The 72,089-nt window shown below is 41.5% G+C and overlaps 3 protein-coding genes and 1 pseudogene across 3 annotated transcripts; all 4 read right to left on the minus strand.

The window, feature by feature from the left end:
• Nucleotides 1-10,684: 10,684 nt before the first annotated feature.
• On the minus strand, nt 10,685-11,988 carry LOC146985630 (uncharacterized; annotated as a pseudogene).
• A 2,596-nt stretch (nt 11,989-14,584) lies between these two features.
• LOC146985631 (uncharacterized) lies at nt 14,585-18,118 on the minus strand. The gene is made up of 2 exons (XM_085780337.1): nt 17,762-18,118; nt 14,585-15,838 (listed from the first exon to the last, which is right to left on the minus strand). The coding sequence occupies exons 1-2, from the start codon at nt 18,116-18,118 to the stop codon at nt 14,594-14,596; spliced, it is 1,602 nt and encodes a 533-aa protein (XP_085636463.1). The 3' UTR covers nt 14,585-14,593.
• A 1,203-nt stretch (nt 18,119-19,321) lies between these two features.
• LOC146985632 (uncharacterized) lies at nt 19,322-21,819 on the minus strand. The gene is made up of 2 exons (XM_085780576.1): nt 20,330-21,819; nt 19,322-19,407 (listed from the first exon to the last, which is right to left on the minus strand). The coding sequence occupies exon 1, from the start codon at nt 21,791-21,793 to the stop codon at nt 20,525-20,527; it is 1,269 nt and encodes a 422-aa protein (XP_085636702.1). The 5' UTR covers nt 21,794-21,819; the 3' UTR covers nt 19,322-19,407; nt 20,330-20,524.
• A 2,523-nt stretch (nt 21,820-24,342) lies between these two features.
• Nucleotides 24,343-25,990, minus strand: LOC146985633 (uncharacterized). Its single transcript, XM_085780577.1, has one exon. It carries the CDS (start codon nt 25,988-25,990, stop codon nt 24,710-24,712), a length of 1,281 nt encoding a protein of 426 aa, XP_085636703.1. The 3' UTR covers nt 24,343-24,709.
• Nucleotides 25,991-72,089: the final 46,099 nt, after the last annotated feature.

Raw genomic sequence — 72,089 nt, forward strand, 5'->3', positions numbered from 1 at the left:
TCGTGACGTAGGACCCCATACATTGTCCGTCACGACGAGAAATTTTCTGGCATGTCAGAAATTAATCGGGAGGTCGGCGACTCGTCTTTAGGACGTCGGGACGTGACGCAGAGCCTCACTAACCATACGTCCCGACTATGCTCACGACCCCGCGATCCCTCTAAGATTATGCAAATTAGGCTGCGACTCGTCTGAGACGAGAAAATCGTGGCAAAATCGTACAGTGTAAGCCCGCCTTTAGAGCACGTCAGCCAAAACTGAGGGGTTTAGTTACTCTTTAATGGCCATCCCACTTCAAAAAAGCTGAACTATCCTTTTAATAGTTTACAATAAAGGATGAATCTGTATATTTTGTTCCAACTCCATGGCAGCAAATAGATTAGAATTTGTTTTCTGATCAACTTTTAGATACAGGCGCTGAATTTTATTTTTGAAGAAATAATTGGGTGGTGTAAAGAATCTGTTTTTTGGGGGGGGATTTTTGCCTTTGAAGGTAGGGTTGGAGATCCTGGAAAACTGGTTTGAGCAGACCACATTCTGAAAATACACAATTCAAAAGTCCAAGCCCTTTCCTCAGTGTCAGGGTTTTCAGGGATGCAGGACCCAAAAACAGACTCGATGAACAAAAAGGCTTTAATTACCAGGTTCAACACAGGACACACACCATGGAAGGACGTGGACAAACGACAAATGAACCGCCCCGAGAAAAAGGGAAACACAAAGGTTATATACATGAGGGAACGAGACACAGGTGGTGCAATTAACACAGGTGAGACACATTAGGTAATCAAGGGCAGGGCACACACAGGAAGACAGGACAAGGACTTCAAAATAAAACAGGAACATAACAGGAAACAAAAGACACTGGCTGTTTTCGAAACCGCATACTACCGTACTGCCTACTACATACTGCGTTATATGTACTGTATACTGCATACTGAATGTGGGATTCAGTATGCTACTTGAGCAGACCGACGCCGTTATCATCGCAGTATGCAGTATACGAGTTTCCCAGAATGCATTTCACGGCAACCGGTAGCAGTAGCTGTAAAACAGGCTAAATGCTGTTTTATTTCTCGCTCTAGCGCTGTAATTATGTAACTTTATTAAGTTTTAATATTTTTTCATGCGAGAAAGTAACTGTTAAGACCCCAAATATACGGCCAGTTTATCCAAATGACGGCTGTTTAAAAGTTTGCTCCGATGTTTTTCGGAGAAGTGAAGCTCTGCAGCGACCGGGACATCACAGAGGCAGCAGCCCGGCTCCTGACGTGCTCGGCCGGCCAGCACTACGACGTCATTCCGGAGGAGAAAACAGTCGCTAATTAACTTACCCACAGGTTTTTAAAGGTTTACCACCGGCTGGTTAAATTATTTTAAGGAGATAAATGTTGGTCTCATTGATGAAATCTCAATTGTGGCAGTAGCATTAGTTTGTTTGAATGTAAAGTGAAGCTTCTTGTGTGTGAGCAGCGCTGCCTCGGGGCTCTGGAGCCTAACGTTACGTACAGAAATCACCACATTTACAAAAAATAAATAAATATTTTACAATGAACCGATCAGTCTGCATTAAGTTTTATTTTATTAAACTATAGTTACGGTACACGGCTACACTACCGTCTTTGGTTACGCTCTGGTTACGGTTAGGACCATAGGTTAGGACGTCAGGGGAGCATTGCATTGTGGGATACAGTACGCGATGTAGACTGGTCAGATGCATACTGGAGATATTTTCCGAATCAGTACGACATCCGGGAACTTTTCGCATACTGCAGATTTTGCTTTTTTTCGCATACTGCATACTACATACTACATTTTGGCCAAATCAGTACGTACTAGCAGTATAGTATGCGGTTTCGAATACAGCCATAGACCATGACACATAGGACAACACAGAACTTCAAAATAAAACAGGAACTAAACTTAACTAAACAGGGACCCACAAAAGGACATAACACTAAGACAAGACAAGAACACAACAGGATCATGACACTCAGAATTCTTTCCAAAGCCACGCCTCCAGAACGCAGGAACACCCAACACCAAAGTGAAGCCCCACTACTGTATATGGGACAATATCACAGAACGCCGCGTCGCTACAATTGAGATTATGGGCCGCGCCGCGAAAGCTTTTGCGCTAAGCATGCTGGGATACCTTACGGCACGACCCAATGTAATTCCGATGTGAGCGACGCAGTATTCTGCGATGTGGCCACGTATTGTGGAGCTTCAGATGAGCACACAACACAATAAGTGCACAAAGAGGGAGATGGCAGTTTGTTTGACACATCATGATGTGTCATGTGTTGTTCAAAATAATTGGATGGTGTTTTTACAGGCTTGGCCCATTCCACAAAAGCCTTACATTACCTATTTGCAATCGCAATTTAGTAAAAAAAAAAATGCTCCAGAATAAGATCTCCAACACCTGGGGATTCCAGCTGGGGCTGGCTGCAACGAGGACTATAGCTTCTGTATATGGGGCCCCTGCTCAACCAGTGAGCTAAACAGCGCCCCGTAAAGGATCAGGTTTGACTGCAGCCACTGCGCTCTGTGGAGGAGGAAACCACAGCATTTCACAAGCCACTTACCTCGTCCACATGTAGTGAATATTTGATACTAAAAAGAAAATCAACAAACCAAGTAATTTGCCTCGTGTCAATCATTTCATTGGTTCAACAAGTCATTTCCCATCTGCTGTTTTTTCTCTCATCTTTCCATACTAAACCTTGTGGCAGAGGAATGTTTTAATTAACTATGTTGAAATTCAAACCATGTCATAGTATAACAGTAGCTAGTGGGGATGTTTTCGAGAGCTAAATTAAAAAAGAAAAAAAAAAATACTATGTAATTTTCATCACCCAGGGCTCATTGCACATGAGCCATTTGTGCTGCTGTGATTTGAATACAGAAAAAGCTGAGGGAATGATTCGCCTTGGCAAATCTGTTAACATGGATGGACAACATATTATGCAGTATATGATAAGGAGGAAAAGCTTTATTAGATGTGACCTGAGTGGAGGTAACAGAGCTAAATCAGCATGAAAGCCATTGTTGGCAGTTAGTGAGACTGTCCATGTTATAGCTGCTGCTTCCGTCAGTAATTATCCCACCACACCACAATTTCACCACAGTTGATGATTACATGACAGTGAGACTACTTATTCATTTATTCTTATTTACCTGCAGCATGTACACTTTATCCATCCTAATTCAGTTTTAATTGAACTACAGCGGTGGGAGCACATTTCCGCATCACATCAGCCACATTGAGAATTTAATGTGTACAGTGTGACCCAGGCATCACCCTGCTGACGTGCAATACTGGACTGGATGATAATCTCAGCAGTGTCTTTTTCTTTTTTTTTCTTACTGCTTGTTAGGATTTGTTGCTACATGGCCCTCAGGCAACAGTGTCATGTCTCTGTTTCATATCCTGAATCCCGTTACTGACCGTCGTAAAGGACTGCAAATATTGATCCTTCTTCTGTGCTACATGGCAGCGCTCGCATCTCAGACGAGTCTTTGTTTCTGATAAGGCAGCATCAGTGGGAAAGGTCAACAACATTCTGGTCAAAAGAGCAACAGATAAGGAAACCTTACAGCTCGGTTTGTTTTAAGCCTCTGAGCAGGTTTATGTTGAGAAATTACATAACTATTCAGATTTATGGTGCCTGTGCCACTGTTTAATGAATAGCACACACTCAACCACTCTGGGAATGATGTATTATCACGTCAAACTTGTAAATTTCGAAAAATCAGAACACAGCCATCTTCTGTATAGTGCAAATAAATGCTTATGCAAAAAAGGAATAACTGATATATATTGTGTTGTATAATAATTATTCTAGTATTTTCTCTTTTCTGAGTTTCCCTCTTGTTATCATCATCCCACCCCTGTCATCTCCTCCCGTCAAAGATTCCATTAATTCCTCTTCCTCACCCATTAAGTAAACAGTATAAAGAGACAAACTGGGTGCCTGTGTTTAACAATTTAAATTGCATAAAAAATATGTTGTGACCTGTTAAAATATTATTATCATGATAAACTTTGAAATTCAAATTTACCTTTTCCACTGTCCGCATTGTGTGTCTATGGAGAAAGCACATTTAGAGGACAGCAGTTTAAAGTTTGAGGGGATGGTTTCTTTTCAGAGTCTGTCCATTTGTAGCAAGAGGTTTTTAAAGAAATCCACATGATGTCACGGTGTGGTGTATGAATAGCACATTTGTCATGTCTATGACTTCAAGCTTTTTGTGTGTAATTTAAACACCATTTTATTCTAGGTTCAGAAAGACCAATGAAAAGGAAAAACATGTGAATTACCTTAGAGGCTGAACTTTTATTGATATGCCATTTGATGATTAGATTTACTCTAATTGTGCTTTAACCAACTTATGCACATACAGTATATCCACAGCAGAGCGTGAGAATTAGTGAAAAAGCATAAATGTATTCAAACCAGAGTTGACAGTAGCTACTGTTACTGCTTTTGTTGAGGCCTTTATCTTCAGACACAGTTGGTGAGTCAGATTCTTCTACACTTTATAAGACCCTTGTAGAACCCGATAATGTAATAAATCCCCGATAATGTAATAACCCCAATAATGCAATAAAAAATTTCACTTGAGTGGATTGAAAATGTAATAAAACCTGATAATGTAATAACATCCCAATAATGTAATAAAGTGCATTTTCCAATAATGTAATACACTCTTAACCAATAATGTAATAAAGTATTACATTAACGGGTTATTACATTATCAGGTTAGCCTTCCATTTCAAGGGACCTGATAATGTAATAATACTTCAATAATGTAATAATTTAACAGGAGATCACCCATTACTTGGTTTCAAGTGGTGTGTTCAAGGTTATATTTCTGTGTAAGCAACATAAGCTCCAGAACACCACCAACAGGTCAAAGTTGGACATGCATGAATGGTTAACTGTGACCCGCTCATCCGTTTTTCACAAACGATGTATCCAGGGTTCTTACGGATCCTTAAAAAGTCTTAAAAGGCATTGAATTCATTAATCTAAAAACAAGGCCATAATTGGCATTAAAATGTCTTAAATCAATAATTCAAAGGTCTTAAAAATGTTAACGTCTATTTGGGGTTTTATGATTATAATTAGGCTCAAATCTTAAAATAATTGATAACATTCCGACATAGAGAAGTTAGTGGCGGCCGTCACTGCTAAATTTCTCACCGCCACCAGCTTCCAAGTCAGTGGGGTTTTTTTTCTCCGGACTTTTTATGCATTTATTTTTAAAGGACAGCTGGAAAGAGACACAATCCAACCCAGGGTCGCTGTAGCGGGCGTGCTCTACCAAGTGAGATACACAGCGCTCATGGCTCAGCGTATTTTATCGGAGCTTCTTCGATCAATGCGTCATTAATGCCGCCGCTGCTTCGGAGTCGGGGCAGACACACATGTTATGATGGAAACGCCATAATTCAAACTAAAATCCCCTGATTCAAACTAAAATATGCTCGCTAGAGCCAGGTTTTGGTAGATTTGAAAGGGATGGAAACAGTTATGTTAAAATTAAGTGTGATGTAGCGCACTTTCACCCCAACAGCTCCCGTGTTTGCAGTTCACTCACAAAGCAACAACATCAGGGTTTCCACTACATGTAATTGATTGTGATGCACAGCAAAATAAAAGCCCCCACACCTTCAGAATAATGTTTTCTTTTATTTTATATGTTAAAACAATGTAAAGCAGGGTTTCCATTACCAGTTACCTGCACCCCTTTCCACTACACAGTTACAGCTCGACTCGGTTCAGGTGCTTTTCCATCACAGCTGAGTTCACTACATAGTTCCTCCTCAGCAGGGCTGTAGACAGGTTTTTTAATTGGTGAGGAGGTCCGGGGGGTGGGGGTATGTGAACATGGAAAATGTTCACATTATTGACAAAAAACTATGCAGCACTTTGGACCCCTTATGACCCACAATTATATAAAGTAGACTGAGACTTTTTATTCTCATAATTATAGACCCATTAGATATGAAAGGAGAAATGTCCTGTGGTTTTCAGCCTTTTGATTATATTTAGCCTACCAATTACAGCTGAGAACATCAGGTATTGTTCGCTCTCCATATAAAGTGCTCTGAAAAAGTATTTGCTCCCTTCCAGATTTCTTACTTTCTTGCAGATTTGTCACACTTAAATGTTCATTTTATTGTATAAAAAAAAATGACCCACAATTATATAAAGTAGACTTGGACTTTTTATTCTTATAATTAAGACCAATTAGGTATGAAAGAAAGCTACCACATGCTTGACCTTTAGGACAAATGGTCTGTGGTTTTCAGCCTTCTATGTGTGACAGTGGTGGTCCTGTCACTATGCCTCCAATTGATCATGTGCCCTGGCTACTTGGCCAAGGGGATGTCCCTTTGGGTGACTGGCAAGCGCGCATGACTCTTACCCGGGAGGTGTGGGTTCAATCCCCGCCCGGGCCCTCTTCACCTTGCCACATTCTGGCGTTGTTGGCAGGATCCATGTAGCACTAGGGGTGGGTCCATGGATTCCTAATGTGTGGCAGCCTGCGCGGAAGCACGAGGACGTGCTTGTGAAAAGAGGGGGAGAGATGTGACAGTTGAGGTTCCTGTCACTATGCCTCCAATTGATCATGTGCCCTGGCTACTTGGCCAAGGGGATGTCCCTTTGGGTGACTGGCAAGCGCGCATGACTATTACCCGGGAGGTGTGGGTTCAATCCCCGCTCGGGCCCTCTTCACCTTGCCACATTCGGTTATATTTTGCTACCGTTTACAGCTGAGAACATCAGGTATTGTTCCCTCTCCATTAAATAAAGTGCAGTGAAAAAGTAGTAGTATGAAAAAGTATTAATCATCATTTAAAAACGGTGGTCACGACTCTCTCTCGCACACTGCTGGCGCACACACACGCACTTACACACACATGGGCACATGGACAGGGTTCAAAGTGCTATCCACCCCACATCAGACCACCAATAAACAACGTGGACGAGGTTATTATAGGAGGGGGGACATGCCAACCTGCGCGAGTTTGTAGTTTTCACCAAAGTTTAACCAGGATTCAAATTTCTTTTAATGCGCATTTCCCAGTAATTCGAATCACTTCGGATGGAAACAGAGCAAACGTGTCCTTTGTTTATCATCTCCTCTCCACAACTACACAGCTACACCCCATTCATTCATGTAGCAGTCACTTTACCTTGGACCACATAGGAAAGTGTGTACAACTGTCCCTAACCCTAAGTAGCCTAATAGATGTGGTGACATTTGTTTGTTTTTTTTTTCTTTGGGGGGGGGGGGGGGGGGGTTGCATTTCTGTTTATTGTGAAGCTGGTCTTAAATTTAATTTCAAGTGGCATTAAAAACATCTTAAAAAGTCTTAAATTTAACTTGGCTTAAGCTGTAGGAACCCTGGTATCACTGGAGCCCTCAGGCCAAGCCGAGGTAAACACATCCTCAATGTCTTTTCCCGCCATATTGGATTTCCACCATCTTTGATTTGATCAAAAACCTTTAAAAGGCCTCTCTTGTCACAAATTTTGTCTAATCTTCTTGAAACTTCGCCCAGATGATATTCAGACCATGACACACAAATGCATTCAGCATCTTCTTCAAATTCAAAGGCACTTAGCCGTGACAGCCAATCAAACTTGACATGGTCGCCAAACAGGAAGTAGTAAGCCCATTTCTCAGCAACCCTTTAACATATCTCAACAAAACTTGGTATATAGACTCATGACATTATCCCGGGGACACCCAAAACATCTGGTGACCTTTGACCTCTAGGGGGACACATATTCTGTCCAATCTTAATGAAACTTAGCATGTGATCTTCAGACCAAGCTGAACAAATGTGTCAAACAAATTCTTCTCAAACATGGTCCATAGATTCATGACATCATCCTGGGGATACCACAAAAAAGTGTGACCTTTGACCTTGGGGGGCGCTGTGTTTAAACTGTCTTCTCTTCACATGTGTGGATTTTAAACGTATTTACTTTTTATACTTATTATACTTTAAATGGCTGCTTATACTGTCAGACCTCCACATACAGTTTATAAACGAAAACAGCAGAATTTTGCTGCCATTTTGAAAGTTGTTAAGATCACATTATCCATTTTCACATGTGAAACTTGTTTAAAGTGCTGACGTAATTCTATCTTGTTGCCATGGCTACTCTGGCCTATTGTTGCTTGACCCCTTAATTGCTGCTTGCAGCTATATTACTATTATTGTCATAATAATGTAATAAAAATTTTCACTTGAGTGGATTGAAAATGTAATAAAACCTGATAATGTAATAACTTCCCAATAATGTAATAAAGTGCATTTCCCAATAATGTATGCATGTCCAACTTTGACCTGTTGGTGGCGCTCTGGAGCTTGTGTTGCTTACACAGAAATATAACCTTGAACACACCACTTGAAACCAAGTAATGGGTGATCTCCTGTTAAATTATTACATTATTGGAGTATTATTACATTATCAGGTCCCTTGAAATGGAAGGCTAACCTGATAATGTAATAACCTCCTGTTAATGTAATACTTTATGACATTATTGGTTAAGAGTGTATTACATTATTGGGAAGTTATTACATTATCAGGTTTTATTACATTTTCAATCCACTCAAGTTAAATTTTTTATTACATTATTGGGGTTATTACATTATCGGGGATTTATTACATTATCGGGTTCTACAACTCAACTTATCTGTTTCCTAGCTCTGGTTGTTTTAAATCTAAATTAAAAGTTGAGGTAGCAATGCAGGAATAGCTATTTGCTTGTGAATGGTCTGGAGGAAATTAATTGATGGATGGAGCGGAGCCTATGGCTGACTTTGAACTCCTTAGGAACATTAATGTGTGAGGCACAGTGGCAGATGTGAACTCATTTGTACTTGCAGGAAGGACAACCTGAGCTCTGGCTTGTATCTTAAGATGACCTTCATCATCGACCTCTGACCACCAAAAACTAATGAGCTCATCCTACGCCTGCAGCTGGTACAGAATGCCGCTGCTCGCCTTTTGACTGGTACCAAAAAAAGTAAACACATCACCCCTGTTCTGGCTTCCCTCCACTGGCTTCCCATCCGTTTTAGAATTGACTTTAAAGTGTTATTAATTGTTTTTAAAATTTTAACTGGTCTGGCCCCACTATATCTTAAAGAACTCATACAAGTCCGATATCCAGCTAGAGCTCTGCGTTCATCTGGAGAACCGTTGCTGGATATACCTCGAACAAAATTAAAAACCAAAGGTGACCGAGCCTTCTCAGTAGCTGCCCCCAAGCTCTGGAACAACCTGCCACTACATATTAGACTTGCAGGATCAGTGGAGAGGTTCAAGTCCGCCTTAAAGACTTATCTTTTTTCCCTGGCTTTCGGATCATGATTGAATTGTTGTGTTCTCGCCATGGTTATGTGTACATATTTATACATGTACATAGCATTTGTATATTTCTGTATGTATATTGATATGCGTGTGTGAATTGTTATGTATTTTTTGTCTTTTTACTTCTGCGCTGTAAAGCACTTTGGCTGACCGTGACAGGTCTTTTAAACGTGCTATACAAATAAAGGTGAACTTGAACTTACAGTCCAAGTAAATGTTTGTGTCAGATTTGGGCACCCAAGCTCACCTGATTACCTGATAGGCCACATAAATGGCAAGAATGAGCTGTACAGCAGTCTGTGGCCATGTAAGTCATAACCTCTAACTCTCCCCCAACTTGAAAGCTTAACTTTTGTCGTGTTACTGTAGCTTTCTGCCACCATCGTTTATGTTACCAGTGTTTTAAATCAGCTGTAAAATACACTAAAAACATTTTTTTCATCCATTTTTTCTTCTTCTCTTGGTTTCATTGTTAGACTTCCTTATCCATGAAAATATTGGTTTTAAAATGTTTGCTGTGGCTTCAATTTAACCTTCCTCTTGTCAGCTTTCTGCTACCATCTATGGTGTTAGGGTCAGTTTTGACCCAAGTCTTAAAGGGATAGTTCAACATTTTGGCAAAAACTGTCCCTAAACGCAACACGCATCAACAGTTTTGCATGAATTTACCTCTAAATCAGCTTTAACTCTCATTATTGTTCTTATCGTTATAACCGGGTCAAAACCAACGCTAACACTACAAATGTCATAATTTTAACCAGAGAATTTTAGAATTTTGTGAAAACATTTCTTTTTTCTTTTATTTTTTGTTTAAATAGAGGTTCCAGACAACGTCAAAAAGCATTGATGCAATAAACTAATTTATTTGGTACCTTTTTGTATTTAAAACCTGAAAACGGGTCACTGGTGACCCGAACACAAGAGGAAGGTTAACATGAAGCAAAAAGAAAAAACAGGACAGAAAAAGAGATATGCATTAGGGGTGTTTAATATCCATCACAAAATACAAATGAAGTTGTTCCTTTTATCCACAAGTATTCAACAAGGCTGATCACATCAGTATTACTATAACAACCACTTATTTTAACCCAAATTCCTTGCTCATGTATTCCAAAACCTAACCAAGTGTTTGTGCCAAGAACTAATCGCTACTGTTGGGCCCATCACATATCTGGGAGACTAAGAGAAACTTATTGTTAAAGGATTCGTACTGTATGTTTGTCAAGACAATAAACGTTGGTCTGCCAAATAAAATGAATAAAATAAAAGTTATATGCTCTTCTTAGACTGATTATTCACCTGACATACACATATTGGATAAACATTTTAGTTCCCTATTCCCATTCTCCCCTGCTCAGCTGCTGGGAGACATACTGACAGAAACACACCCCTCCCTCCACGTGACCAGTGGAGCTGTGCAGAGAAAAAGGAAAGTGTTTTTTGGAAAGGCAGCCAACATAACCTGATGAGAAGTACAGCATTGCTCTCTGAAACATGTCCTGTGTACCATCATGCTCAGAAAACGTCTCTGCAAACTCACGTTTGCACCCATCGAGGGAAACATACACAAGATAGAGTTTGGACTTGGACATACAGCCCATTAACACTTTCTCCTCCAAAAGGATCATATTTGCCTGACCTACAGCTTTCTGCAGCTCCCTCAAAATGTACTACCGTTCATCTATCTGACATAATGAAAAGCCAATAACAAAGGCAAACGCAACACAAGCGACACAAAATGTAGTGAGCACCAATAGTTTAAAAATATCTGCATTCTTCGTAAGAGATAATGTAAATGCAAATAGCCTACCTCCAAAATAAAATGACAAGCCAAAAAAGGTGAAGAAACCAACCAATAAAGTAAGTGTTCTAAGCCAGAGGGGGCGGAGCCACACTTTATTTTGATGGACACTGTTGATGACCCTCACAGCCTCTCTGTACTTCTCCTGATCCTCAATGATCAGACGCAGTTGGTCTGGAACCTCCATGTCACTGAAATGACCACAATCCCATTTATTCAGTCCCTCATCATTGACAGCAGTCAGCGGCTGCAGGGCCTTCCCATTGTAGATAGAGGGAGGCTGGAAGGGCATCACAGTGGAGCCTTGAAGCTGCTGGTTGGGGGTGCAGAGCACCTTGAGTAGCTTCTTCAGAAAGTCGGGGTCACTGGCCTCCAGGTAGGTGAGGTGGCAGAGGTGGAGAGGAACTGAGACTCCTGGCTGCAGCAGCACTGGGACGATGGGTTTCCTCTGCAGGCAGTCTCTGAACAGAGACATGTTGGCCTCCAGGAGACACCAGCGGCTCCTCACAAACTCTGGGCTGAGAACCAGCAGCACCTTCTGGCTCTCCTGGATGCAGTCAGACATGTTCTCCAACACGGTGCGCCCAGGAGTGAAGTCCCGATCATGGTAGCAGACTGGTTGATGATGCAGTGAGTCCACTGGTGGTCAGTGCTGCTGTAGCTGATGAAGACATGGTAACACTCACCATCTCTCAGTGTGGGAGGAGAAGGAAGAGGAGAGACTGGGACAATGGATTGTGACAGACTGTCCACAACCTCAAGTGAGTTCTCTGGCTCCATTTTCTAAAGAGAGAACAAAGGTCAGAACATCAGCATAAATACCTATAAGGATACACAATATGATTATAGTAAATCTGTAGCGTGCATTTAAAATGACCCATTTACCATCAACAGTTTGCAAGAAAGAGGTTAGAGAGGGCCTAGTCTCTTAGCAGTTGATGTGTTTGGGAGATTCATCTCATCACTATGTGAGAGTATGGAAGGGGTATGTTACGTAAGTAAAATTATAATCTGGGCCTTTAACATGACAACATCATGTAAACATTTATAAATTTTAATCCAAGCATGTGTCAGAGTGATGTTAGAGTTTAACACATTGCTAAATTTCACTTTGTCGTTGTAAAGAACTTTTTTAAAAATACATAAACATGTTTCATATTATTTGCCAGGAAGGTTCACACCATAATTTAATGTAGATTGGAAATAGAGCAACTACCTCCCAATTTCATGTTCCCACAAATGTGCATTAAAGAGGAACAATGCAGGATTTTAACCTTAGCTAGGCTACATTTTCACCTTATTTAAACAGCTTCGGAGTAATTGTGATGGTTAAATAAATGACTTGTTCCAGGGAGAATGGAGGCTCTCTGCCTTCCACATAAGCGCCTTTGGCTGAAAACCAACCTTGTATGATCAGAGCCTCTTACCCGGTGTCCCAGCTCTCATTTCGGTGTCCCAGATCCTGTCTCTGCGGCACCGCGACATAAACGCACATCGTAACCCATAATCTTATGACAATGAGACTACACAAATATACACGTTGTAACAGGGTATATGATATATGAAATTATCCACTGCTCGATGGATGGCTTTCTCGCCAGCTCCATTAAAAACAAATGCACATGGCCAGGAGGAAGGTTAGCTAAACAGTGGAAAAGTGACTGGACTTCCCCTTTGAACTGACTGTAAAGGATTCATGTACGCAATTTTCTGTGAATTACGGTACATGAATTTAACTGGGTCTAAAACAGTCAGACAACATTTAGATTATGATTTTTAGTTTTGTTTTAACACTGTACATCAGTGAGTGTAGATTCAACACAGTAAATTCCTCTCTGTGAAACACAAAGCAATTTAATAGGACCAGAAACTAGAGCTTCCAACATGGCTGTACGCCTTGCCAAACCTGTCTGTCTAACCAAGTAAAAAATAAATAATTAAAAAATTAAAAACCATCAAATGCATGTATGGTTTTCATTCATTATTTAGTATAGACATTTTTCATTCATCGATCAAATTATTCAAGCATAGGTAGAATAAAAAAGTAAAGTAATAAAGTAGTTTCATTCCTTTAAATCCCAAACATATGAATGAATCAACAACAGTATGAGGAAGTAGGAAATAAAAAACAAAACACGGCACAGGGAGGAGTGTTAAAGGCATACTGTATACATACAGACTTTCCCCAATGGAATTACAACACAGGTGATGCTGGTACCAAGACTGTACCTTTAAAGCAGAACTATGCAGGATTTGGGCTGTAATTATTGTGGCTCAGAGTCACTGTGATGGTTGAGTGACCTGTTATGAAGTGAATGGGGTCTAGGCCAATGCGCTCACCCCCCCCCACTGGCTGAAAACCGCACTTGCAAGATCAGTCGTCCGTCTCGGTGTTACAAATCTCGTCAATGGATAGAACTATCGCGAGAAACTGCCTTACGGCAGTACGAGATAAGAACGCATATGACGTCATGCATGTCACGAATCGTGATTGGTTTGAGTTCGGAAAGTCGGAGGAAACCATGGAAACATGAAATGTTTACTGATGAAGTTCAGCTTGTGGCTAACAGGGAGCTAATGCTAACACAGATACACACACCATGGGTCTTTTATAAGATAATGTAATACATCATGACACACACACACACACCTTCGCGTTTTGGAACCTTTATTCCTGTGTGTGTATGTCTGTGTCTTTGTGCCTGTGTGTGGCTGTATTAGCGTTAGCTCTGTGCTAGCATTAGCTCCGTGTTAGCATAGCGTTAGCTCGGTGTTAGCATTAGCTCCGTGTTAGCATTAGCGCCGTGTTAGCGTTAGCTAGGTGTTAGCAGGGCTTAGCAAACAGCAGTAAACACAAGCACGTGTAGGGGGGGTGGAGGAGGTGGAGGAGGTGGCGGCGGCGAGTTTTTTTTTTTTTTTTTACGACAGTGACATGTGCCTACCAGAACTGTGGGGGAGCTCCGGAGAGGGAAAAAAAGAGAAACCAACGAAGGAGCGAGCTATTTCTGGCCGAGCTGCATAGTTCTGCTTTAACAACAACAACAATGTTAAAAGTACGTCATCTTCACCATGCATGCCTCCAGGGGACAACTGACGCTCCTGTGACACAATCATGAGAACTGAACCCATTGGATGAACAAGAACCAACAGTTAAAATCAGGCACGAGATTTAAATTTCGTGCCGCTTTCAGCGTTGTTAAATGGACAGAAGCAGATTTGCTGTTCACACAGCTGCAGCTCTATATAAAGTAGGATTATAGACTGATTGACAACATGTACTTTGTACATGTAATATTTGTGAGTACAAAAATTACTTTTGAGAAAGACAATTTACCTGACATCTGCTGGACAATTAATAGATCTTGATTTCTTTTTTCTTTTACCCCTACTCCCATTCTCCCCTACTCAGCTGATGGGAGACATACTGACAAAAACACACCTTTCCCTCCAGGTGACCAGTGGAGCTGGGCTGAGGAAAAGGAAAGTGTTTTTTGGAAAGGCAGCAGGTGTAACCTGATGAGAAGTAGAGAATTGCTCTTTGAAACATGTCCTTTGCACTATCCTGCCTAGAAAATGATTCTGCAAACTCACGTTTGCACCCATCGAGGGAAACATACACTAGATTGAGTTTGGAGTTGGACATACAGCCCATTAACACTTTCTCCTCCGAGAGGATCACATTTGCCTGACCCACAGCTTTCTGCAGCTCCCTGGTAATGTATCTCTGTTCTTCCTTCTCAAACAAAAGTATCTGAAACGTGTAGACAAGTTGAACACAGCAGAGACTGACAACAGTGAGCACCAATAGTCTAAAAAGGTTTGTGTTCTTATTCTCATCAACTATGAATTTAACGAGTGTCGTTTCAAAATATATTGACAAGCCAATAGGACACATTACAAGAAAGGCAACCATTGCTCTAAGCCAGAGACGGTGCAGCCACACTTTGTTTCGATGGACACTGTTGATGACCCTCACAGCCTCTCTGTACTTCTCCTGATCCTCAATGATCAGACGTAGTTGGTCTGGAACCTCCATGTCACTGAAATGACCACATTCCCATGTATTCAGTCCCTCATCATTGACAGCAGTCAGCGGCTGCAGGGCCTTCCCATTGTAGATAGAGGGAGGCTGGAAGGGCATCACAGTGGAGCCTTGAAGCTGCTGGTTGGGGGTGCAGAGCACCTTGAGTAGCTTCTTCAGAAAGTCGGGGTCACTGGCCTCCAGGTAGGTGAGGTGGCAGAGGTGGAGAGGAACTGAGACTCCTGGCTGCAGCAGCACTGGGACGATGGGTTTCCTCTGCAGGCAGTCTCTGAACAGAGACATGTTGGCCTCCAGGAGACACCAGCGGCTCCTCACAAACTCTGGGCTGAGAACCAGCAGCACCTTCTGGCTCTCCTGGATGCAGTCAGACATGTTCTCCAACACGGTGCGCCCAGGAGTGAAGTCCCGATCATGGTAGCAGACCTGCAGGCCGCAGGACTCCAACTGGCTGATGATGCAGTGAGTCCACTGGTGGTCAGTGCTGCTGTAGCTGATGAAGACATGGTAACACTCACCATCTCTCAGTGTGGGAGGAGAAGGAAGAGGAGGAAGAGGAGAGACTGGGACAATGGACTGTGGCTCCATTATCTAAAGAGAGAACAAAGGTCAGACCATTAAAAGCATATCATAAATACCTTACAAGGATACACAGTATGATTATGGTAAATCTCCAAACTGTCTTTAGAATGATCCATTTACCTTCAACAAAGACAAGACAAAAGAGGCCCCAGTCCCTTAGCAGTTGGTGTGATTTATTTTTTCACTGAGTATGGAAAGAGACATGTTCAATACAATTATAATCTGAGCCTTTGACACAACATTAAAACCTACTGTGTACTGTAAGTTTGTAGTAAGTTTTAAGTTGTTTGTTTAAGAGACAGTTTTACACAATTTCTTTTAGATGTATTGATGCAAAAGAACAATGATCAGATATGCTCTGCCTAGTTACTGTCACTGTCTTCCTATGCAAGTTGAGGAAAAAAGACAAAAAGCTATAATTTCAAAAAATTCAATTTAGTTTAGTTTTGCATTATGTAGGCTACAGTACATGTGTTTGAATTCAAATCATTCAAAGGTAGCCAGAATTAATAAAATAAAAGTAAGTAGTAGTATTTTCATACCTTCCATGACAAACAGTGCAAAGAGTTGCCAACACTCGATAAGGAAGTCGGAGAATGAGAAATAAAACATGGCACTGTGAGGAGTCTTTTAAAGGTATACTATAATACCATATCCAACACAGATATTGGTACTGTGACTGTACCTTTAAATGACAGTAGGGCTCAAATTACTGTAGGTTATACAGTAATCAACCTGCACACAACCAGAGAAGGACAAAGTCCACAACTTCAATACTTGAGTAAAATAATAACTCCTCCTTTTCAAACATAACAACAATTCAAGGCAAAGTTGTCCAGTCAGATTTATAGTTAAGTTTCAATACTGGAGTACCTGCTTTTAAAGATACTCGAGTGTTCAAAAGCATAATTTCATGTTAACAAATTGGAGCATCTGTTGGAGTTGTATCTTGTCTCTACATTTATTTATTTATTTATTTATTTAAAAAGGACAGTGTGCAGTGACATTAATTGAGACAATAAAAAGATGGCTGCACCAGATCTAGCGGAGCCGCTAATTTCCATCTGTAGTCATGTACATGAGATTATGGAAGATACATGTGAATTGAAATTATTATGTTAGGCTCTGACACAACAACATACTGTCTGTTTTAATTGAAGCATGTGTCAGAGTGATTTTTATTAAACAAGATGAAGTTCACTGTGGTCGTGGTGGTAGTGAACTGTTTAACTAGTTATGTTTCTTTTACTTTTGTCTCACACACAGGCACAACTAGCTTTCATTTCTAAATTCCCCAAAATGCACTAAATACATGTATTCACTTTACAGTGACACACCAGTGGCTCCTCGCAAACATTGGGCTGTGAACTTCTGGCTTTTCTGGATGCGCTCATACATGGTAACAGCATGCACTCTGGAAATCTGAGTGTCTGCCAGTGTAACGGATGTGCACTCACTCCACCCATAAAGGACGTGCTAACCAACTTGCGGTTAGCATCGTCGCCTACCGTGTGGAGACCATGGTTCGAACCCCACCTAGGGCAGGCCGTGAGAAACACAACGCAGAGGGCCAGATATGACGTTGGCTACACCAGGGTGGTGTTTATTCAATGTAGTGGTGAATTTCACTTTGTGGTTCTAGAGAATATGTCACACTTGTACACATTTTAATTTATTTTTGTGCCAAACAGGTTCAGATCATGATTTAAGATGGATTTGAAATAGAACAAGTAGTTATCATTTCTAAATTACCCCAGAAAAAGCCTGAAATTGGAGACGACTTTTATTGTTGGCGAAATGCAGGGTAAGCAGGCAATAATGCAGAGTAAGTGACTAATGTGACAAGGCAACACAATCTCTGGTTCACAGCAAGCCACAGATGTGGGAGCTGATACTCACACATATACTAATTATTGTCTGATCTCGTCTAACCTCCTGAGCTTCAGGATGTGATTTGTCCTCACCTGAACATGAGTCTTCCATGCCTTCCTCATCACCTGATGCCTTGAATGCAGTAGGAGTGGTGGTTAGTGACTGTGGCTTACAGGTCAGTAGAGCTGTGCAGAGCTGTTCTTGCTTGGGTCCAGGTCTGGTGACGGTGTTAGATGAAGGCCTGGGAAGAGGAGCAGGATACCTCCTTCTCAAGAACAGTGGGGGCTGATAGCCATAGGCACACTGGAATGGAAATAGTCTGTTTGCAGAGTTGATCAGGGTGTTGTGGGTGTATTTGATTCCTAAGAAGTTGCTTGAGGGGTGGATAGAGACCATGCAATGCAGGGCTGTCTCCATCTCTTGGTTCTTCTGCTCTGCCTCGCCATTAGACAGAGGGTGGAAACCAAATGACACACTGACAGTGGCCCCAACAGCATGCCGATCTCCCCCCAGGGTAAAGAGTTGAACTGAGGTCACCAGTCAGAGACCATGTTAGTGTGGAGGCCATGCAGACAGAAGATGTGTCAGAGTAGCAGTCCAGCTGTTTCTTTGGCAGATCAAGACTTTTGCAAGGGCACAAAGTGGGCCATCTTCCTGAAACGATCTACCACTGTCAGGATGGTACAGTGGCTGTTGGACGGTGGCAGACCAGTCAGTCCAATGAAATGTAGGACCAGGGATGATGGGGCACTGGCAAATATTGCAGGGGACAAGCAAGAGCTTGGTTGGAAGATTTGTGCAGGGTACAGATGGGGCAGGCATTTACAATCTCCCAGGTGTCCTATTCCACCCACTAGCACCTCTGCTGTACAACCTCCTTGGCCTGTTGAATCTCAGGGTTCAGGTGAATTGGGAGTTGTGGGCCCATTGGAGGATCTTGGACCCAAAAGCCTGGGGCACAAACAGATGTTTGGGAGGACAGGTCCTGGGGCTGGGCTGGCCCTCCTGGGCAGCCTTTAGCCTCTCTTACATTTAAAGCTTCAGTTGGTAACAATTATTCAGTAATATTTGCTAGAACTGTCTACAAGAACTGACTTGTATAGTCAGACATTAAATGGGTAATCTAGGACAAAATCCAACTCATCTGGCTCCAGAATGGACCCCATGGCCCGGTCAGTGTTGGGGATACAGCGGCAGAGCCACATATAGCATGATGATGGTGAACTGGCGAGACTGTTGTACATGGAATTGGATTAACCCGTGTTTGCCAGACAGGAACATGCAGACAAGTGCTATCTGGCGGTTGACTGTCCCCAAAAGGTGTCCATCAATGGCACTGGCAGGAAAAGAAGCAGGCAGGGGAACTGGTCAATCCCAAGATGCTGGGCTAAATCATCAGATTAGATCGCTGATTGGGGGAAAGGTTCAGATGTATACTCACCGGTAATTTCCATCCTACTGGTGAGTCTGGCCTTTTTCTGGGCATTCATGCTCCTCTGGACTCCAGCTGGTGCGGCCTACCTGCATTAGCTCAGACTGACTGTGTCCATGGTCACAATTGCTGAAAAGTCCTGCATTGAGGGGTGAAGGACAATCAGGCAAAGACTCAGTGAGCAGGAGAGGTTTAATTACTGTTCTTGATTGGAGATTCAGGAGCAGCTGCGTGCACAGGTGAGCTGAGTTGAGTGATGAAACTGGCTAGCAGGCTGAGTGAAACAGAGGCAAGTAAATACAGAGTGACTTGACAATATTTTCTCAATTTTCAGTTTATTACATAGATATAACTTAAACTTTATAACTAAAAACTGTGCTATGAAACATTGAAATTGATTTTCAGTTTTGTATTGTATGTCAGTGACTGTAAATTAAACACAGTTGATCCATATCTGTAAAACACAAAGCAATTTATTAGAACCACAGCTTCAAAATGGCAGTGTACATCTCTGCAAAATTCTAAAAAAAACAAAAAAACAACAACAACCATTAATTACAATTAAAAACAAACGTTATATTTGCATGTTTATATTAATTTTTTTGTTTGGATATTTCTTGGCCATTGTTCAAATCATTCAAGTATAGATATTTTCATACTTTTGAATCCAAAAAGATATAAATGAATCAACAACAATATGAGGCAGTAGGAATTAAAAAACAAAACATGGCACAGAAAAAGAGTGTTTTAAAGGCATACTGTATACAAACTTTCCCCAGTGGAATTACAATGTATATGATGCTGTTAAAGGGACAACGAGGAGTTTTGGAAAAGCGAAGCGTTTTCACACTACATTTATGAGCCTCCGCGCGCACCGTGAAATTCTTTGACCGGCGCAAGACGGACTTATGTTTTCATTCATCAATAATTAAAGTCAGAGGTTCGAAGACAATCAATACCGTAGTAGTTCCGACCATAAACGGCGATTCTGCGGCGTTATTCTCATGACTCGCCACCACTAATAATAACAAAATAACGATAGAGACAAAACGATATATTTATCGAAAATGGACCCATTAACAAGTGTGGGTAGTGTAGATTCATCCACATTAACGTGAGACTTTTTTATAACCAAATAGAAACTCCTCGTTGTCCCTTTAACATGACTGTACCTTTAACAACAAGATTATAATCACCTTCACCCTGTAGCAGAGGCATGTCGGCCTGCAGAAGCTCCTGTGACACAATCATGACTTGTACTCTTTCCTGCTTTCACCATTGTGAAGCAGATCTGTACAAGTAATTGTAAGTAATGTGCTTTTGAGAGAGACATTTTACCTTGTATCTACTGAACAATGAATACATCTTGATTTCTTTTTTTCTTTTCACCCCTACTCCCATTCTCCCCTGCTCAGCTGATGGGAGACATACTGACAGAAACACACCCCTCCCTCCAGGTGACCAGTTGAGCTGTGCGGAGAAAAAGGAAAGTGTTTTTTGGAAAGGCAGCCAACATAACCTGATGAGAAGTACAGCATTGCTTTTTTAAACATGTCCTCTGCACCATCATGCTCAGAAAACATCTCTGCAAACTCACGTTTGCACCCATCTAGGGAAACATACACAAGATATAGTTTGGACTTGGACATACAGCCCATTAACACTTTCTCCTTCAAAAGGATCATATTTGCCTGACCTGCAGCTTTCTGCAGCTCCCTCAAAATGTACTTCCGTTCATCCATCTGACATAATGAAAAGCCAATAACAAAAGCAAATGCAACACAAGCGACACAAAAAATGGTCAGCATCAATAGTGTAAAAAGATCTGGGTTCTTTCTCCGAGATATTATAATTACAATTAGCCTACCTCCAAAATAACCTAACAAGCCGGCAATGAACAATATACCAACAATGTAAATAAGTGTTCTAAGCCAGAAGGGGCGGAGCCACACTTTATTTTGATGGACACTGTTGATGACCCTCATAGCCTCTCTGTACTTCTCCTGATCCTCAATGATCAGACGCAGTTGGTCTGGAACCTCCATGTCACTGAAATGACCACAATCCCATGTATTCAGTCCCTCATCATTGACAGCAGTCAGCGGCTGCAGGGCCTTCCCATTGTAGATAGAGGGAGGCTGGAAGGGCATCACAGTGGAGCCTTGAAGCTGCTGGTTGGGGGTGCAGAGCACCTTGAGTAGCTTCTTCAGAAAGTCGGGGTCACTGGCCTCCAGGTAGGTGAGGTGGCAGAGGTGGAGAGGAACTGAGACTCCTGGCTGCAGCAGCACTGGGACGATGGGTTTCCTCTGCAGGCAGTCTCTGAACAGAGACATGTTGGCCTCCAGGAGACACCAGCGGCTCCTCACAAACTCTGGGCTGAGAACCAGCAGCACCTTCTGGCTCTCCTGGATGCAGTCAGACATGTTCTCCAACACGGTGCGCCCAGGAGTGAAGTCCCGATCATGGTAGCAGACCTGCAGGCCGCAGGACTCCAACTGGTTGATGATGCAGTGAGTCCACTGGTGGTCAGTGCTGCTGTAGCTGATGAAGACATGGTAACACTCACCATCTCTCAGTGTGGGAGGAGAAGGAAGAGGAGAGACTGGGACAATGGACTGTGACAGACTGTCCACAAGCTCAAGTGAGTTCTCTGGCTCCATTGTCTGAAGAGAGAACAAAGGTCAGAACATCAAAAGCATAACAATCTTACAAAGATACACAGATTATAGTAAATCTATAGCATGCATTTAAAACAACACATTTACCATCAACAGTATGCAAGGAAGAGGTTAGAGAGGGCCTAGTCTCTTAGCAATGGGGAAATCAGTGCTGTCAGCAGCATATGTACACATACAATATTTTTTTTAAAGGGAGCTTGCACATCAGTTGTGTGGTGGTCAAACTGAAGCAGACCTGATTGTGATGTCTGACCACACAGGTAGTACCTCTCCTTCACACAAGAGCAGCCTGTATGTAAATTAAAGGGATAGTTCACCCAAAATTCAAATTTGGAGAAGGCTGGGAGAAGTATCAGAGTCCTCCGTGCCTTCTCTGAGTTACAGGGGGGCTCGTCTCAGCACTGCATGTCCATATGACGGTTGTGAATGGGCCTCACTTTTCTTTCTTTGAATTTTGGGTGAACTGTCCTTTTGAGATTATAATTTGAGCCTCTGACACAACAACACCATGTAAACACTTGAACATTTGGTAACACTTTATTTGACGCCTATCTCTATAATGCATAACCATACTTATAATGAGTTATAATGCAGTTATAGCACTGTATAATCATACATGTAGTTATAAACACTCATAGACGATTATAATGCTATAACAATAATCATAACACATTATAAAGCATTTTATCATGACTTATAAGGTCAGGTATTATAATACATTATGATTGTTAGTAACTCGCTGACAATGCCCACAGTATTATAATACTCAACCTTATAAGCCATTATAAAATGGTAATGATAATTTATGAGTGTTTATAATGATAGTTGTACACGTTTATAAGCCAATTTACAACACATTTTACATAATGCATTATCAATGTGGGTATTGTCAACAAGTTATTTCTGTAATAATTACAACGTATTATAATACCTGACCTTATAAGTCATGATAAAATGCTTTATAGTGTGTTATGATTATTGATATAAAGCATTATGATCATCTATAATATAGAGTGTTGTTAAACAAATTGGTAAATCTCACTTAGTTGTTGTAGAACCTTTTATTTTTACTGACACATGTTTCATAATACTCTATTTTGCCAGGAATGTTCACACTACAACTCAACGCAGATTGGAAATACAGCAACTACAGCGTATAATGCTCTCAATTTTATATTCCCCCCAAAATGCATTAAAGCAGTACTAAAGAACTTTCAATATTGGTTGAGTTTGGCAGCGCCAGTGGCCTAAAGCGGTAGTGTTTTGCCCGAAGGAAGACTCCATCTCCCATGAGCACCAGCGCATAGCGGTGTAAAAATTCTGATCTCCCAGTGCATGGAAATTAACAGAAGACGTCCAAACTAAGTTTCTGTTTCCAGTGGATCATTTCACAGTAAACCCACCTGCACAATCTGATGGGAACATGCCGCATTGCCTGCTCCCTCCTTGTCCTGACTCGCAAAAGTGAAAGTGAAACTTAAGTGAGAGCCGGTTTCCCACCATGCTCCTCAAAGCTGCTTAGTGCCAGTGAAGGCGTCACAGACCCCCTCAGGCCATGACAGAGGTGTCATTCAACCTGTTGTAAGTCGATGTATCATCACAAAGGTTATGAAAATATTTTATGAAGGTTGAAAAGTTACTTAGTGTTGGTTTAAAGAACTGTGCTACATTTTTACTTTATTTATACAGCTTTGGAGTAATTGTGATGATTAAATAAATGTTACAGGGAGAATGGAGGCTCTCTGCCTTCCACCACCTGACCCGGTGTCCCAGCTCTCATTTTGGCAGTACAGCAACCCAAACTCGCCCTGTAACCCATAATCTCTTGTTTATGACAGATAAGACTACACAAATATACACATTGTAACAAGTATAAGATAAATAATGTTAGCCACTGCTCCATGGATTGCTTTCTTACTGGCTTCAATGAAAATAAATGCACATGGCTGGGAGGAGGGTTAGCAGAACAGAAGAAAAGAGACTGGACTTCCATAGTTCCCCTTTAAACTGACTGTAATGGACTCATGTACTCAATTTTAAGTGTAGTACATGAATCTAACAGTCAGACAAAGTCCTGTGAAACATTTACTGTAAATCACTTCAGATTATGATTTTAGTTTTGTTTTAAAGCTGTACCAGTGAGTTTAGATTCAACACAGTAAATTCTTCTCTGTGAAACACTAAGCAATTTAATAGGACCAGAAACGACAGTTTCCAACATGGCTGTGTAAGTCTCGCCAAACCTGTCTAACAAAGTACAAATTAAAACAAAAACCCTCTATGCACGTGTGATTTACATTCAGTATTTAGCATAGACATTTTTCATTCATCGATCAAATCATTCAAGCATAGGTAGAATAAAAAACTAAAGTAATAAAGTATTTTCATACCTTTAAATCCCAAACAAACTGTATGAATGAATCTACAGAAGGATGAAGTAGGAAATAAAAAACAAAACACGGCACAGGGAGGAGAGGAGTGTTAAAGGCATACTGTAGACTTTCCCCAGTGGGATTACAGCAGCGGTGGTGCTGTTACCGTGACTGTACCTTTAACAACAACAATGTTAAAAGTACGTCATCTTCACCCTGCATGCCTCCAGGGGACAACTGACGCTCCTGTGACACAATGATGAGAACTGAACCCATTGGATGAACAAGAACCAACAGTTAAAATCAGGCAGTAGATTTAAATCTTGTACTCTCTCCTGCTTTCAGCTTTGTTAAGGAACAGAAACAGATCTGTTGTTCACACGGCTGCAGCTGCAGAGTAGGATTATAGGCTGAGTGACATAACATGTAATATTTCTGAGTATAGAATATACTTTTGAGAGAGACATTTCACTTGACATCTGTGGGACAGTTAATAGATCTTGATTTTATCTTTGTTTTATCACCCCTACTCCCATTCTCCCCTGCTCAGCTGATGGGAGACATACTGACAGAAACACACCTTTCCCTCCAGGTGACCAGTGGAGCTGGGCTGAGGAAAAGGAAAGTGTTTTTTGGAAAGGCAGCAGGTGTAACCTGATGAGAAGTAGAGAATTGCTCTTTGAAACATGTCCTTTGCACCATCATGCTCAGAAAATGATTCTGCAAACTCACGTTTGCACCGATCCAGAGAAACATAGGCGAGATAGAGTTTGGAGTTGGACATACAGCCCATTAACACTTTCTCCTCTGAGAGGATCACATTTGCCTGACCTACAGCTTTCTGCAGCTCCTTCACAAGGTTCTTCTGTTCATCCTTATGGCACAAAGGCATCTGAACAATAAAGGCAAGTAGAACACAGCAGAAACAAAAAGTAGTGAGTACCAATAGTCCAAAAAGATTTGTGTCGTTAATTTTCATCATCTGAAAATCACATATAAAAATAATTAGCATAATTAAACAATAAAGTGAAACTCCAGCAATGAACAATATACCAACAATGTAAATAAGTGTTCTAAGCCAGAGGGGGCGCAGCCACACTTTGTTTTGATGGACACTGTTGATGACCCTCACAGCCTCTCTGTACTTCTCCTGATCCTCAATGATCAGACGTAGTTGGTCTGGAACCTCCATGTCACTGAAATGACCACATTCCCATTTATTCAGTCCCTCATCATTGACAGCAGTCAGCGGCTGCAGGGCCTTCCCATTGTAGATAGAGGGAGGCTGGAAGGGCATCACAGTGGAGCCTTGAAGCTGCTGGTTGGGGGTGCAGAGCACCTTGAGTAGCTTCTTCAGAAAGTCGGGGTCACTGGCCTCCAGGTAGGTGAGGTGGCAGAGGTGGAGAGGAACTGAGACTCCTGGCTGCAGCAGCACTGGGACGATGGGTTTCCTCTGCAGGCAGTCTCTGAATAGAGACATGTTGGCCTCCAGGAGACACCAGCGGCTCCTCACAAACTCTGGGCTGAGAACCAGCAGCACCTTCTGGCTCTCCTGGATGCAGTCAGACATGTTCTCCAACACGGTGCGCCCAGGAGTGAAGTCCCGATCATGGTAGCAGACCTGCAGGCCGCAGGACTCCAACTGGTTGATGATGCAGTGAGTCCACTGGTGGTCAGTGCTGCTGTAGCTGATGAAGACATGGTAACACTCACCATCTCTCAGTGTGGGAGGAGAAGGAAGAGGAGAGACTGGGACAATGGGCAGTGACAGACTGTCCACAAGCTCAAGTGAGTTCTCTGGCTCCATTTTCTAAAGAGAGAACAAAGGTCAGACCATTAAAAGCATGGATTGGGCAGAGTTTTGTCAGTCCTGCAGCTGTCACAGAGGTCTGATTATTTTCGTTCCTTTTTCTGAATAAATAATGTATTGACTACTCTCAGGATAGAAGGACCATTTCACCCAGTATAACAAAACGTGTTTCTGAACAGGATTACCAACCATAACTTTAAAATAATCTCATACCTTACAAGGCTACACAGTATAACTATGGTAAATTATTAAATTGTGGAGATGTAGCCTAAATAATAATGATGAGACAGGAGACGGAGGTGAGTCAAGTCAGTTTACTCTCCACAACCACTAACACTAAGCAACAACACTGGTAACCCACAAACCCTTGCTCTTAAAGGTACAGACCCTCTGCTTCACTGTGGGTCACAAAATATTATTAATCAATTAATTAATTAATTGATATTTAAAATGATCTATCATGGTAAAGAAATACGGTTTATTAAAAATGACCTACTTAAAGGTTTATTCATATCTCTAAATCACAAACACATTAATAAATCAACAACAGTAAGGAATCACTGTGATCATTGAGAGCAGATTAAACAGAGTAAATCTATCTCTGTAAAAAACAAAGTAGTGTAATGGGACCAGAAACTACAGCTTCTGTCGGTAATGGCTGAATGCACCTACAGTATCCAGACCAGTGTGTCTAAGTTTCTAATGTGAATACACTTACTTGTGATATGCTTCATCATAGCATTCAATTAGAATAAAATTAGTAAAGTAATGAATTATTTCCATACCTTTTGGTCACAAAAATATAAAGCAGTGCAGCAACGAGTCACCAGCAGTGTTGTGCAAGTTACTGAAAAATAGTAACTAGTTACAGTTACTAGTTACTTCATTTAAAAAGTAACTCAGTTAGTAACTGAGTTACTTAAACCAAAAAGTAATGCGTTACTGAGAAAGTAACTTTTTCGTTACTTTAAAACGGTTTTTCCAGTGCTCCCTCTAAGGTTGACTGGCTTTCTGCACAGCTCCACTATCCTAAACCAGCCCCTTTATTTCCTGTCTTAATCCAGGTGTGTCTGTGACTCTGGCCTCAGGGTCACAATTCAGGAGCAGCGGATCTGTGGATAAAGCCTTTTCCCCTCTATCCGTCATTTCTGTACTGATGCTGATGAAAAAACGCGTGTTTTTATCTGGAAATTTTACCATCATCATGCTGCATGATGTCAGCCGCTACAGCAGCTTGACCTAACAGAACTGGAAAAATCTTGAGGATACGTCTTGACCGAGTTACATTCAAGAAGCTGTTCTCAGTGACGGAAAAAAAAATTCACTCCAGCGGACGGTAATTTTTTTATCGATCGATCAGCTGTGTTTACACAGAGCTCTGTGTAAACGTTTCAGGTGTCATAATTCGAGTCCGTCCGTCGGACTCCAACCGCTGCTGCTCGGGTGGAGTGGGTGCTTGTGTGTGCGCGCTGTGTCCCAGTTCAGGGGCTGCAGCCTGGGACACAGCTGATCGGTCTCAGATGCTGCGTTAGCTACGTTACCTTAGCTCGCCGTCATGACCTGTCCTGAGGCAGCTGATGTGTGGACAAAACCACCTTGCGTTTCATTCAACCGAACTGTAGTAACGCGCCACTTCACATTCTCAGTAACGGCAACGGCGTTGTAACGATGGGAAAAGTAATTAATTAGATTACTCGTTACTGGAAAAAATAACGCCGTTAGTAACGCCGTTATACTCTAACGCCGTTATTACCAACACTGGTCACCAGTAGGAGAAGGAAGGAAGTAGAAGGAAGTAGGAAAATGCAAAACGATACATAACATGGCACATTGAGTTTTTAAAGGCATACTGAATCTTTCCTCTGTGGAATTCACGGGTGATGTTGGTACAGTGACTGTAACTTTAATAACAAAAATGCTCATGTCTCTTTATCTTCAACTTGCATTCCTCACCTTGTGCAACTGGTATGGACACTATGCACCTGTAAGCTGCTCTGCCAATAGATATGATGGCAGGGTGTTAAAAATCATTGTATTCATACATGAAGACTCCAATGTTCTGGTTTTTAGTCTTCAATCACATTTGCAGAATGACATTTAAAATGAGAAAAGACAAATAATTTGCTCGCTGTAATTCCAGGCTGGTGTTTGCAGATGTGTCTTTATAGCCTCCTCACATCTCAGCCACTCCATCACCTCTGTCCTAGCTAAGCTGAATCCAGTTTGGTGTCTGGCTTCCTGGATATTGCTGCATTTATTACTCTGCTGGATTCAGCCTTCATCCATTTGATCACATTGAAGAAAAACAAGAGCCACAGCACAGTTTATCCAGTCTTTAACTTTCAGTCTAACATGTGTTTAGTCTCAAACCCAAGATAAGGACTTTTCTATGTATCAGATAATAACCATAACCAGGGGATATTTGAATCCATATAAAAGCACTCAATAGTGGCCAATGGCATTTGTTAAAAAGTATTTTCGCATGGCCTAACACAGTGGTTCCCAATCTTTTTTGGCTCGTGACCCCATTGAGACATCACAAATTTCTGGCGACCCCACCGTCAATCAAGAAGCGCCAGCTCAGATATTTTTATATGCTGCATTTTACAATACAATACAATAGATCTTTATTGTCCACCATGTTGGAAAATTGCCATTGCCATTTTATTTGAACTAAATTTATATTAAAGAAAGTGAAAGTAGAATACAGTTGTTTAAGATTGTGTGTGATGTTTTTAATCATAATTTTTAAAGGAATAATATTTAGTTTAAAAAATATTTTCATCAATAATGTTTTTTTGTTGTTGTTTTTTTTTTTTAGCAATTACTAGACATTTCAGGCGACCCCATTTGAATTCCAGGCGACCCCATGTGGGGTCCCGACCCCAAGGTTGAAAAACACTGGCCTAACATCTTCCACTGAAAGTAACCACATACAGATGAAGTAACCACACACAGTCCTTCTGCAACTAATGATACATGAACTCAATTGCAAGTCTGTGCTTTGGAACGAGTAAACCATAAATTCTGGTTAGACTCAGTTCTGATAGGTGCCTTTGTCTGTTTTGCGTGCAGATTAAGTGATTGTCAGACGGCTGTATATTGACCAGAAAAAAGGAGGCCAGGTTCTGGAGTTCAGCTCAAAAAACATATTACATAAGAGAAAGAAAAAAAAAACATCATGATTCACATCCTCCAATCCCTGTGGTGACTCCACCATCTCCAAGAGAAGTCGTCCAATAAAGATCAGTAAGTAAGGCTGCTCTGTGTCAGTGACCCAGGGCCATTTTAATATCTGTGCTGTACTGAAAACCAAAGGGAATTTCATTCATCAAAACCACTTTCCTATCCTAGCTGACATTAAAGAACAATTTAGAGCATGGTAAAATCAAACTATGTCGTCCCTCCTGTCTGTTCTCTCTCTCCTCTGTTCTGACTGTTGTTCAGAAATTAGGTTCTCCAAATGATTACACCGTGATAGGAACAGAGAAATATGAAGGTTCTTGCCCCCAAGGGTGGAAAACCATGTTTCCTCTCTCCTGTTCCCTGTCAGTGTTTTCTTACAGACTGGTGAGCACTTCTAATCTTTTGGTGACAGAACTGAACAAGTGCCTCGGGTTGAAGAGGAAAGAACAATGTAATGGAGCCGTAATCTAGACCAACATCTGCTGCTCTCTTGATGCACCCGGACTGGAAGAGCACTAAGCAGACAGGCTGCTGAACGCTCTAACACCCTTCACTCAGCTCATACACAGCCGAGCAATTACAGATATAAAAGTGACTGCATTCGCTGTGTACACAGGAATTTCACTTGAATGCATTATACATTTTCACAGTTAACACACCGGCATATATGGCAGGGCAACTAGATCACGAGGGCAGTGTAGGGCACTGATATAAAAAAACAAACATCAACAAATCATGCAACAACACAATGAACATCAATGTTCTTATGCAAAAATAAACATGAAATAAAATTGTGTGGTATGGACATTTTGTTACATATATAATTCTATACCTGAGAGAATGTGACATTAAGTACAGTGAGATTTCAAATGACGATTTCATCATTTTGTTGCCACTTTCCATAGAGCCGTCTTTTGCAGAGGGTTCATTAGTTGTAACTAATGGCATTAGTGGGGTCGGATGCATGTGTAATTTTTCTCAGTCATTTCAAATTGGTGTTAAAGTTTGGTTTTCACTTCTAAGTTGAAGTTTAGGGTCTATAGAACAATTTGAGTCCGAGGGCCCTATTTTCCTGGCGCAACTCAGGGGGGCGCAGCGAGGCGAGCCCTGGCGCAGCTGGCGCAGTGGCATTTTCTTCCAGTGCAACAACGTGCGCAGCGGATTCGGTAAATTGGCAGACTGTTGTGCGCCGAGATGGGAGTGGTCGCGCAGCAGGGGGAGGTGTCGACAGATTCACCTTGGCGCAGTGACAATTGCCGATAGACCACGCGGAGAGTACGCCGAAAGCTCACCAGCTCCAACCTGGTCTACTCTCAGCGCAAGGCGAAGCGCAGCCAGCGGACTGGTATTTTGACTGCCCAGCTCGCAGTGCGCCCACGTCACCAAGACCTCACAGGCAGGTTTCCACAGTTCCAGGCACATTTAAATGCAATTAATAATAATAATAATAATAATAATAATAATCACAATAACCCCTATTTATTGTAACTATCTGAATCAGCACATACACGTATATCTATATAGATTGTCCCGTCACACTGATGACAGATCAAAGGCTGTCGGCATGCGTAATGGAAACTCAGCCTGACTGAATTAACACAGATGAAACCAGGGAGGGACTGGGACAAAAAAGGATGGAGGATGTCCCAAGAGCAGGGCTGCGTTCCAAAAACAGGTTGAGTTTCCCTCGCTCACTTGCCCTCAGCCCTTGCTATTACGTCACACGGAGGCCACTTGGAGAGCGGAGGGAAAGTGGGCGGGGGAGGAGTAGAAGAGGTAAACGGAACGCACCTGCCCTCGTTCACTAACAGCTGGGACAATCACTGGTCGACCACATGTCGTAGGTGTAGCGCTGTACTGCCTCTTAAGGGGGGGTTGGCAGGTTTACGGTGAAAATTCAATAGGCTACTCTATAATATCAATATATACTACTCTTTCTCTCTGTCTGTCACTGATGATGAGCTCTGCTTCATCATCAGACCAATCCTGATTAAAATTCCTTATTAAACTACACATAAACACAGGCACAGCAACTATGTGAATATGAAACGTCAGATTAAAAAGGCTCTTTAGACACGTTTTTTTTTTGTGACAAATAAGTTTGCCTATTATATATCTCTACTAGCCTACCGCTTTGTAAATTGTTTGTTCTGACATGTCACTGCTAAACTAGTTTATTGAATTGAATATTTACTGACCCTTTCATTTATTTTCTTCTTTAGTGGTAAACACACAACTGGTGCTTGAGGTTCATTATCGCCACCGCATGGACGTATTTTTCGTGCACCACTGCAATGCATTGTGGGTGATATACAGCTCTGGAGTGACCATCGATGTTGACTTGATCACTCAGCCCTCAAGGGTCGATCTCACCAAGTTCACTTCAGCTGTTTAGAGAAATGGAACAGCCCTTATGATGGCGGCGGGGATTCCCCCGAGGGCAAGTGCTGAGGGCAAGTGAGCGAGGGCGACTCAACCCGCTTTTGGAACGCAGCCCAGGTGTTGACACTACACACTGTGCCGTTGCGATGATCCGCTATATTTATTTATTTACTTATTGATTTATTAGAGGGCAGCGGCCGCATTGTCACGCGACCATAACAAATAAACTGAAAACAAATAAACTATCATCTCTCACAGCAAACCACAATCAGCCTCGGCATCATAGTGAGCAGATATTCACATCTCCCATCTCAGGTAAATTCTAAAGAAAAAAGAAAAGGAGAGACGCTCCGTGATGCCTCCTTTACACACAGCTGTTTGTTTATGTTGTGATCTGTGCACACGGGTTTAAATATAGGTTACTAAATATGAGTGTCTTTATTAATGGAAAAGGTGTGTGTGTGTGTGTGTGTGTGTTTTGTTTTTTTGTTTTTTTTTACTGGGCAACAGCTCTCAATATGTCAGAGCAAACCTGGATAACATCATAACCTCCTCCCTCCCAGACTACTTTTACATCATCAGCCCGCGAGGTCTGTTCGCGCGACCATATATTTGGACACTGCGAGCTTGGACCGGACCAGAACATCAGTTTCCTCCCGTCTCACTTGCTGTGAGAGATGATAGTTTATTTGTTTTCAGTTTTATTTGTTATGGTCGCGTGACGATGCGGCTCAATAAATCAATAAGTAAATAAATAAATATAGCAGATCATCGCAACAGCACAGTGTGTAGTTTCAACACAGCAGTAATCCATCCTCATCTTTCATCTGTGTTAATTCAGTCAGGCTGAGTTTCCATTACGCATGCCAACAGCCTTTGATCTGTCATCAGTGTGACGGGACAATCGATATAGATAAACGTGTATGTGCTGATTCAGATAGTTACAATAAATAGGGGTTATTTTGATTATTAAGTAAGGGATAATGTATAGTTTGGAGGTTGTTATGGAGAAATAAACCCCGACAGGTTGTATGGAACCCCGACGCGAAGCGGAGGGGTTTCATTCAACATGAAGTACATTATCCCGCACATTATCCCGCACATCCCGTACATTATCCCGCTTATTACATAGTTTACGAGTGAAATAATTAATTTGAAACATAATGTTGATCAAAATACGACTTTCATCGATTTAAAATTGCATTTAGCGAATCTGCAAGACCGGTCACTTCCGCTGTTTTGCTGAGCCTCCTCCCGTTTGTGCATTTGAAGCCTTTGATAATCAATCAGTGGATCGATGGATTACCATACACGTGTTAAGATGTGTGTATTGTGTGTAGTCGTATCTGTCATAAACAAGAGATTAACTTTACTGTTTACGGGGTGCGTTTGTGTCGCGGAGCCGCGGTGCCAGCTGCACCGAGACGAGAGGAGAGCTGTGACACCGGGTCAGAGGCTCTGATGCAGGTCTGGTTTCCAGCAGCAATGTGGAAGGAGCCTCCACTCTACTTGTAACAAGTTACAAATCATTTATCTCTAACATCACTATTAGTCCGACGCTGTTTAATGACGGTAAAAATGAAACATAAAGTAAATATCCTGCATAGTTTCTCTTTTCTGTACTGCGCTGATCAGAGCGGCGTCCCTAGCAACGGTCTGTTATACTTGACGACGGTCTGTTATACAGAAATAACAGACCGCAGAACGCAGCGCTGGACCAATCAGAGAGCAGCATTCAATAGAGCCGAGTAATAATTCCATTTAAATGTGCCTGGAACTGTGGAAACCTGCCTGTGAGGTCTTGGTGACGTGTGCGCACCAAGTCAATTGCCTCCCCCTTCCACGGTGAAATCAAACGTGTGCCTCGCGCGCGCGACGGATTTAAAGGCGAGGAGAGGAGCTCATTTGATTGGTGAAGATCTGACTCAGCTGTGTCAAACCCACTCCACGCCTTCTCTCCTCCCTCTATGCCACTTGCGCCGGTGGGAGGGAAGTAGGCGGGATGCACCCCGCTGCGCTTCGAAGGAAAATTGCAAACTGCTCCTGGACACGCCTCGTTGGCGAAGCATAGGCGAAGTGCAGGGCAGACCCGCCACGCCTGCATCTAGTTTACGAAAATAGAGCCCTCGAGTGTCAAACACAAAGATAAAAAATGGCCTCTAGGGGGCACCGCAAAATATGTAAACTGCTACAACTTTTGATTAGATTAACCAAATTTAACATATGAGGTATGTATGGATTCAGAATTAAAAGGAGAAACTGGTATGCTAAGCATTTGGTGACCAGATTAAAAATAAATACACTTTTAGCCCAAAATATTAAATGGACACAGGCGAAAATATGCTTTTTTAAAGATAAAGTCTGAAAATGTCCTCACAGTTGCTAAGAAATTTTACTTATTGTTATTTCATTAAGCCAAGACTGTGTGGTGATTAAACTGAATTTGAAATGCTCACCACTTTTCTATTCTATGCCCTAGGCCTAGGGGGTGCCGCAAAATGTAGTAACAGCCATAATCTTTGTATGTATGGATTTAGGATCAGGAGTAACTTTTATCCATCCATCCATCCATCCATCCATCCATCCATCCATCCGTCCATCCATCCATCCATCCATCCATCATGTCCGGGTTCTCTGTGAGGCCAATTATGCCACCCACTCCTTTCACCCTTTTGTTGGCTTGCTTGTGTGCTTCGTCAATCGGCATAGCTGAAAATTGCCGATTGCTGTGAGTTACCGTCCAATGTCCCTTTTCAAACTCTGCCCAGATACTATCTGGGAGACATTCCATGTCCTTTATAAAGACTGTAAGCCACCGGGCATAGATATGATGGTCGAGAGCAAAGAACAGAGGAACAAGCTTCTGCAGGGTTGTGACCATGAGTTTGATCTTCCGTTCGCGATGTGCTCGTATGAACATGAAGATACTCTGTTGGTACTTGTACACAAGCAGCCAGAAGGAGAATGTTGGGTTCTCATGGGCAACTCTCTCAATCCAGTCCTCAAGGACCATCCCGGTTCCACTGTCCTCATAGGCTCGCTTTAGAAGGCTGTGGAGTACCACAACAGTAACTTGATGGGCATATCTTGTTCTCATCACATTGGATGCCTTCAGAAATGATGTGGCTGCTGCCACTGAATTCACTAGCCCAGCTTCTTTCAGGGCTTCAGGCCATCCAGATCCACACAGAAGATCTCCCATGGTACTCCATAAAGCCATTTCAATGTGGAGCCCACCTAACATCACCAACGTGTCTTCTCCGAAGATATCAGGGAAGGTCCACTGCATTTTTTTTTTTGCAAAGTCATAGAGGGGTTGGTCCACTACCATCACAGGGACTTGTGGGTTGAGGTGCTCAGTGTTTTTTTCACCAGGTTCATTCCATGGTGAATCATTTCTGGGGTTGCTGCTTTGTCATGAAAACGTGGCAGGAGGGCCAATGCTTTTTTAGATAGAGGGTGCCATTTACTGCATTCATCCATGCCTCTTCATGCTTTCTCTCTGCATCTCTGTTCTGTTCTAAACTTCAACTTGGAACAGAGTATAACAACAGTGTAACTTCATGTTCATACAAGCACAACGCGAACGGAAGATCAAACTCATGGTCACAACCCTGCAGAAGCTTGTTCCTCTGTTCTTTGCTCTCGACCATCATAACTATGCCCGGTGGCTTCGAGTCTTTATAAAGGACATGGAATGTCTCCCAGATAGTATCCGGGCAGAGTTTGAAAAGGGACATTGGACGGTAACTCACAGCAATCGGCATTTTTCAGCTATGCTGATTGACGAAGCACACGAGCAAGCCAACAAAAGGGTGAAAGGAGTGGGTGGCATAATTGGCCTCACAGAGAACCCGGACATGTTGGAACGCTGGATTGTGACCTGATTGATTGATTGATTGATTGATTGATTGATTGATTGATTGATTGATTGATTGATTGATTGATTGATTGATTGATTGATTGATTGATTGATTGATTGATTGAAAAAAGTTACTCCTGATCCTAAATCCATACATACAAAGATTATGGCTGTTACTACATTTTGCGGCACCCCCTAGGGCATAGAATAGAAGAGTGATGAGCATTTCAAATTCAGTTTAATCACCACACAGTCTTGACTTAATGAAATAACAATAAGTAAAATTCCTAAGCAACTGTGAGGATATTTTCAGACTTTATCTTTAAAAAAGCATAATTTCGCTTGTGTCCATTTAATATTTTGGGCTAAAAGTGTATTTATTTTTGATCGGTTACCAAATGCTTAGCACACCAGTTTCTCCTTTTAATTCTGAATCCATACATACCTCATATATTAAATTTGGTTAATCTAATCAAAAGTTGTAGCAGTTTACATATTTTGCAGTGCCCCCTAGAGGCCATTTTTTTATCTGTGTGTTTCAAATTGTTCTATAGACCCTAAACTTCAACTTAGAAGTGAAAACCAAACTTTAACACCAATTTGAAATGACTGAGCCTTAAACGACCCCACTACATTGTAAAATGATAAAGATTGTCAAACAACAAGTTTTTGTTCATCCACTTGAGTGTTTGACCTGCAAAATGACGTATGTGTGCACAGTTCGACACCAGGCTGAGAGCTTCTTTGTGTCGAGTCCATTTTATTTATTAAAGGTCAGAATCACAGGACAAGACTTATGCTCACATTAAAGGAGTGATATGTAAAACTGTGGCCAAAACTGTTGCTGCGGTCAAATTCAAAATACTGCAGTGTGTTTGATTTTTTTTTTGCCTTTTCTCATGAAATGATTGTGACAATGTGATTCATTCTTTACAGATAAATTGTATTGTTTAAGTATTATTTCTTCTGAAAACTTTATTGATCAGTCTCTGTCAAACATATCACTGTGAAAATTAAACCACAATTAACCTTTCAAAAAATAAAAAGAGGAATGTGTCTGAAAACAAAATTATTCCAATTTATGGGCAACTGCGTATACTGTATACATGGAGTCATTTCACTTTGTTTTGAGTCTGAATAAAAAGAAATCCTAACCCTGCGCCTTAATAGATCCCATCCACAGAGAACTGATCAAGTATAATGGTATATCCCATCTAGTTTTACATTTTGAGTAAACTGAGTATCATATTCTTTACTGAAGCAATATTTTCCATTCATATGCATGTAAATCTCAGATGCAATATCCGTTACTTACGTTATTTTCCTTTAGTTTAGCAGAGATAAAGGCATTAAACTATTTATTAGTTGTGACAGTTTTAGGACAGGTAGATGGGTAATGAGAGGTTGGAAGAGCCAGTGGAACATTTTGTGCGTGTGTGCGTCTGTGTTTGTGTCTGCGTCTCCAGGTTAGTTATAGGAATTACATATTGCAGCGTCTGAGCTGGGAGGATGAAATATGTAGTTTGATCCATCTTCTTTTGTCGCCACGTCTACCTGCTGATCATAAATTTGCAGTCCTGCAGCTGCTGTGGTATTCTTCTTTGTCTTTGTTTGCGTGCCAGCTGAGACTCAGCTAATCGTCTTCTCATGCCTTGGCAGACATCCGTGACCTGGTTGCCTGTCATAATGATTAATAGAGTAGAATTATGATGGTTTTTGTGTGTTTTGTGTCGCATGGATTGTATCTAACCATATGTATTATAGGCTACGCCTTTGTGCATGCAAGACTGTGACTGAGTGTTAAGTTGTTTCACCAATCTTTTTGTGTGTGTGTGTGTGTGTGTGTGTGTGTGTGTGCCCCTCTGTCCACTACTTCTGTCCTTCTGGCTCAAATACCTCCACAACCATTACAATGGAATTTTCTACAATCATGGAAAAACCCCACTGACTCTGGTGATTGCCAGGCATTTCTTCTTGTATCACTATAAAACTGATGTTTGTTGTTATGAATGAAATGCCTTAAGATTAAGATGTCACTCAGATTCAAAATGTCTCATGTTAACACCTTACCGAATCCGATTCACCCAGATCTGATTAAACTTCGGATTGAAAGAGGCAGTCTATGCCGATTGATAATCAGCTTCATGCCGCATGTAAACGGCTGAATAAATTAACCTTTTCCTGTTGTTAAACACACTCACAGCAGTATATAATTGACTTCAGCATGGGGCCATGTACGCAGATTGAATGTGGATCGCTTTACTTAGTGTTCATGTACAGATTGAATATGATTCATTTAATCCAATTGTTATCAATCAGATTGAGGAAAACACTGCATGTAAACGCAACTAATGTTTTTCATCTTCGTAAGAAACATTTTTTGTGTGTGTGTGTGTGTGTGTGTTAAAATGAGTCCTTTATGTCAGTCACTCACACAATATTGATGTTTAAATCCTTTAATAGTCACATGTCTTTATTAATCACACAGTTTTTTGTTTTTTTTTCATTGACAGAGGTGGATGAAGCGATATGCTGCTCAACACATTACCAGGAGGTTTTACTCAGCTGAGTTGTTGGAAATCTGCTTTATGTACACACATGATAAGATTGCATTATCATCTCAAATCCCTTGACAAACACAATCTAAAACCACAGCTAATATGATCAGTCTCTTGGCCCAGTTTATTTAATGATATCAATTCTTATGGATATTCAACACGTTCTCACTCCCAGTGCGTCAACCCCCTGACGAACGGTCACTGTCCCTCCTCGTCACATGCCTGACTCATTAGGTACCCGTTTTTCGTCATGAGGTGACGAGCGGGGATTTCAATTCATTCCAATGCAACCCCCTTCGCGGCGATATGTGACGCTCAGAGTAAAGTGATCCAGCCGACCGGACGCGGCGCTGAACGACGCACTGAGCTGAAAAACTTTTTTTCCCCTTTGAAGCTTTATTGAACCTGGTGTGTCTGACATAGCTTTCATCCAAGCCGTCATTTTGGTTATTATTTATTTACTGATCTTGGCGTTGGTGCAGAATAATAAACAAACAAACAAACAAACAAATAAATAAATTACATCCTTGTCGGAAGACCAGACGGGGTGGGGATGTGTAATAAATAAATAAATAAATAAATATTTTTGTCCCGTGCGTAATTGTCAAGATCCGCATTTCGATTAAACTCGCCTTTCTTCTTTTGTACGAGTTGTTGGACGACTGCATTTTCATTTTATTTACTTATTTCCCTGTCCTAAGTCATGTTTATGGATACACAGTTGAACATATTGTCATTTTACCCTCGGCATTTTCCCCTCACTTTGCTGAATATCTGTTGATTCATGTCATAAACACGTTTTGTTCATTAAAAATATGTGGTGTTTATTAAAAATATGTTGTTCATTCAAATCGGTTGTTGTTCATTGCAGAACAATAGAATATTAATACGGTGATTTATATACAGATATTGATCGCGCAGTGTGACCACAATCACTACGCACGGAGGCGTGAGGGACATTTGAAACAGCTGTATCAATCGTCCCTGCAGCGACTACTGACACTTCAACCTGTTTTGGCTCTAAACTTCAAAACTATGACATTGCATAGTTTAGGACCTGTTTATGTACGAATTCATCTGTTGTTAGGTCATATTATTATTGCATGAAACACACAATACAACTTTTGATCACAAAAAAACTACCGCACGTAACATTTTACTTTCCGTAGTAAAAAAAAAACAGGTTCGCGCTAATAACTTTTGAATGGCGTGACGTAATTTCACAAGCTTTCCCAGGATTGGTCGGTGTTGAGTGCTGAACTAGAGGATGTGACGTCATTGCAACGGCGCCACCATAGACTGCGACACTGCCATCTACGGCGTCTGGACGGAACTACAACACCTTAACAGTGTGTTTGTGATCATGAGGAGTGGAAATTAAGCCATGTTGATTTAATTCAACAGCATGTGAATAAACAGTGAGGAATCAGAACAGTTAGACAGCTCTTTTTCAACAAAGTCCAAATAATTCAAGTAACTCAAGTCATATAGGCCTTTTTTTTTTTAATTGCAGAAAACAACATTTCTCCCCCCTTCTCCCTCCTCCCGCCCAGGAACCTTAGTTTATAATATAGTGTAGAATGAACCCGTCCACTGTAGTAATGTTTATGCACAACTGCACCATTTTAGCCAGCTCCTTTATTTCTGGTTTTACATTGGACAAACTGATTAAGGCTCCATTTTCAGGAGACACAGCTATTCTTCAATAACTTCCACATTCGTTGGGTTACGTTCAGAGGTTTATCAGGGCAGGGCCTAGGGTCATCCAGTGTTAGCAATTACAGACCCATCTGACCTTCACAGGGGTCACAGGTCAACTTTTCATGTGAAATTTGACGATTTTTGCTATCAATTCAGGCATAAAACACCAATACTTGGAGCTGGGAAGCTGAAATCTTTAGATTCTAGTCCAGACCTTGGAGCAGATTGACGGTGCCAAATATCAGAGCTCTGCTCCACTCGGAAGTGTCCAAAATGGCCAAAAAGCAGTGTTCATTTCTAATCCCCCATTGTGTACAAGACTAAATTCAACAGATAGTCTTTAATAACTTCCACATGCTTTGAGCTGGAAGTCTGAAAGTTTCAGGGTTTTGTCAGGGCCTAGGGCCACCCATTATCTGCAATTTCAGACCAATCCCACATTCAGAAGGGGTCAAAGGTCAAGGTTTAGTGTGAAATTTGACGATTTTTGCTATCAATTCAGGCATAAAACACCAATACTTTGAGCTGGGAAGCTGAAATCTTTAGATTCTAGTCCAGACCTTGGAGCAGATTGAAGATCAGAGCTGTGCTCCACTCAGAAGTGTCCAAAATGGCCGTGGTAAGTGTCAAAGGTCACAGGGGTCAAACATCAAAGTTAATCCTAACAAAACACACACGCTTTAAGTAATCATCATGAAATTTAGATGAGTTGTATATCAGAGAGTCCTCTATCATTATATTGTATTCCCATTGCTCTGGGGGCCACGGGGGGCCCCTGGGGGCCACTTCGCTTTCCCATGCTCTCACAGATTTGGGTGTCGGGTCAGTGGATAAGGGCCTCACAATGAGTCCACAGGCCAAGTTTCAAGTGATTCGGTTGGTTTCTATGGAAACAGCGGCCTCCTGGAGACAGAGGAATGCGGCTGTTTGAAGCCCCGCCTCTCGAAAAGTAATGGCTCAATCAGGACCGAACGCACATCAACGCGTTCGTCTTGGGCCCCCGGAACCACTGATATCAAATTCAGAACTGTACGACTTTTAGAAATATATTTCATCCATTTCAGCTTTTCAGATTCAGAGCCTCTCAGACTTAATGCCTGAGAGACCTTCTGAGTCAGAAAAGCTGAAATGGATGAAATATATTTCTAAAAGTCGTACAGTTCTGAATTTGATATCAGTGGTTCCGGGGGCCCAAGACGAACGCGTTGATGTGCGTTCGGTCCTGATTGAGCCATTACTTTTCGAGAGGCGGGGCTTCAAACAGCCGCATTCCTCTGTCTCCAGGAGGCCGCTGTTTCCATAGAAACCAACCGAATCACTTGAAACTTGGCCTGTGGACTCATTGTGAGGCCCTTATCCACTGACCCGACACCCAAATCTGTGAGAGCATGGGAAAGCGAAGTGGCCCCCAGGGGCCCCCCCGTGGCCCCCAGAGCAATGGGAATACAATATAATGATAGAGGACTCTCTGATATACAACTCATCTAAATTTCATGATGATTACTTAAAGCGTGTGTGTTTTGTTAGGATTAACTTTGATGTTTGACCCCTGTGACCTTTGACACTTACCATGGCCATTTTGGACACTTCTGAGTGGAGCACAGCTCTGATCTTCAATCTGCTCCAAGGTCTGGACTAGAATCTAAAGATTTCAGCTTCCCAGCTCCAAGTATTGGTGTTTTATGCCTGAATTGATAGCAAAAATCGTCAAATTTCACATGAAAAGTTGACCTGTGACCCCTGTGAAGGTCAGATGGGTCTGTAATTGCTAACACTGGATGACCCTAGGCCCTGCCCTGATAAACCTCTGAACGTAACCCAACGAATGTGGAAGTTATTAAAGAATAGCTGTGTCTCCTGAAAATGGAGCCTTAATCAGTTTGTCCAATGTAAAACCAGAAATAAAGGAGCTGGCTAAAGTGGTGCAGTTGTGCATAAACATTACTACAGTGGACGGGTTCATTCTACACTATATTATAAACTAAGGTTCCTGGGCGGGAGGAGGGAGAAGGGGGGAGAAATGTTGTTTTCTGCAATTAAAAAAAAAAAAGGCCTATATGACTTGAGTTACTTGAATTATTTGGACTTTGTTGAAAAAGAGCTGACTAACTGTTCTGATTCCTCACTGTTTATTCACATGCTGTTGAATTAAATCAACATGGCTTAATTTCCACTCCTCATGATCACAAACACACTGTTAAGGTGTTGTAGTTCCGTCCAGACGCCGTAGATGGCAGTGTCGCAGTCTATGGTGGCGCCGTTGCAATGACGTCACATCCTCTAGTTCAGCACTCAACACCGACCAATCCTGGGAAAGCTTGTGAAATTACGTCACGCCATTCAAAAGTTATTAGCGCGAACCTGTTTTTTTTACTACGGAAAGTAAAATGTTACGTGCGGTAGTTTTTTTGTGATCAAAAGTTGTATTGTGTGTTTCATGCAATAATAATATGACCTAACAACAGATGAATTCGTACATAAACAGGTCCTAAACTATGCAATGTCATAGTTTTGAAGTTTAGAGCCAAAACAGGTTGAAGTGTCAGTAGTCGCTGCAGGGACGATTGATACAGCTGTTTCAAATGTCCCTCACGCCTCCGTGCGTAGTGATTGTGGTCACACTGCGCGATCAATATCTGTAGGCCTATATAAATCACCGTATTAATATTCTATTGTTCTGCAATGAACAACAACCGATTTGAATGAACAACATATTTTTAATAAACACCACATATTTTTAATGAACAAAACGTGTTTATGACATGAATCAACAGATATTCAGCAAAGTGAGGGGAAAATGCCGAGGGTAAAATGACAATATGTTCAACTGTGTATCCATAAACATGACTTAGGACAGGGAAATAAGTAAATAAAATGAAAATGCAGTCGTCCAACAACTCGTACAAAAGAAGAAAGGCGAGTTTAATCGAAATGCGGATCTTGACAATTACGCACGGGACAAAAATATTTATTTCTTTATTTATTTATTACACACCCCCACCCCGTCTGGTCTTCCGACAAGGATGTAATTTATTTATTTGTTTGTTTGTTTGTTTATTTATTATTCTGCATCAACGCCAAGATCAGTAAATAAATAATAACCAAAATGACGGCTTGGATGAAAGCTATGTCAGACACACCAGGTTCAATAAAGCTTCAAAGGGGAAAAAAAAGTTTTTCAGCTCAGTGCGTCGTTCAGCGCCGCGTCCGGTCGGCTGGATCACTTTACTCTGAGCGTCACATATCGCCGCGAAGGGGGTTGCATTGGAATGAATTGAAATCCCCGCTCGTCACCTCATGACGAAAAACGGGTACCTAATGAGTCAGGCATGTGACGAGGAGGGACAGTGACCGTTCGTCAGGGGGTTGACGCACTGGGAGTGAGAACGTGTTGGGATATTAGAATGGGCAGGATTTGAAAGCCCAGGTAGGTAGAGGAGCACAGTGTTTACTTTATATGATTTAATGTAAATATCGGAAAATTACATCTTTTTTATGTGTTTTTCAAATATATATAATGAAATAACAAAAACACACATATAGATTGGGATCTCCTGAATAATCTCCTGACAGGTCTTTTAAGAGTGAGGAAAGGCTTCTTTGCTAGACAGCCGGATATTTATCTTTTTACAGCATGTCTGGATCGCTCTGCACACACACAGGGAGAAATGTGTTTATCATTTTTAGCAGCCCTGAAGTTTCCAGGAGGGCTTTAGGAAAGAAAAACACAAGACCAGGGCAGAGCCTATACGGTCAATGTATGGTCACAGTGCAGATTTGGGATGTAGTTGAAAACTGTTGTGGAACTGCTGTGAAAAAGGTGCAACCAAAGGCTGTTGGAGAAGACACAAATTGTCACAATAGATGACAAAAACATGGTACTGTATACTGATGATGTGATATTCATCTTCTGCCAACTGTCAGTCAGCATCAACTCTTAATCTGTTAACAAAACAAGAATTTAAACAACAATATGGCAGCAAGTAACTATTTTCTGTGTATATCATTCATGTATTTTGCCTCGTGCCGATGGACCACTTGTTTATGTAGCGGTTTTGGTACTCATCCTTGCGTTGTGTAGTTTTAACATACGAGTCAGACCTTCACCGTTGGCAACCTCGCCGTTTATTGTGCACACATGGACTGACCTGGCAGAGAAATCCACATTTACAGTCAGTCCAGCTCTTCTTCTCTCACACACACACACATACACGGCAGGGAAATAGCATCGTCCGACTGCGGCTACCCCCCGGGGTGCACGACCCTAATCCGCAGGGGCGATGCATTTAATTACCATAGGAAAAACAAGTTTTTGTGTTGTGTGGTGAGTTTTTATGGCAAGTGGAATCAAATTATCTTTTAACTCCGTTACATTTACATAGAAGCTTGTTTATGCCATTATGTGCAGCGGCTGTCATATGTCTGACGTCTGCACAATTGTACGTGAATGCAGCATGAAAAATACGATTGAGTTGCTTACGATATACAACCACAACACTAGATGGGAGTAATTCCTACACAATGTACCTTTAATGTCATCCAGAAGTAAATGATTTACAGCCAAAAGTTCCTGTGAATATGAAAAAGATTTCCATCTTTATGATTTTGTCTATAATGCACTTTGCATACAGACAAAAACACTACACAGTGCATCTACATATTCATTACTTAATTTTATGTTCCAGTTCTCCCCCTTGGAGCATCAGCTGCAGATGCTGAACAACTTCTTCACACAAGCGGTGCAATTTATCTGTGGACTGTGCCCCCTCCCCATCACCACACATTAACACACATACACACATACACACACACTCCCATCTGCGAGCGTCTATGCACAGGAGCTTAACTCTGTGTTTTTAATTGTATTGTTGTTTATTTTATGTTTTATTTTTTATATGAGCCTGACCGGAGCCTGAGATCCTCTTACAGGTACCTAAAACTCACCTGGTCACTAGAGGAGACCGGGCTTTTGCTTCCCGGGCCCCTCGGCTGTAGAACGCCCTGAGATCTCTGTGTCCTGTTTTAAATCACTTCTTAAAACTCACTTTTATCGTCTGGCCTTCTTAAACTGATTCTTTTTATTTTATTTTATTCTGTATTTTAATGTTGTACTGTCATTGATGATTTATGTTGTTTTTATCTATATGTTGTGCAGCACTTTGGGCAACTAAGGTTGTTTTTAAATGTGCTATACATTTTGAGTTGATTTGAGTCATGAATTTTATATTGCACAAACCATTTTATTGTTAAGCACCTTGTAACTTTGTTTTGAAAGGTGCTCTATAAATAAAATTATTATTATTATTATTATTATTATTATTATTATTATTATTATTATTATTTTATTCCCTATTTTAGTTTATGTTTTTAGAAGCAACATTTCATTTCAGCCTGTGTATTTGAAATACCATGTATGAAAATGATAATAGACTACCTTTACCTTGTGTCATACAGCTTCACATCAACTTTTTTGTGTAATTCCGTAATACGTTAAATAGCTACAGTATGACTCATGACATACCTGCATAAAATCATCACTCCAGAAACAACATGGCAAACACGTCCAATGATGAATGATTGATTTTTGCCAACTAAAGAGTCTGAATTTTTTCTCAGAGGTTGGAAAAACACACAAAAACACACACACCTCCCAATAAATGTTCCATTGAATGCAAGTTGAAATACGTCTACTACCAGCACAAGCAAGAATTCACAGTAGCATAATTTATTTGGTTAAAGGTGATGAGTCGGTGAGTCTCACAAAGCTGTAATGATTGAAATAAAATGGCTATACCGATTAAAGATCCTCTATTCTCACTCTGCTTATTGTCTCCATTTAATTTCATGGTTTCATTGTGAATTAAGAACCTGCTTTTGTAATCAACCACAGACCTACATGCATTTCAGTTGGTGAAAGAATATAAACAACAAAATGATATAGATTATGATATGTTAGTAAAAGGTGTATGTTGTTGGACAAAAGGATTCAGCACTGATGTACCTGCTGCAGACATTAGTCACAGTATTGTGCTCAGCAAGATGTAATGAGCTGCATTTCAGTAATATTAGCAACACAGAGGTTCAACACCCAAGGATGACATCGTGCTTGTTACAGTAGCTCATCATATTTAATGAAACATATATGACCCAATCAACAGTCATTTTACGCACAGCTCTCCTCACATTTCCTTTGGTAACTGAGTCAGATCCATCCAGCCCAAAAGCCATCAACTCTCTGGACAGGAAAGAGGAAAAAGGGACAATCATGGCCAACAGCTTTTCTCTTGCAGGATAGGAACATCAGTGTTTATTTTGGAAAACAATGACCATGGTTTCTAAATGATACACGCATGAAGAATAATGCGCATTGAATTTTTTGTGCATCACGCACGGTCCCTCCTCTCAGTTCACCAACAAATCCCTGTGCACGGAGGAGCTGGCAGTTTCCACGACGCAGGGTGCACACATGCATCCCAGATAAAAATCACTAGCAAACGACTGTCCTCTCCTTCACCAAATAAGTACTAAAGTGTATTTCAACATGTCAAGCACAAGCACAAGCACAAGAGATGAGTGAAGACAGCCATTCTTTTGACGAGCTTTCCTCCTTCACTAAGATTATTCTGACATCATGGAAACTTTGAGCTGAAAATGACCCGATACTTAAAATTCAGATAAATTTGAATTCAAACCCCAACCATTAAAACAAATGAACTGGATCACTGACGGCACATACTCCTGTGCATATTTTGAAGAAGAAGGGAAAAAAGCATATTTTGGCATTTTGAACTTTCCAAATAAATGAAGTGGTTTCTAGCCATCCTGAACCGCTCTCCTTTGTTTCAGGAGTTCAGCTCTGGTCTTGACTCGCTCTTTTGAAAGATATAAATCAACCATCCACCTTAAAATCTAAAAGGTTAGGTTTACTGAGGAAGCATATATCCTACTGTACCTACCTTCATGCTGTTTGTCCAACTCATGGAAATGTTCTCCAGTGAGCAGAGCCTTATCCTTGGTGATTTGTTGATCCAGAAGTTGTGTCTGCCCTCAGATCCGGTGCCCAGGTGGTTGTCTTCCAACAGACTTTTTGCTTAGTTCAGCAGTGTTTGGCTTCACAGTTTGTGTTTCTGCAGCAGGCCAACTCAGGCCAGTGACCAGGTTCATAGAGAGAGATGTGATTGGTGTGCAGAGCTTAGGCTTGTCTGTGTTATTACTCTGTTCCCATGACACCTGTTTGCGGGAATTTTCTCACAAATAGTTCATGGCAATGGTGCAGTGGTTAGCACTGCTGCATCACAGCAAGATGGCTCTGGGTTCGATTCCTGAGGCTCGTAATCCTGCACAGATATGTGGTATGGATAAAAAATGGTTGGGTGGATTTATTATGATTTTTTGTTTGTTGCTTTCGTTTTTTTAATTATTATTATTTCAGCTACTACTAATACTATGATTATTTATTTTTTATATTGGTTAAATAAGCTTGCTAAGTAACTTCCAACTAACACATCCATCTATTCATCCATCCATCCATAATCCACAGGCTATATGCTGCTCTTCTGTGCAAGGTTGCCATCGACATGTCTGTGGGAAGAGTCCAGAAAGATTTCAAAAAACATGTGAGCAGATTGCACTTTTAGCATGTATTTGTACCAGGGTCACATTGGAAAATGTGAGGAAATGAAAGTGTTTTAAATGACTTTATTTAGTTTCCATGTTTCCCACATTCTGTGTTATAAACTGTTTTCTTGTCTGTAACAACATCTATTGCACGTCTGTCTGTCCTGGGTGAGGGATCCTTCCTCTGTTGCTCACCCTGAGGTTTCTCCAATTTTTCCCTGTTAAAAGGCTTTTCCATGGAGTTTTTCCTCAGTGGATGTGAGGGTTTAAGGTCAGAGGATGTTGTTATAATGTCGTGTAAAGCCCTTTGAGACAAACTGTTTGTAAAAACGGGCTATACAAATAAATTTGCCTTGCCTTGCCTATATTAGTTTGCTGTTTTTCTCTGTACAGTATTTACAAAAGTTAGTAAATTGTCACAGTCTGCTCTGCCTGCTCTCCGCTGCTGCTGTGAAGGTTCCTCCTACCCCGCCTCCATCCTCCTCATCAGCCTCATCACCTCCACCTGTTGTTCTCACCAGCACCTCATCTTTAATCAAGCTTCATTTAAGCAGTCCCAGTCCTCATCCTCTTGACCAGGTTGTCTCAGCACCTATGCCAAACCTTCCAGCAGGATATTAATACAGATTGTATTGATGTTGTCTTTGTTCACATCATTACATCTCGTATTAGTCTGGATCATTAAATATAGTTTCAGAAACATTCCTGAGAAAATGACAGCAGACAGGTGTTAGAAAGGTCAGAGATGAGAAACGGCCATTTTAGTTTTGCATAAAAGCTCTTTTTTTCCAATACAGCAATGTTGACATGCTGATGGTTAAAATACTTATTATTTCCCTCCTAACAGCCTATTATGTTTCTTCAAACTGGCAATATTCACCTGGCAATTTTTTTGTATTAATGTAAAATGACCCCATAATTAACAACCCACTTGACTGTCAATTCTTAATGCTTTCCTTACACCATAATTACTATAAAACTACTTTTATTGGCAGTCTGTAAATTAAAGAGTTACCAAATGGTTTCAAAACCACTTTGGTCAATTAGAGACACCAGAGCACTCACTTTCATTCTCGAAACTGAGTAAATCTACTTAAGTGACTGGTATTATATTCATAAGTAAACCAGGGGCTGTCTAAATCTGAGGCACAGTAAAACTGGCAGCCAGACATTACACTATGAAAGCTAATGAACACTTGTGCTTTGTGTTTATTGAGTGTTCCCATTTTGTTCATTGGCATACATCCTGTGCAAATACATTATGGCGATCTGTGTTGACATTGGGAATACACGGGGAGGGGAGGGCATTATTTACCTAGTTTTAAATTAGGTCAGCTGAAGGTACCGCGTAAAAAAGAACCACTGCAGGCTCCATGAAGTCATGTCTTAATAATAGCATGTCAATGATGTCAATGAGAAACTCTGTGGGTTTGTTGATCGTTATCAGTTCAGTAGAATATTAAGTATACTGCACAGTCATCACTCAACACATTTATCTTCCCTGTCAAACACTAAGGCCTATGATTCCCACAATGCAACATTTTCAGATGTTGTATGATAGTGGTGGCTGATGTAGCCTCAAGCAGAGATGATGCAGCTACACAGGTCTGCTTCCTACTTTCTACCTGCACTCATTGAGATTATTCCTTTGAAACTTGTCGTCCACCAACATTGACTCAGTGATCACTTTATCAGATTTCACGAAGCTCCCTCTGGAGCCACAGAAAAAGCTTTGTCTTTCCACATAGGCAGCGGTGCTTTCCAAGGCCCATAAACGGTCCCTGGCCTGCAAGATCACATGAAGTTCCCCTTTGATTTAAATATCATTGGCTGCCTTGATTTTATTTTGTATCTCGTGGTTGTTTCTTAAGAAAACTTAAACACAATGTTTTGGTTTGGGAATTCAGCGAAGCAGTTCCTACTGGTAGCTGGTGTAATGATAATGAGAAACTGCGGGCAATAGGAAACCGCTCGAGACCATTATATCACACAACTGACCTGCCCGTCCAAAGGTTTCCATCATAACTTTACTTTTTAGGGAGTTTTTCCTTGTCTTCTGAGAGAGCTTGGCTGGGTCAGGAAGTTATGCTGTTGTGGGCCTTTTAAGCCCGGGACAGTAATTAAACTGAGCTGTACAAATACACCCAGACAAGACTTGACATGACTGGTGTCTGTTGTACAAGATATTAAGGCAAGGCAAGTGAAATTTATAAATCACATTATCATACAAAAATCATTCAGTGTGTTAAACATAGAATGAAAGAAGCAAAACACTAGAGATATTATAAGAAAACAGTACAAAACTGTGTCAAAGCAGATTGTAAAACATACAATGTATAGTATTATTAGATTATTAGATATTAGTATCAATAGAGTCACTATATGTATCAATATGAATATGTAACCTATTTAAATGATCTATGTTACAACGTTCTCATATTTTTTTTACTATAAAACTTCATATCTTCCAGATATGCATCACTTGGCTGAGACTATACAGCAAGGTATTGCTTTATTTCCCCTCTATTCTTGCTCTCATCAAGGTTTCGGTTTAAATTTAATCACATGTTCATCATTGTGCCTGCCCTTTTTTCTTTTCTTTTTAATCACGCAATCAGAGGATCGTACATCCTGAGGGGCACATAAAACAAGGGAATCTACTTGCATTGTTTATTTCTCAATATTTGCTTTTCCACCAAGAGCAATTTCCTGCTCTGTTGGAATAATACATCAGGTACAATGAATAAAACGGCACATTAAAATTTTTATCATCCAGTGGAAGCAACCTATGTTATTCAGTATCATCGCATACCTTTATCAGCTGTTCATGCTCCAGATATTGTGTTGGCCATAAACCAAGGAATGTATCACATTAAAGCAAATTCAAGGTAAACATGTTCTACATGCTCTGAACAACTATGGCTGTAAAACATCCCATCTGTCTGGATGCCATTGACCACATCCATCTGGTCTTGTGTTTAAACTTTCTGAAATGTATTGACATCTCAAGTGAGGGGTTTAATTGTAATGTTTGTATTAACATATTTATCTATGAGCGCCTATGCTTATTCTTAGCTTGTCGTGTGGCTAGATGCACTGGCTTCTAAAATTTCAGTTATGTAAACTGAACCCAATGTTACAGCCTGCAGAGTCTGTGCCATCATTTTTTTTTTTTTTATGAGTTGAACAGTAACATGACTTTTGGAAAGCTGGAACAATGAATGAAGTATGAATTTTGGAAGAGACTCCGCTGGAATGTGCTGTCTGAGGACTGAATGGCAAATCAAACGGGATTTGTTCAGTCAAGCCTATTAAGACAGCTGTGTATACCACTTGGCCTATGTGTATCCTAGCTGAATGCCTGTTTATTCATATTATAACATGTATTATAACAGTTTACTGGTCCATCTCACTTACCATTATTTATTTTCTTCACACTCTGCCTCCTGAGCTGCTGCTGCCTGTTGACCATGAACAGTAAAGGTGAGTGTGTGAGCCTCTGACTTGTGGGAGTGACAAAGGATTCATCCTGTGAGGATCATGAACTGACACAATTTCATGATGATCCTCCAACGTTGATGGGTGATTAAAATTTGTTACGACGACACAGTTAGTAACAGTTAGTGGAAACATTTTAGAAACATTTTCACATAAATGGGCCAAATAAGATTATTGAGCTATTATTATTTATGAAGAAGACAAATAAGCAGTCTGTTGTACTGGGACATCATCTACAATCTTCTCCTGTCACTGCATGCACCACCTCTTGTTGCAGAAACACCAACTCAACAGTAAATTAATTTCACTTGTGTGTAGAATTTTTTTTAAACCTAATAGTCCCAGTCCCATAGACATGAACATTAGGTTGACTGAGTGTAGGTGTGAAGGTCTGCAGCCCTCCAGCCCCCCCATGACCCTGCACAGAGGCAGCATATGGATGATCTGGTCTATTCCTGGACCGTTCTACACATATTATTAATAATTAGGCAACACTGATATCAAAAAAACAGCAGGGAGAGTTACAGAATTTGAACTATGAACCTTTGAGTGAGGCCAGCTGTCCATTGACTCCATTACAAAAATTAAAGATGATATCATGAGAAAGGCAAACTGCCTCTTTTTTATGAGCTTGTAAGGGTTGAGAAAATTCACTCTATAAACACCAAAAACATATACAGGCGTTTAGGAAGTCCTCTGGACGCTTGCAGTCTGCTTCTTTTTCTGATAGGAGCTACGCTTTGTCACACTGAGCCCACACTTGAGACCAGCGAAGCAGAAAATCGCCTCAGCAGTTTTTGCCTGCCCCTGCCTGGAGTCTGTCTATTGTCCAGGTAACCCCTCAAGTTACCTTGACAACCTCTGAGCCTCAGGCCAGAGTCACAGCTGAGACAAATTCATCAATCAATCAGGGACTCTGATATCTCTGCAATAAATCAACTTCTGACTCCTATATCCCTTCACACACACGTAACTTTGTGACAGCAACAACTTTGAGCTTGAGTTTAGGAGGTCACATTTCAACTGAATCTCACTGAGTAAAGGTTAAGCAGGTAAGCAGGTGTTTTAAACCAGGTTATAGGGACACCTAGGGTTCTTGTGGTGTTTATCACCTACTTTACAGTCAAAACGCAACACCAGGCACACACTGACACAATATTTGATGTGACTGTTGGTCTTTAGGTCATTAGTGTGATCCCCATGATGACAGAGACAACACCTAGCTACGTTTTCCTCAGACATCCATTCATATCAGGCAAGACACTCAAAGGACTTCCACCTTCCCTTTTGTCGGACTTCATACAATCAACGCACATTAAAATACGGAGGACCATCCTTATGGAACAATCTACCTACATCACTAAAATCAATATCCACACTGGCTTTATTCAAAAAACAACTGGAAAAAATCATTTTTTTGTTAAGATTTGTAACATTTATGGATCTGTCAATTTGTACCTTTAATTATTTTTTTTTTTCATTATGTACATTTTTTTAATTAATTCAGTAACTTTCATTTTTCTATGTTAATGTGTCTTTCTTTCTTTTCTATTTTTTATGTTATGAACCACCGCTGTTGTTGTTTTTACATAGGGGAGGTATTTTTATAAGCCTTTTTTGGCTTCTACCCCATGCACAATGTTTAATTTTACTATTTTCATTGTTTATGCAGGTTACATAATGTGCAAATAAAAAACTAAAAACTATTACAATAAGCTGTTGGATATTTACATTTAGGAATAAATGTGTATGACAGACACAGAGCTGCTGCAGGCCCTGACCATCTTCACTGGCAACCTAAGATGACACATTACACTTAAGCAATATCACATGAGAGGGAGTGCTGTTGTACTGTATATCAGCACGGCTGTGATTCGGTCGTAGGCACGAGGCCGCAGGCCGTTGTATAATATCTCATAATGCAGAGTCCAACAATCAAGAGGCTATCATCAATGTCACAATGTAATGTATCTCTGTATCTCGCACACGAACGAACGCACGCGCCAAAGTTCCGTAGAAGTCATGGCAACGGAACCTTGACGTCTGACCGAACTGTTCTGTGTCTCATTTGCACTTGGACTTGACCCTGTGTTGACCCAGCGCAAAACCTCTGTTGGCAAATTGACCTTTTGCGGACTTCAGCGGATTACAAAACCCTTTGGACACCTGTGGAAAGCTCTCATCAACTCTACGGAAGATTATCGATTGACGGACTCTACTGGAGAAGACCCACCTGCGGATTTAATCAGCGGAAAACAAGGCCCGGTTGGACCCCCCACCGAACAGCACCTGCTTTGGACCCAGTCCTTTGTAGGTAGGACATGCTTTCATGCTACCAAATGCCTCAATTAATCTTCATGAACCCCTCCAAATCTGGTTTTAATCCCAAAAAAATAGCTGTAAATTGATGTATTTATTTTTAAACATTAGCAGAATGTTAGCTTCATTGAACAGCACAGTATTGGATGATGCTTGACATTTTCACGGTGTAAAAAGATGATTTATCAGAAAACCCATGCCTTTGTTTCCCGGACTAGATGTGGAATGTGTTAACAATGAAGTATTGACTCAAACATGTTGATATTTTCGTTTGACATTACTACAACAAATTGTTGTCGAAAGTTTAATATTAAAGAGGACGATTGGGCCTTTTCTTTTTCAAAAAATGCTAAAAAATAAAATAAATCAAGTTGTGTTGTCACCATGGAGATGATGGAAAGACAGTTGGAATGTGCACGTCCAGTCCGGGGCCCGTTCTGTTTGCTTGTTGAAGTTGAAATCAAGATGATTTCCGAGTCCTTTTAGCTTTTAGGGTTTATTACATTTTTTAAAGTATTTCTGTCTGTTATAAAGCAGAAGCCCCGTTGTTGTTAATGCACGATTATGTCATTAAAATGCCCGTCCCTCGTGTCCTTCGTGTGCGTAATGACGCACGGTTCAACTGTCTGAGGCACATGCCTTCATTAGAAAATGATGATGACACGAAATAGTTGAGTCTGATGTCTCAGTAATTTATAGTGTTTATCATAAACAAGTGAGTTCACAGTTGGTGGTTTCACAACTTGTGCTACTTTTACTCACTATTGATACAAAGCTGTGAGTAGTGTCTGTGTGTGTCTGCAGCAGCCTGTTAGCTGCTTTCCTCATCCTTTCATATCTATCTTATAGTCTTATATTTACGCTGTCTTTTTATTGTATTATTTCTGGAAGCAGGCAAAATGACACACTGCACTTTGGGGATTGATTAATTAATTAATTAATTGAATTAAAAATAAAACAAATGAATAAAGTAATTTGTTACTTGTGGTAATTTGTATTCGTATACTATGTATAATTGTGTATAATAATAATAATAACTTCAATTTATATACGGTAGTGCCTTTGAAGAAACCCAAAGTTGCTTTACAGTAAAAAAAAAAATGAATAAAATAAATTAAAGACCCACTCCCGTGAAAATCGTGTTTTTTGAGCTTTTCACATGTTCCTGTGGCATTTTTCTTGTGTTAGAGCACTTATCAGCAGAGAAGGAAGTGCAAAATTGCATTTCAGAGTTTTTCTGCCTTCAAACTGCTGTGAACCAATGGCAGACTCAAACTGGCAGTTTCAGGAAGACTGGAGTTGAGGGTGTCACAGCTCCAGGGGAGGGCACTAGTGCTACAAGCTCCCGCCCCGCTCTGCATCTGGCTCAGAGGTGAAAGCCTTCACAGCTCGGTGTAGCTGTCAAGGTATAATAGGTATAGCTCACCTGGTAGAGCAGCTTGCACTGTGAGCAAGGACTATGCACCAGTCTGGGATCGAATCCCAGTGTGGAGTTTTACGTTAAACGCGCTGAATCTGTAATTGTACAATGTCCAGCTGTCAGCAAGCGAGGAGGTGGCTGGGCGGGTGCAGAGCAGCGCAGTCTCCGCCCACCCCCCAGAGGTGCATTGCTAATGTGCATGGCTAATGAGCTGGTTTTAAAATGGCCGAAAAGGGTCGCGGGAGTGGGACTTTAAAGGGATAGTTCAACATTTTGGCAAATTGGCCCATTGCCATAATCGCTATAGTCATAGCAGTAGGTTCATTACCTTTAATTGTAGGTGTAAGCTATTTTCAGTACGGCGGAGCGCAGCAGCTGGCTGCTCAGAGCTACGCTATGGAGGCTAAGGGAATTTCTTGGTTTCCCTCATTAAACTCATCAAATACAACATCCCAAAACTCCACAGCGCTTTTGTAGACAAGTTGTGACCTGCACAACCACCACGCTATGAGATAATGACGGAACGATACGAAACGGAGCCGTTTTCGAGGTAAATACAGGGTAAATACGGAGACTGCTTGCTGAAAAACTGTCCCTGAACGCAACGCGCATCAGCGGTTTTGTATGAATTTACCTCGAAAACGGCTCCGTTTCGTATCGTTCCGTCATTATCTCATAGCGTGGTGGTTGTGCAGGTCACAACTTGTCTACAAAAGCGCTGTGGAGTTTTGGGATGTTGAATTTGATGAGTTTAATGAGGGAAACCAAGAAATTCCGTTAGCCTCCATAGCGTAGCTCTGAGCAGCCAGCTGCTGCGCTCCGCCGTACTGAAAATAGCTTACACCTACAATTAAAGGTAATGAACCTACTGCTATGACTATAGCGATTATGGCAATGGGCCAATTTGCCAAAATGTTGAACTATCCCTTTAAGGAGAGAACTAAATGACTAATTTGGAAAGGCAATGGAGAAGAGGTGAGTCTTGAGGGCTGATGTGAAAAAATCCAGGGTTGAGGCATAGCGGAATTTCAGAAAGGAGAGTGGAGGAGGAGTGTGATAAATACATCTACTACTGATCTGATGTGAGCTATATAGAAACTAAAGTAACAAACACGTCTCCTGGAGGTTGATGAGCCTGTGGTGCATCTGCTGCAGCCACCAACAATCCTCTCTACATGTCCCGTTGCAGCCTCTTTATCAATAGGTTTTTGTTTGTTTTTTAACAAATGGATGATGTGACATTTTCTCATTTTTCTCCCCCCAGCTGGCCTTTCTCCCCTGTCCTCCCCCCAGCTGTTGGCTTCACCTCCTCCTCCTCCACCACCACCACCTGTCAGGATGGAGGGCCGCCAGCCAGGTGACACTGTTTCACCTTTCCCTTTTATCTTAAATGCTGATTCTCCTGCTTCCATGTATGCTGCACCTGCTCCTCCGCCTGCTGCTCCCCCTGCTCCTGCTTCTCCCCCTGCTGCTCCTCTTGCTCCCCCTGCTGCTGCTCCTCCTGCTGCTCCCACTGCTTCTCCCCCTGCAGCTTATCCTGCAGCTCCTCCTGCTTACTTTGCTGCCTCTCTTGCTGCTCCTTCTGCTGCTCCTCCTTCTTACTTTGCTGCTCCCCTTGCACCTCCTCCTGCCGCTCGTCCTGCTTACTTTGCTGCCCCTCATGCTGCTCCTCCTGTTGCTCCTCCTGCTGCTCCTACTGCACCTCCTCCTGCCGCTCGTCCTGCTTACTTTGCTGCCCCTCTAGCTGCCCCTCCTTCTGCTCGCCCTGCTTATTTTGCTGCTCCCCTTGCAGCTCCTCCTTTTGCTCATCCTGCTTACTTTGCTGCTCCTCGTGCTGCTCCTCCTTTTGCTCCTCCTGCTTACTTTGCTGCTCCTCGTGCTGCTCCTCCTGCTGCTCCTCCTGCTTACTTTGCTGCTCCTTGTGCTGCTCCTCCTGCTTACTTTGCTGCTCCTCCTGCTGCTCCTCGCGCTGCTCCTCCTGCTTACTTTGCTGCTCCTCGTGCTGCTCCTCCTGCTTACTTTGCTGCTCCTCGTGCTGCTCCTCGTGCTGCTCCTCGTGCTGCTCCTCGTGCTGCTCCTCCTGCTTACTTTGCTGCTCCTTGTGCTGCTCCTCCTGCTTACTTTGCTGCTCATTGTGCTGCTCCTCCTGCTTACTTTGCTGCTCCTCGTGCTGCTCCTCCTGCTTACTTTGCTGCTCCTCGTGCTGCTCCTCCTGCTTACTTTGCTGCTCCTCGTGCTGCTCCTCCTGCTTACTTTGCTGCTCCTCGTGCTGCTCCTCCTGCTTACTTTGCTGCTCCTCCTGCTGCTCCTCGCGCTGCTCCTCCTGCTTACTTTGCTGCTCCTCCTGCTGCTCCTCACGCCGCTCCTCCTGCTTACTTTGCTGCTCCTCGTGCTGCTCCTCCTTTTGCTCATCCTGCTCACTTTGCTGCTCCTCGTGCTGCTCCTCCTGCTGCTCCTCGCGCTGCTCCTCCTGCTTACTTTGCTGCTCCTCGTGCTGCTCCTCGCGCTGCTCCTCCTGCTTACTTTGCTGTTCCTCTTGCTGCTCCTCCTGCTGCTCCTCCTGCTGCTCCTCATGCTGCTCCTCCTGCTTTCTTTCCTGTGCGTCCTGGTTGCCCACCAAACTGCCCTTACTGCATTCCTGTATTCTGCAACATCTGCTTTCCTGACTCTTCTGACGACTCTTCTGACGACTCTTCTGACGACTCTTATGACGACTCTTCCTCCTCCTCTACCTTTGCCTCCCGCTTTCCTTCAGAGGGCCCCTACTCTCCCTGCTTTCCCTGCTCTCCCTGCTCTCCCTTCTCCTCCTGCTCTCCCTTCTCCTCCTGCCTTCCTGCACAGTGCTCCTCCAGCTTTCCTGTACACAGCTCTCCCCTCTTTGCTTCCCAGCCTGCTGCCCCTGCTCCTACTTTCCGGCCTATTTCTCCTGCTGCTGCTTCAAGGCCTGCTGCCTCTGCTCTGAGCCCTAGTGCTCCTGCTCTCCAGCAAGCTGTTCCTGCTTTGCTGCCTGCTGGTAACGTTACCTCTGCTTTCCAACCTATTGCTCCTGCTGCTGCTCCTGCTGCTCCTCCTGCTCCACCTGCTCCTCTGCGTTTTTCTTTTTCCTCTGCCCCCCGGGGTGTTTCTCGGTCTGCTCTTCTTCTCCAGCCTTTTGGTGTTCCACCCCGCTCCTCCAGGAGGCCCCGGGAGGAGGACGACCAGGCGTCTGCAGCCAAGAGGCCCAGGCTGTGAGAGGACAGCGACTCAGCTGCTCTCTGCTGCAGGTATCACACATTGCCCTGAACCACTAGTGTGACTCTTTGCAACCCTGAGGGCTGTAAACTGCCCAGGTAGCGTCTTGCACTTGGGCTTTTCCCCCCTGTAGTTATAGTTGCTATTTTACACATACAGCAGCTCAATCAACCATTCTTTCTTTCTTGGGGCTGGCCTTTGCGTCTTGCGGGGTTCAGTACGATACGGTTGTTGAGCATTATTTTATTCACCTTAACTTGGGTGATTCTGTAGTTTTGCACATAGATTTACGTACTGTTCTTTCTTGGGTCTGGCCTTTGCGTCTGGAGGGGTTCAGTACAATTTGGTTGGTTAAACACTAAACTGTTCATCTAACACTTTATTGTACATACTGTGTACTTTTGTAGTTTGCACATACAGTAGCTTAATCAACCATTCTTTCTTGGGTCTGGCCTTTGCGTCTGGCGGGGTTCAGTACAGTTTGGTTGGTTGAGCATTGTACTATTCACCCAATATTATATTGCAGTATATTAAGTTATTTTGTAGGTTTGTACTGTAGGTATGGTGACTCGACTTTGGTTGGTCGTGCACCATAATGCTTCCTTTTACAGTGTTGCCCAACCCCCCAACCCCCTCTCTCAGCCCCCATCGCCCCAACCCCCAACCCCAACCTCCCCTCGCCCAGGGTCAGCTGGGATCAGCCCCGGAGATCCCAGCTGACAGAGGATGAAAAAAGTAAGTGTGAGCTTCTCTATCTTGATCCTGTTGACATCCATGTGTTTAGTTATAATGCATCTGACTAACAATGTCTTATCTCTGTCTCCTGAGCTGAGCCTTGTCTCTTAAAGACGTTGTCTTATGAGGATGGAGAAGGTGAGCATGAGCCTCTGACATGGAAAAATTCACCTATAGTGTAGTTTATGATATATAAACATAGAAAACAAGTTGTGTTATTGTGAGAACATGTTTATTTTTATATTCTGTGTGTTTATTGTTATAATTATTTTCTCACCGACCTTGCTTTTTCTCCTCTTTCTTCCCTTTTTCCTCTGCCACCTGAGATGCTGATGGACAGTGAACCATGGACAGAGAAAGTGAGTATGAGCCTCAGCCCTTGAGTAATGATCATCACAGCTAAATGCCATTATTCATATATATTCAATGTAGTATTTCAAAAATTACTTGTCTGCCTCACTAACCATTATTTCTTCTCCTCTTCCTCTGCCTCCTGAGCTGCTGCTGTTCACTGAGGACACAAAAGGTGATTAAATGAAAGTGACCTAGAACAGTCTGTAATCTAAAACCAGGAAGAAACTTTACGTTATACTTGTTGATACTTAATTAATTGTTTTTCAGTTAGCTACATGCCTTTATTCATATACAGTATATCCAATGTAGTATTTCAAACATTATTAGTCTGTCTCACTCATTGTTTTCTCCCCTTCTCCCCTTCCTCTGCCTCCTGAGCTGCTGCTGTCCACTGAGGACACAAAAAGTGAGTATGACTTGAAATGAGAGTGAGCAGTCGGTAATCTAAAACCAGGAATAAACTGTGTAATACCTGTCTATACATACTTAATGCAATGTTTTACAGTTTTACTACGAGCTACATGCCCTTATTCATATTCAGTGTAGTATTTCAAACAGTCTGTCTCACTAACCATTATTTCTTCTCCTCTTCCTCTGCCTCCTGAGCTGATGCTGTTCACTGAGGACAAAGTGAGTACAACTTGAATTGAAAGTGACATAGAACTGTCTGTAATCTAAAACCAGGAAGAAACTATGTGTTATACCTATCTATACATACTTATTTAAATGTTTTAACTAACCATTACAGTAGTTATCATTGTTGTTTCAAACAAGTGTCAATGTGTCTCTCAAGTATGTCCCTAAGATTGCTCTGCGGTCCCTGTTGTTTTCCTGTCTGTTCAGTACAGTACATTATGCCAAAATTTTGTGGAAAAATGACCCGTTCACCATTTATTCCATTTTACTGGCTCTGACCACTTCATGAAATATCACAATTGTCCCACACACATCCTTCTCCCAGGGCTCTCAGTTCTTGTGGTTAAAAATATAAAAGGCACCATTAACTAATTTACATGGAAAAATGTTTGTAACCCAGAGGGACAATAATCAAGTCTGGAATACAATACTTTCAAAGGTCTGCATAACAAATATAGAGGCACTAGTTTTCTCTTCAGTGTTTTACATTTGGCTTACACTGTAAAAAGTGTTGATAGATTTTTTCAATAAAAAAAACATTACTCCACTGCTCTTTACTCTTGCATGTGCGTTAATAATTTTGGCATCTATTTTTTTGTAAGAATAAATAAATATTTGTTCTACTGTTAAGTTTGTTAAATTATAGGAGGATTATTAGAACCATGAACTGCAGGTGGAGAACCAAGTTATGGGGGAGAATGGAGAAGACAAACAGCCGCTGCAGGAGGAAACACAATGAGATGGATGCACAGAGAAACAGGTGCGACAGCGACAGTTCTATCTCTCTGTTCTCTATCTCCCGCTCCAATCCTCCACCCTTCTCCCCTTACCCTCATTCCCTCCTTGCATTTCTGATTTTATCTCGACGGGATCCTCACAAAAATGTAATGACGTCTTCCCTGGGACGTGTCTTATCCCTCCACCAAGCGTGGGGCATACAGTAATGGTTATGTAGGTTTTTTGTAATCCTGCAGACAATCACGGGTGAAGGCCTGCCCTCCCTCACAGAGGTGATAGGGATAAAACTCCAAAAATGAAAGAAAAAACAAACTTCTCTTGACCTCTCTCTTTTCTAGTTCCTGTTTTCACTGTGGAAACTGGGGTTTCTATAAATAACTTGACTCTTCAGTTTCTTAACCTGAGCAATGACCTGACTTCTTTTGTTTGACTCACAGTGGGGAGTCTACATTATTCTCACCACAGTTCCTTGGAACTTCCTTGAGACTTGAACTTGATCATGACCTACTTGTGACTTGCCCCCTCCTCTGGTATGCAGGTGTTGATATTATTAAAGAGTAACAGTGGCGTTGAGTGAACCTCAGACCCTGGGCTGCTTTTCATCTCAGGGAAACATGGCTTTTTGTTTTATACCAAGGTTTCCTTGATGTCGAGCCAAATATCATGCCTCACTGAAATGACCTACATGGCAACATGAACACATCTGTAGAGATCAACAGGTACCGTATACACTTCCCCCGATTAATTCCCTAGTGTGCTAAACACACCAGGAGGGAAACAGAGGTCACCATGTATTCTTACTTTAAAAGGTATCAGGAGTGGAACTACATCAACTGTTATTACACACAAGATGAGAAAAGAGCAGCTTGTTTCCAAAAACATGTCTTCCTTCGACACTTCCTTTCCTGCATCCAGCGAGGGTGTTAATCAAGTCACAACAACACTTGAGCCCCATGAGAGGGGTCAACCTTTGTAAAAATTAAATAAATCTGTACTTTTGCAATGAGCTTGTCTTTGTTTGTGGATAAATCTAATGATGGGGTTCATGCACACAGTCAGGTTTTTGATGGTATCTCATTTGTTGTCATTAAGGCGACATTATTCCAGGGTTTGTACGCCTTGTGATAAAAGCTATAAATAACCCAGATGAGAGAAGCCGCAGACAGTTGCATGAGTCAGTGCTGGTCCTGTAATTGATCCAATCAGTTTTCATTACATTTTCAATATGAGGGCTGTTGAGAACAAAGCGTGTTTTGTTATATTTAAAATGCGACAGAGCCTAGAAGGACTTTGAATGCGAGGCTGTAATTTGTCCTGCGCTGAATAGTTTGTCTTCACTCATTAATTTCTGATTGTCTGAGACAATCAGAAATTAATCAGTGAAGACAAACTATGAGACAATTGTGAGACAATTTGTCTCACAGGGCCAGGGCTTGAATGCAGAAATGCTGAAAAGTTCAGCTTCAGTATTCATTCAGGATGAGCACTAACCAGTGTGCCAAGCAAACACAATGATTTCTTTGATAACTAAGCTTTTGAATGATTAAATAGTCTTGTGACTCTCAGAAAGTGTCTAACTTCTATCAAGCCTCATGGCCGTTTCTGTATTATCTTACACTACACTATTCTGCAGTGACCAAAAAAATTAATTTACAGAAATGGGCTTGATCTGGTTGTTAATTTCAAATGCATATAAGGCCGGCTTGTGTCAGTCTCATCAGATTTTCTAGTTGGCCTTACACCAAACAACTTCTCACAAATTTCCAGTGCTGGAATAGAATCATGAAAGTTTTCCTAGGGTTGCAATGCGATCCTGTCTTTGTGGTGTAAGAGCTGTTTTTGATCAAATCAAACATTTATATTCCACTATATTATTATTATTCCCTACGGACTGCAACCTTGTTGTGGTGGTGAGGCCTGTGTTCTCCTGAGATCCTGAGAGCTGTGCCGGTGGAGGCTTTCCTGGTAGGTTCAACCATACTGGACAGGTCAAAGTGGAGGAGTGAGGTGAATGCAGTGCCCGGTCTTCCAAGCTGGGGTGTTGGGCGTGGAGCTAACTACACCACACATGCTAAAAAGAGCGACATTTGTCAATGGCCTATGCAATATTATTCCAATAATAATAATAATACATTGTAATATTGTAATACATTTTTGTCTTGGTTCATACTCTTCACTTTTTCCAGCACCAAACAGGAAACAGCAAACCAAGCTGATAGTGACAATGGAGGAAACTAGTCAACAAGTGCAATTTGACAATGGAAAATAATTTCTAAATAAAACAGGAAATAATTAATACAGAGAGCACATTTCATTCTGGAATCAAATCATACAGTTGAAATACAAATGTAATATATCATTATCTAAATAAATTAATTATTCATTATTTTGTGAGTGGCATGGTGGTCCAGTGGTTAGCACTGTCGCCTCACAGCAAGAGGATTCTTGGGTACTTCTGGGTACTCTGGCTTCCTGACATGCAGGTCAGGTTAGTGGCAACTCTAAATTGCCCGTATAGGTGTGAATGGTTGTCTGTCTGTAATTAGTCTCGCTCGCCAGACCCTCAGACCCGCCTCTCGCCCTAAGTCAGTTGAGTCCCGCTCCCCTGCGACCCTCGTGAGGATAAGCCGTACAGAGGAGGAATGAATGGATAATGAATAATTATTTTGTGCAGTTCCACCAGCAGCATGATGGGGAATAATTTCACAAAAATCTACAGTATAACCCTGCAATATCTACAGTTTTTACACAATCTAATGTGAGATTAATTTATTGCACAGAGTATCCCTCTTACTGTCTTTAGATGTGAGATACATTATCTACTAACATACACACCCAAAATAAAACCCTTTGAAAATGCATAAAGTAATCTATAACTTTCATTGATCTCTGCATTGGAATAAAATCAATACAGCATCTGTGGTTTAAAAACGGATTCTTTTCCCCATACAGCTGAGAAAGCAGAAGTGAAGTGTGGTAGAGACAAGACATGGAAGCTCCAACAAGTCACAACTATCTGGTGAAGACCTGATATTTCTCAACACAAAAGATAAACCAGACAAAATCAAATTTGATTTTGTTATTTGCTTATTTGGCTGGAGGACACATGCAAGACAGAAGCAAGCTTCCTCCTAAAAAAGAACACAAGCTGCAAAGTGAGTACAGACGGACAACAGTTTCTGCATCTGGCAAAATAGTTATTGCGTTATGTCATTGCTATTGATCAATGACAAGGAACCCCATTAAACCTTCACCAGTGCATTATAATCTACTCCTATGGGACAAAGATAATTCATTGCAGCTTCCAATTTACATGGTCAGAAAAACTTGATTGTCAGACTCGTCTTTAATTTCTTTTTTTTCTCTTTGAACTAGATCATCAGAAAAAGGATCCGGATCATTTTTTTCATTTTTGCAAAACCTTTGTAAAGGCAGAAAAAACAAAACAATTTGACAGTTGCTATATTTTCATGGAACATTCAGCAGACAAAAGGCATATTTGCTACCAAACTTCTGATAGATGATAGGCTTCATCAGAACCAGATTTGTCTTTTCAAGAAGAAAACTTTCAAGGCTGCCATCAGTCTTCACCAAAGTTCTGTTGCTGATCGTCAACACAAGCTCAAGGAAAGAGCCATCTCAGTTAATAATGTTTTCTAGGATTGTCAAAAATATTGAAAAATAGCCTTCATGTCCAATCTGTTGAAGCTTCAAGCTATCTGAATTCTATTTCTGTGGAGCTCACCAGATGTGCATGATGGAGTTTACTCGTAGTCCTAGCAACCACAACTATGCAACAACAGGCCTGTCAGGAGCTGAAGTAACATGCTCTGCAAAGTGTTTGTCTTTTCTTAAAGGGATAGTTCAACATTTTGGTAAATTCCCCTATTGCCATAATCCCTATCTTAGGGGTAGGTATATTACCTTAAATTGTCAGTGCAAGCTGTTTTTAGATCAACTGGGCAAAGACAATCCAACAACTCCAAACACTCTTGTGCACCGGTTGTGACCTGCACATTCACCACACTATGAAATAAAAATGTAACATTACGAGATAGAGTTGTTTTCAAGGCAAATGCAGAGCCAGAACTACATTCTAGACACGGGAGTGACTTCAAAAACGCGTACTTCCGAGTATTTGCTTCATGTGTCATAATATTACATAATTATACGTTGGTGAATGTGCAGGTCACAACTTGTCAACGAGAGCATTTTGTTGTTGTTGGATTGTGTATTTGATGAGTTTGATGAGGAAAAGGCGAAAGTACCATATGCCTCCGTTGTGTTAGCTGACCAGCTCACATCTCTGCCCCGCCAATCTAAAAATAGCTTGCACCGACAATTAAAGGTGTTGAACCTACTCCTAAAACAATAGGGATTATGGCAAATGTTGAACCATCCCTTTAACCTTTCCAAAATCTAAAAACAGTGTTACTCTGTACAGACCATTAACTGGTGACACTGATGCTTATGTGAACCAGGGACATGCAGCTGTGGCCTCTTTAAGCATGATATCATGTGCTGTATGTGGTCACCAAGTGCTTACCGTACTTTCTTTTAAAGGACAGCATAGCAACAGTGACTACGACTGTACTCTACAGGAGCAGCTGTTATGTGTGCTATTCTTGGTAGCACTTGAGTTTTTTTTTGGTTAACATTATTATTATTTCTGTTACTTTCATTACACACTGCTATACAATAGCTCCACAGGAAGAGAAACTCTTTTTTTCTCCAAACGTGTTGGCTGCTTTTATATTCTGCTTCACCAAGCAGAGACAGTAGAAACTGTAAGATGCTATCTCCATTAATTATTTTGATTTTATTAGAACTTTGTCCAAGAGTCATTTTGACATTGCAAGTAAAAGTCAATGCTGTCTTGCAATTCTTTTTATTTTAGACTCATAAATTCAAGTACTTTTTATGGATTTCCTGTCAATTTCTGCCGCCCCCTCCTCCCTAAATATAAATTTGTCAAAGTGTGTTTGGAAATTTAGAAACCAGTCATAAAAACGAATGTTTTGCAGACAGATATGCAGCGGCTACACGGACGTCAGTGTCAACACGTGAGAGCGAATGTGCACACATCTCCCTGTGCACTGTGGTCAAGGTCTTTTCTTGTCAGATAAAAGGCCAAGCTAAGTGGAAACATGCTCCGGATGATGAAGTAGACACAAAACTGGCATGGCATCCTCTTCACCCATAATCCCTCCTAATCCCTAACCCTCCGCAGGTCAAGCATCATTCCAGATGAGCTGTCAAGAGGAGACAGCAGCTGTCTTCAGTGTTACAGGTCTGCCTTCAAGGCCCTCTCATCAGCTAGATCTCATGCCCATCACGGTCCTGTGACTACCACACAGTGTCATCTCATTCTTATTTATATGCTAATTGAACGGTGGCTGTGCCAAAATGCAGTGGTGGGAAGCAACAGGCACATTTCATACAGTTATAGTGGGATATGAACAGGATTTTCTCAGCCTCTTCTAAATACCTGAGCCTCAGAGGTGATGTAAATTTACAGTATTGTGAGTTAAGTGAGTGAAATCTGGACCATGTGTTGCTGTTGCACAACTCATTTTTGCAACATGAAACAGAGGCCATGCAGAAAGGCCAAGATGAAAGGTCGACACAGGGTTGGTATAAATTGATTCAGCAGGAGGCGATCGCACACGATGTGAGTTAACCGACCCGGGGTTTTGAATATAGGGACCAGCCATCACTCACACAGACTCAGTGACAACAAAGCGTGCACACTGTAATCGCACCGGCCGCTTTCAGAGACAAATTAATGATGCAAATGTCACGTTGTTTTGATGTTTCTCTCAGCGGTCAACCGATACCGGAAAAACAGGCGGTTTTCTCATCAACAGCTGCAATAAAGCAACATCTTTGCCAAGTTTCTGGTATCATTCCCCAATATTTAGCAATGTTTTGCAAGAACTTGAATGATCATATATTATTTTTGTCTGCCTGCCAAGTTTTGACCTCTTTATCACACTTGATTGTGATCTGCTGGGAGTGATATGGAGTAATCTACACAAACGTCCTCTCCGGTCAATTCATTACAAATTTCGGAAATTATATAAATCACTGTTTATCCCATTCCTCTATATACTTAGTTGATGGCAGAAATGGAAAGTAACAGAATATTCAGTTACAGTGTAAGTGCAATACACACTACAGAAAATGATGTAGAAAATACAAGTCCACAAAAACCTATTAAGTTATACAACAATATACGTATAAGGTTAATGTATTATTATTATATCAACTACTATTCATTTTTCATTGTTTTGGCTTGGATGAGTGACTTTCAGCTTTAACTTGAGGGTCTTATAACAGCAGGGTGAACAGCAGGAATTATTTTTATACACACTTTTTATGCTCCTAAACACAGACACATGATTTATGGGTTTTTGTTTGTGGGGTCTTAACTGGCCAGTTCAGACACTAGGTACTGTAGAGGCTATTACTTGCTGAGGAGAGACACAAAAAAAAAGCTCCAAAAACAACAAGGGAAGATCACTTCACCACAGTTCAGGCCTGGTAAGTTATTACCAAGGAGGATATCAGGAATCTGCTGCGACTTGAAATAGCAGAGAATCTACTACTATTAAAGTTTATTTTCGCTGGATAAATTATACCCTCTGTTCCGTAGAACTGATGGAATAGGTAGCACAAATACACATGCTTTATTTTTGTAGCACCTAATAATAATGTACCTTATCTCATGGCACTATGCAGGGAAAGGTCAAGACCGGACTCTATTATAGAGACAAACCCAACAGTTCCCACAGAGAGCAGCACCAGGCTCAGGGCGGTCGGCCTTCTGCCTCCACTGGTTGCGCTGGGTTTGAAAGGAGTGGAGTACAGAGGTATTTTTTAATAAGTTTGAATCAAACAATTCCTTCTGCCACACTACAGTACCTGCATCCTTAGGCTGGCCCCTGCCTGTTGCAATCACACTGCTAAACTCAGAACTCTAGGAATCACCAGCACCATGTATACTGTACTACTTCATTTCATACTTCATCCTGTATGTGAATATGCAATATGTTTATTTGTTCTGCTATTGGGTATGTGTGTACTCTAAAGGGTGGATATTGTATTATCTTTTATTTTATTTATTAAAGGGATAGTTCAACATTTTGGCAAATTGGCCCATTGCCATAGTCCCTATAGTTTTGTGGTGAATGTGCAGGTCACAACTTGTCCATGAGAGCATTTTGGAGTTGTTGGATTGTGTATTTGATGAGTTTGATGAGGGAAACCAAGAAATCTAATGGGCCTCCGTAGCGTAGCCCTGAGCAGCTCGCGGCTCTGCTCTGCCGTTCTAAAAATAGCTTGCACTGACAATTAAAGGTAACAAACCTACTCCTAAAACTATAGGGATTATGGCAATGGGACAATTTTTCAAAATGTTAAACTATTTTTAAAGTAATTATGATTATGATTATGATTCTAGCTGGCATTTTCTCATTTCATCCTGAGTTTGATAGAAAACAAATTTTCAAGTATAAAAGTGTTTTATTATTGGCAGTAAATCTGCTCCGTTGTCCATCTCTAGTCCACAGTGGTCCATTGGTGGAATAGCTCATTGCAGATGTATAACAACCAACAATGCTTAGACATTAATCAATCAAATCACTTACTTTAATAGCTCATGAGAACGTACCACAGAATGTACATTATTGGTAATCTGAGTTTCAACGCTGTAACAGCGGCCTTGTTGCCACAGCAGTGTTTTCTGTAAATAGCTCGCATAAATGGATTACATTAACATGTGGGGCATTTACATTTCACCAGCTGTTAGAGCAGCTGAGCAGATGAGAGGAATGTCAGTGGCAAGAGAAAGCCTCAGTGGGGTCCGAAAACACAGACCATGTGGTTTATTGACATCCTGTTGCTCAAGTGCTCAGGGGTGAAAGGACCATCGACCGCAGTGTTGATTCCATTTGTCTGCAGTCACTCAAGCCACAACTTTGTATCTATACCTGCTTAAGTTTTGCTTAAGAAACAGACACAATATGTCTCTGACCTCTGCTCCGCCGTTGTCACCACTTCATGGGTGGTTGCATGGATGACACATGTTTATTGTTTCCTCAGTAGTCTCATTGTTGGCTCTGACAAAATGAGGATTACACACTTGTTCCATTGAAGAATTCATTGTATTCTTTCCAGTTCAATGAGCGTGCCAACAACATTTTCCCAAAACAATAATTCAGGCAGCGTGACTCTCATCTGTTGGTTCACAGCGGTAATGCTGCTGGGAGCTGCTCCTTAGCGAATACCAGACTGATGTGCCTTTATAAATTGTTTCTTGCCGTTCCCGAGCAACTTTAATTTGCTCCAGAACCAAATGGACGCTGACACAAGTGTGGAACTTTTTGTAATTCACTCCCCTCCACGGAGCTTTATGTCTCCTTGTGACAATGGCAGGACTGATTTGATACCTTTTTCTCCTGGTTTATAGTGAAAGTAGCAAAATATTTCTCTGCGCTAGATCATTCTGTTGGCACGAGCACCTATGATTATTAGTAATTACAAACAGGCAAAAAATACTGTTTGAATTTAACAACAGCTGACACAACATTTCTGGGTCTGCAACCACTCTTGAGCATTATTCCCCCCCAGATATTCAACCTCAGTTTTCAGAATAAAAGGACATTATGCACCTACAGAAATCTATACACACATGTGGCCAGAAGAATGTGCTATGCACATCTCTCTCTGCATACTTTTATATAATTATATTCTCTGGTTGTTTTTCAGGGTTTCTTCTTTCTGCTTGATGAAATCTCAATAGTATTTGGACAATAGCATATTCCGGGAAAAAAAAAAAAAGTTTGTAGAAAAAAAAAGCCACAATGATCTAACCGGCGTTCCCAAAGAGGAGACTTTCCACATCGCCTTTTCTTAAATGTATTTTGGCTGCAATCATTTTGGAGGTACCGTTCTATGATAGATGAGGTGAGGTGTCTTGCCGGTCAGTGGAAGTGACTCTTTTCAGAGATGGTGATTGCTTGTATCTTTGTTTGTGTAGCCGGAGGCGAAAATAATACAAGCAGCAGTGAGGGCTGCTTGGTGCTGTGTGATCTCTGACTGCGCTGCAATCCGTCCTGGTGGCCTCTCTGCTGTGACAAGTTAATATTATATATAATCTGTATTTTTTTTTTTACAAAAACAGAAAACAGATGGACTGTGCATCGCTGGAATGCTCCGGTTTGAGCTCAAAGCACAGCTGTGGTGTGCTGTCGCCTTATAGCAAGAATGTTTCGGGTCTGAACCCACCAGCGTGTTCATGGATGGGAGTTTATTTTTTACTGGCAACCTGTCCAGGGCATACATACTGTCCCTCCCTCCCCCCAGTGTGAGCTGGGATATAGGTTCCAACAACCTGCGACTCTGCAAAGGATAAGCAGCAGGTATAGATAATGCTTTGGGATGAACTGGAATGCTGATGGCGAGCAAATGTCTTGATCCCCACACATTAGTGGCCCACCTCAGTAATGCTCTTGTGGCAGCTTCCAAAATGCTAAACGGCTGAGCCCCACAGGGAGATGTATATTTTTGGCTACAGTTTTGGAATCATTTCAAAACTGTGGGTGTAAAGTTTGGGTGTCCAGTCCACAGACAGCGCTTTTAGTGTTACGTGCATATGAAACAGTCCACATCTTGCAATAATCCCCTCTCAAATCCAGTGTGGGAAAATATATTTCCATCACGTAAAAACAAGAAAATTATGACTGATGGTGAGGTGGCGAAAAAAAAAAAAAACTCCTGTGTTGCACAGCTCATTTTGACAGTTTCCCCTTCAGTTTCCTGCGATTTAATCTTAATCATATCGTCCCTATGTTTAAGACTCTGGAAACATTTTTCCAGCGCTGATGCCTACCAGGCTCTCGCTGTGCCTTTTAGTGTTAACTAAACTGCCAGTGTTGTTAGTGGTGAAAAAAAAGGCCTGAACTGAAGTGCAATGGGGCGGCCTTGTGTGTACATACCTCAGGAAATGTTGCTCTAAAAACACACTCTTTAATGATTAAACCACTGTTTGTTTTGATTCCCTTCAGTTATGTACACTAGAAACCAGACAGTGAGAGTCTAATGCAATTTAGGCCCCAATATTGTCCAATTATGTCTATTAAATCCTGACAAGTAATATACATTTAAAAGGAAATTAGTGTCAGGAGTCACGCCAAACTCATTACTCATCTATAATACTGCAGGACTTAGGCCAAACACGCTATTACTGTACTTCAACATGTCTGGGATTAGTTTCAAGTAAAAAGTAGGAAGTCAATGTGTTTTTGTACTAATGAGTGTGTGGATGTTTATTATTTGACTTTAATAAAAATCTTTGTTTTACTATAAATATAAGGCATCTTCCTATATCCAGCCCGCATTATCTGCAGATTGATACAACTAAAACACACTCAGAAAGTGTTTACTCTGGCCACAAAAGCACAAGCGTGATAGGCCCCCCATTTTTCATTCTATTACTAAATTAACCCTATTCCAGACGCAGATGACTAATTTTTTCAATCCATCCTGTCAAATCTGATCTTCGCCCACCACTGATATAAAACACAACCCACAGTCCTGTTTCCCAGCACACTGGCTGCCCAACATGTTGTTTAATCCTAAAGTATGTATTTTTCTTCCTGAGGCATGTATGCTGTACCGTGAGGCTGTAGCAGATTAAAATGGCGTGGAAGTGATGAAGCAGCATGTGAACTTTCATGTGGAGAAAGTATTATACCATGACTTTTCCAGGTCAGAAAACAAAATGCTGCTGATGAAAATGCAGTATGACAAAAGGGTGACTTAAAGGTACATTGTGTAGGAATTACTCTATAGCGTTGCGGTTGTATATCGCAAGCAACTCAATCGTATTTTTCATGCTGCATTCACGTGAAATTGGGTAGACGGCAGACGGATGACAGCTGCTGCACGTTAACGGTATAAACAAGCCTCTATGTAAATAAGTGGTCCGTCAGCACGAGGCAAAACAATACATGTACAATATGTTGTCATGGCGATGTCGTATTGTTTACCTGACCCACATTTTACCGGCTTTCTCTCGACTTCTGTGACTAAAATGACATCTGGTTTGTTACCGTCTGCCCGACTGCACGTGAATGCAGCATCAGTGTAACGCTACATTCCTCCTCACTGCGTTACCGCGGTGACTTTTCACAGACGCCACCTCGACCTGAGCCGACAGCTCCGGTGTCATCGCTGAACCACCACCACCGCCACTGAACGTAAAAACATGGTGACACCACATGGCAGCCAGCACCGAGCTTACCCGCTCCATGTAGATATGAATGATATGAACGGCAAATTCAGAGCTTACCGGAACACTTCCGTTTGTTGATGGGGGTGATTACTGATGAATGAAAAACATACTTTTGAATGAAATAATTGATTTTCGTGAATCGATACAGTAATAAGAGAAGTTACACAATGTCCCTTTAAGATTACTGTGGAGTCTGCATTATGGCCCCAGTATTTACATATTTTCTATCTCACTCCATGATGTTTCTGAATATTGATGTAGTAGTATATGAATGGTGTGATTGTTGTGCTCATCTGTTGGTCTCATGACTCTTGACCTGGTTGATAACTTTTCATCTGAGAGAAGAGGGCTGCATGTGTTGGTGGGAGGTGTGAGCCTCCCAGTGAGACTGTCTGACTTATTGATTTGTTTGGATGACTCACATCCTCACATACAGAGCTGTGATCTTCCCACTTATAGCAAAAGAAGACGAAAAGAAAAGGTTCAGCTTTGAGTCTGTGGACTGGACTTGGTATTAAATTCTGATGATTTTCTCCTGGCACGAGCTTAACCACAAATGCAGT

Source organism: Trachurus japonicus, chromosome 6 (assembly GCF_045865225.1).
Source record: "Trachurus japonicus isolate A0001 chromosome 6, Traja_1.0".
In the NCBI taxonomy this organism is placed as follows: domain Eukaryota; kingdom Metazoa; phylum Chordata; class Actinopteri; order Carangiformes; family Carangidae; genus Trachurus; species Trachurus japonicus.

Excerpts from the sequence above, each read along its gene's own strand:
- LOC146985631 (XM_085780337.1), bottom strand. The coding sequence starts at position 18,118 with ATGGAGACAGCCCTGCATTGCATGGTCTCTATCCACCCCTCAAGCAAC. Across the intron at positions 15,839-17,761 it reads CACATCCTGAAGCTCAGGAG|ATAATGGAGCCACAGTCCAT; the intron begins GTTAGACGAGAT and ends TTCTCTCTTTAG.
- LOC146985632 (XM_085780576.1), bottom strand. The coding sequence starts at position 21,793 with ATGGAGCCAGAGAACTCACTTGAGCTTGTGGACAGTCTGTCACAGTCC.
- LOC146985633 (XM_085780577.1), bottom strand. The coding sequence starts at position 25,990 with ATGGAGCCAGAGAACTCACTTGAGCTTGTGGACAGTCTGTCACTGCCC.